The sequence below is a fragment of the Corvus kubaryi genome, unplaced genomic scaffold (genome assembly GCF_017639235.1).
Source record: "Corvus kubaryi isolate FWS band 111438036 unplaced genomic scaffold, C.kubaryi_AGA036_p1.0 137, whole genome shotgun sequence".
In the NCBI taxonomy this organism is placed as follows: domain Eukaryota; kingdom Metazoa; phylum Chordata; class Aves; order Passeriformes; family Corvidae; genus Corvus; species Corvus kubaryi.
Window position 1 is genome coordinate 28,377,415 of NW_024580671.1, and position 71,493 is coordinate 28,448,907.

General features: G+C 40.8%; 3 protein-coding genes and 1 long non-coding RNA gene across 5 annotated transcripts in view; 2 read left to right on the forward strand and 2 right to left on the reverse strand.

Moving 5' to 3' along the window:
• The window catches only part of GTSE1 (G2 and S-phase expressed 1), an 11,866-nt gene extending 3,410 nt beyond the window's left edge, over positions 1-8,456 (reverse strand). Inside the window, exons 1-9 of one of the 2 annotated variants that reach the window (XM_042018285.1) lie at positions 8,330-8,456; positions 7,741-7,824; positions 6,979-7,042; positions 6,299-6,902; positions 5,033-5,203; positions 3,521-3,674; positions 1,953-2,330; positions 1,689-1,761; positions 1,050-1,280 (exon numbers count right to left, since the gene is read on the reverse strand). In XM_042018285.1, coding sequence (XP_041874219.1) covers positions 1,050-1,280; positions 1,689-1,761; positions 1,953-2,330; positions 3,521-3,674; positions 5,033-5,203; positions 6,299-6,902; positions 6,979-7,042; positions 7,741-7,819 — 1,754 coding nt within the window. In that variant the 5' untranslated portion in view covers positions 7,820-7,824; positions 8,330-8,456. Of the gene's footprint in view, positions 1-1,049; positions 1,281-1,688; positions 1,762-1,952; positions 2,331-3,520; positions 3,675-5,032; positions 5,204-6,298; positions 6,903-6,978; positions 7,043-7,740; positions 7,825-8,297 lie in introns of both variants that reach the window. The other variant, XM_042018286.1, reaches the window with a different exon arrangement.
• A 1,456-nt stretch (positions 8,457-9,912) lies between these two features.
• On the forward strand, positions 9,913-12,867 carry LOC121659784. The gene is made up of 2 exons (XR_006014462.1): positions 9,913-10,854; positions 12,083-12,867. It is a non-coding gene; the product is annotated as an uncharacterized LOC121659784 (long non-coding RNA).
• A 3,445-nt stretch (positions 12,868-16,312) lies between these two features.
• TPRKB (TP53RK binding protein) lies at positions 16,313-18,637 on the reverse strand. Its single transcript, XM_042018292.1, has 4 exons — positions 18,318-18,637; positions 17,725-17,847; positions 17,256-17,432; positions 16,313-16,429 (listed from the first exon to the last, which is right to left on the reverse strand). The coding sequence occupies exons 1-4, from the start codon at positions 18,456-18,458 to the stop codon at positions 16,343-16,345; spliced, it is 528 nt and encodes a 175-aa protein (XP_041874226.1). The 5' UTR covers positions 18,459-18,637; the 3' UTR covers positions 16,313-16,342.
• An 18-nt stretch (positions 18,638-18,655) lies between these two features.
• Positions 18,656-25,985, forward strand: LOC121659781 (putative Dol-P-Glc:Glc(2)Man(9)GlcNAc(2)-PP-Dol alpha-1,2-glucosyltransferase). Its single transcript, XM_042018287.1, has 3 exons — positions 18,656-18,858; positions 19,108-19,305; positions 21,115-25,985. The coding sequence occupies exons 1-3, from the start codon at positions 18,694-18,696 to the stop codon at positions 22,168-22,170; spliced, it is 1,419 nt and encodes a 472-aa protein (XP_041874221.1). The 5' UTR covers positions 18,656-18,693; the 3' UTR covers positions 22,171-25,985.
• Positions 25,986-71,493: the final 45,508 nt, after the last annotated feature.

Consider the following 71,493-nt stretch of genomic DNA (forward strand, 5'->3'; position numbering starts at 1 on the left):
CTAACCTCATTTTCTCCTTTTTTACCCCAAGTTTTAATGACCAAAAGGCTTCCAATATTTTTATTCAAATAAATGGTAGTTACCTGCAAAATCCAAAATATTTCATTTTGCAATAGAAGTATAGCCTACCCATGCAAAAAGAAAGGGAAATTATTAAGAAGAATTTAATCTTATTTGACATTTCTGTCCAGCCTAAATTTCACACAAGGTATTTTGGTTGGGATTTTTTTAAACTTGGAAGAACTAGCAAAGAGGCATTGATCTTGTATATCACTGAGCAACCCACTTCAGTCCCTACTGAAAGGAAGTACTGACACCGGCTGGAGGACCAGAGGCTGTAATCTGATTAGTATGATAAAGTCACTGTAGACAGAATAATTGTTTCCTTGAAAGAAAAGACCATTTGAGACATTTGACCTCAGTAGCATGACAGTTTTCTAGCCATGAATCATTCCTACTTTAATACTGCTCCTCTCCACCAGCCACAAAACAAGCCTGCATACATATGGCCCTTGTCAGAAGATGCTGGGCTGATAATATGGAGAACACTACTTTCACAGAAAACAAACAGAATTAATAAAAGCATAAGTAAAGCTGCTCAGAAAATAAAGTTTAAGTCAACTAAATCCTTGGCTTTTTGACTGATGCTTTAAAAAGTGTAATTTTACAGACCATTGGCAACAATATAAAACAAAAGTTAGAAGTAATATGCATTTTAATCAGCTATTTCCCTTCATCAGAAGGCAATAGCAAAATGATACCAGAGCATCAGATACAACTCTTAAATTGTTCCCTAGCTCAAGAAATACAAATAATTTCCTATTAAAGCTGTAATTCTTTCATGTTAGATACTGACTCACCTCAGTACAGCTTATAGCATTTTACCAGTCACAAGTTATAAATTCTTATTAGGCTATACAGCTTTTTTATGCTCAAATGCTTTATTCTAACATTTAGCAGAGGTCCCTGAAACCCAAGAGTCATCACTAGAATTCATTGAGGCAGTTTGCCTACAATACTCATTTCATATATGCAGATTTCTGTCTTACCCAGCTGTAAAAGTCTTTTTGGTAGAAAAGCTGAAGCTTTGCTGGAGAGATGCAGCATGTGGAGAAATTGCTGTTCTTGGTACAGTTTTAGGAGTCACTGCTGGGAACCCTGAGATCCGACGGATGGGTGTAGGTAGGCCAGACCGTTTCACACTGGCAGGAGTCATGGTGGCAGACCTCTCAGGAAAACAAAAACTCTGGCCTTTCATAGGAGTGCTGACTGCCATGGCACTAGAAGAGGAACATGCCTTAGCCAACACCTTCTAGAAATTGTTTGAATAACACCATTCTACCAAACAATAGAAATCCATTCCCCATTGGTCAGCAAGGGAACAGTATTCAACTTAAAGTTGATAATCACAGCATAGCAGGGGCTTTACTTGGTAAGAATTATTTTATGAATTATTTTAGTCTATTTAGCACTGCAAAGAAACCTCTTCTGAATAGAGTGGGAGGGGTTATTTGGTTTAGTTTTGGGTTTTGATTTAAGTCAGTTCCAGCAGGCATTAACACATCTAACTTGGCATGTCTCAAGGGACTAGATAATTAAGTTAGAACTTTTAAGACTGTTGCAACACCCAACCATGTCACATGCTGAGAAGGATGCCTCAGTGTATTCAATTTTCAGTGAAGCCCTACCTTCCAGGTGTGCCACAAAATGTTAATCCAAAAGATGGTGTTGCTTTTGGTGCCAATTTGTTTGGTGTTGCATCTAAAGAGAAAAGTTTTGTTAATTGCTATCACATTAATATTTTTTTCTTTTATAGCAGTTGTCTTTCAGTTAAATACTAATTTCTTCCCAAAGGTGGACAGAAGTGTAATGAAACAAATCACAAACCTTCAAGGTAACATTTGCTTTTAATAACCAAAGTAGCAGACAGGTCATACAAAGTATGTGCTTACCTTGAGTTTTCACAGGAGCCTTAGCTTGACCTGTGGAAACAGACAAAACTCTAGCCTTGGGCTTTGCACACAGGCTTCCTTTTAGTGAACTCCCATCTTTATACTGCTGACATAGCTGCTGCAGACTGGGAACAGAGCTTGGTCTCTGAATTCCACTGCCTGCAGTCTCAGATGATGTTGCAGAAGCTGAAGATTTAGTCAGGCTTACGGCACTAGATATTTTGGGAGTACTAGCTGATCTCACTTGCTTCCTGGATTTCTCAGTATTGGCAGCCTGCAGAGATGACACTGTGGTAGGTCTGACAAGGGCCAGCCTGTTTGTACTAGATGAAACCTTAGAGCCACTCACACTAGCTTTTGATGATATGCTTGATTTCCCTGAAATAGAAAATTGTACTTCTGAAGTTTTTGACTAGGCAGAATAATTATACTAACACAGGAAAGAAAAATAGAAATTTACAGCATTTAAATTTAGGTTCAAATAATTCAAGTTTAAGGAGAATATATACAACTACTGAAAACCTATTCCTCAAATTCTTCAGCAATACTATTTTACGGTCTTCTCACCAAATTCCCAAATTACTGCAATCAGGTGAAAGAATATTCTTCAAGGAATGCCAAAACAGCTTGCAGATTCAAATTACTTCCAGCATTTTCTCCCAGCATAGCTGGCCCTGTTCCCTTAAGCAGCCTTTCAAGGAGGTAACAGTTTGAGTTACACTGATTAACACCACAGACTAAACAACCCCACAAGCATTTTTCCCAGATTTCTGTAAAGTTCTTACTTTTAGTCTGTAGGTTACTTTCAATAAGAAGAGAAATCTTGATTAGACAGTTCTATTGCATAAAATAGTTCTTACTAAGCTTTTAATAGTATTTTATTAATCTCCCAGAAACAAGGTGCAAATAAAAATTTGCTGTAACTTGGTATTTTTATAGATGTACAAGAACTGTAGTTCTTACATCTGTCAGTGCTTTTAGAAGACTATTTTCCTGATCCTTTGAGGCTTACTGAAATGGTCAAATTGATGGCCTCAATACAGTACAAGCCTCTTGGCTGTGTTATCTCCCTAGAGGTGTTTTTCCCATCTGCTTGGGTAAAGCTCATCCTTTATTTAGGCTTACAGAAATGTGGAATAAAGCCTTCCACCTTCCTTCCAAATTTCAGTTGTTTTGGCAGGTTTTTTTTTTTTTCTTTTTTTCTTTTAATTCCAGTCAGACAAGCTTAGAGCATTCAGAAGCTCACGTTCTTGAATATAATAGAGAAGATCATGCATAAAAGGAACAGAATTCCTGGGGCATTGCTTCCTTTCTAGCTGTGTCAGCTGCTCACATGTAGGCATCGGGCTTGGATCAATCTAGTTTCTACAAATGATGTATGTCTAACATTTATCTTTAGTCCACAGGGATTTACTGGGCTAGCCTACAAAATTTTATTCTCCATACAAAACATTTCTTAGTGCTTGAATGTACTGGACACCATTAAAACATTTCCAAATCCGAAGTCCAGAACATGCTTAGCTATTTCAAAACTGATTTGTGGCACAAACATGTAGTAAGAGCGTTACCTGTTTTGCCTATAGGAGAAATGGGTAAACTTGAATTAAGACTTGATGAGTTCATGCTGGAAGCTGATGATGAAGATGATGATGATGTAGTCTTTCTTGTGAGACCACTGGCAACACCAGGACGTTTCAGATATGTCATCTTCCTTAAGCCAGGCTGAATCAAAAGCAAAAAAAAATGCCCTATTTAACACATGATTTTGCCATTATTTGTCTTGGTATTGTAACTTTTTACTCGTGAATTTTAGAGGAGCTCCTTAACTCAGATGATATTTTTAAAAGTGAATTTTCTTAGAGAGAGATCATTGTATCTGGATTATTATACAGAACTGGAACATCAGACCTAGGAGGCAAACAATTATTTTTATTCCTGCCACAAACCTGAGTATGGACTTAAAGGAATTAAAGAATAAAAAGAGTCAGCCCAGGCACCAGTATATGCTGGGCACCAAGGAGCTGGAAAGCAGCTTGGCAAGCAAGGCCCTTGGGAGTGCTGAACATGAGCCAGCAATGCACCCCTGCAGCAAAGAATGCTGATAGTATCCTGGGCTGCACGAAGAAGAGCGTCACCAGCAAGTGAAGGGAGCTGATCCTGCTCTCTGCTCAGCACTGAGAGCCCACACCTGAAGATCTCCCTACAGTTCCAGGCTCCCCAGTACAAGAGTGATTTGGAGCTACTGCAAAGAGTCCAACAAAGGGCCCCTAGAGTGATTAAGGGACTGGAGCATCTCCCACCTGAGGAAAGGCTGAAAGCTGGGACTTATCAGCCTGGAAAATACAAGGCTCAAGGTGGATCTCATCAATATATAGAAATATCTGAAAGGACAGTAGCCAGTGGCACCCAGTGACAGGACTAGAGGCAATGGGCAGAGCAGAACACAGGAGGTTCTGCTTCTGAACATCAGGTAACACTTCTTTTACTTCAAGGGTCACCAATCACTGGCACAGGCTGCCCTATGAGGTTGCCAAGACTTCATCCTTGGAGATATTCAAAAGCTGTCGGGCCATGAGCCTGGGCAAATGACTCCATGTGGTCCTGTTCGAGCAGGGCATTGAACCAGATGACCTCAAGAGGTCCCTTCCAACCTCAACAATTCTGTGATTCTGTGACGTGGCACACAGCATTAAAACAGGCATTTAAAGCTTCAAAGCAACTGACAGCTGTAGGTATACTACCCTCATGCAAGTTATGGCAACCTTTTCATATGGTATAGTTAGCTACACACATCAAAAACTTTCTTACAGGAAACTGCTCATCACTTACCTGCAGCTAGTGCTTTAAAAACAAAGGCATGCTTGTTAATCCAGCACATTTACCGTTGCTCTTAAGTACATTCATTGCATTACAGACTTAGAACACACATTCAAAAATGGCAAATATAAAACATAAATTACTTTTCCTTAAAATCATTTTACACAACAGCTTTAAATTAAATTAGAAAGTAAACTATATTAATTTCTTTTCATCAGAAATACTACAGAACTTACTTTCATATTAAGGAGGCTTGCCATTACCTTACTTGGTGCAGGAAGGACTTTTGTGTCTTGCACTGAGGAACTGCCGCTGAATGAAGACTCAAAGGCATCTAAAGCAATACTAGATTTGTCGGAAATTACATCTTCAGATGATCCCATGCTGTTCAAGTCTCTTTTTGTAGAAATACTAGTATTTTTTCCTCGTTTGAGCTGCAAATTTCAATGCAACATTTTAATAGGTACTAGTGCTTCTAGAAACCACTATAAAGCTTTTTACACACATTGATTCTGTTCAGAAACAGAGACAAAAGTCAATGAAGCCTCCAAACCCAGTGAAGTCTTTAGACAAATACAGTCTGAAGTAAGTCTAGTGATTGTATTTGCCAAGTACTAGAACATGCCTGAACGCAGAGACTGGACAGCAACTTAAGGGCAGTTCTGCAACAATTCATCAGTACAAATCCTATAATCACATTCACCCACATACTGTTCCATACTGTAACTGTACCTTACAACTATATTGGACTCTCCACTTATTATTCTTCCACTTTACTCTGCCTTCCAAAAAGTGAGACATTACAGTAGTAGAATGGATCATGCAAACTGTCTGTTCAGACAATGGGGTATAATTTGTCTAGTTAAAGTGTTTAAGATCATGTCTTTCTTGACAGCACACAAAATCAAGAAGAAATTTATACCACAAAGGAAAATCAGAGTCCTGTAATTTCTATAGGTGATGGTTCTTAAGAAGCCTCTACCACACCTTCAGTAAAATCCACGATACATACTGGAGCCTAAGCCATAAAGTGTAGAGCAATAAAATCCAGAAGATATTCTATCTAAAGACTGGGATTTGTGCTCACAAGGTCACTAACACCACTGTTTCCTTGCTATCCCAGAACATTTCCATTGACAAAGATTAACAGTAAAAAAGGCCACTTTTACACATTAAGTGTAAAATTACACATGAAGTGTAACAGTGTAGTAATTTTGCCAGCAACAGAAGTGTTAGAAACCAGTTAGAAGAGAAGCCAAGAATTATAGTATTCACAAAACCAGAATACAACAGAAATGTACTTGCAAATGCTCTACATTGTCATAACAGATAAAGTAATTGGTTACTACACCATAGGACCTGCCCTTTTTTTTTTTCTATATATGTTTTCTGACTAAGGATCTTATGAGGTAGAGGAGCATCAGAAGATTAAAGTTCACTTTTAAAAATAAAAGATTGTAGACAGGTTAAACATTCCTAAAACACAGAGACCTTACTTGAAGAAAATGTTGCCCAGAACCTGACTTTACCTTGTCAATTGTCAACAAATTGCTTTTCCCAGAAGTAGATGAAGGTTTTGCCATTGGCAGTTTGCCAACTGCCTTTGTGTTTGTTTCCTGAGTTTTCTGTTCCTCTGTCAGGGGCAAACTAGCATTTTTTGTAGGAGACACACAACTTTTAACAGGGCTGTTGTTAGGAGGAGCAGGAGGAGCACGTACTTTGCCATCTGACACAAGTTTATGTGATACCTTCTGAAAACAAGGTGGCAGCTGACATGCCAGGCTATCCTGCACACAGTATGTCTCCCGTTTAACAGCCCTGGGACTTATTGCTATATTTTTGTTTCTCAGTATCTTCAGCTTTGACTTTGAGTCCTCCACAAATGTTTCTACAATCTTGTTTTCCTGTTCTTCTGATTGGCTTATTTTACTCTCCTTGTTCTTGCTTCCAGTCTCTATCTGCAGTGCCAACAAATGAGCTTCTTTGAAAATTTCCACAAATTTCTCTCCTTGAAGTGGGCTCCACATGAGTTTATCATCAGAAGCAGACACACACTTTTTTGCTTCAATACTGGCAGCAATACATCTTTCTTTGTGTCCCACAGGTCCAACAAAAACTTCATCTTCATTTCCACTACAAAGAAAAATAGTTTAGCCCAGCACCTTACGTGTGTCAGTTCTGAAGGGTGTACAGTACTTACATTACTTACCTTGTTGAAGAGAGTGAAAGGTCAAAATCAAACTTTTCATCAGTCAGAAGAGGAAAGTCTGAAACTATAACAAAGATTTTATCACAGCATGGATTTGCAATGAAAATGATTGCATTATGCTTTGACAATTTGGTGAGTGATGTCAACTGGCAAAAAAAGCTTTAGCTACCAAGTTTAAAAAATTAAACTTAGAAAAACATGCTTTAGGTCCAAGAAATTTAAGTTACAACTGCGAATATGATCATAATTGTGAGATGCCCAAATATTCTGAAACAGCTCAATGGTGATTTCTAAGCAGCTGTAACAGGAACATGGAACACAACTCATCAGCAGCCTCCAATTAAAATGAGCGAGAACATGTAATCTAGAGCTATGTGACAATGCATTTGTCCCATTCGTCAGTTCTTTTCTTGTTCAGGCTACCACAGAACAGTAGCAGGAACCAGTGAGAAAGGCTCCTTTTCTTATTAGTTAACAGATACACTAAATAAATCAGCAGCTGATGGACAAGGAAAAGGGAGGAGCTCAGATAAGATATATAGAAAGGAGGTTGATGACATCAGTCACTATTACACAAGCTTTAGCACCATGCTCCACAAGCTCTCAGGAGGCTTCTGAGACTGGCAACAGCAGCCCATCCAAGGAAATGAGTACACAGAACATGAGATAAAGCAGACAGAGGTTGTCTACTGATATGAGCTGTCCTAACCTATAACAGGGAATATACCACATGGAGAATAACTCACCATATTCTACACCTACCATTGCTCATGCAAATATCCAGTTTTGCTTCAGTCACATGACTCAGGCTATGTGCTGACATTTCTTTTTTTTCCTCCATAGTACCTGGAAAATATAGAAGTAGACATGCAGGAGGTTTAAAAAAAAACCCCAAAACCGAACAACAACAGGGTCACGGACTTTGATGATACTGCTGAATTAGTGAGGGGGTAAACATTCCCTCTGAAGACTCTCATACTTAGGGAGTGCCACACAGAATCACAGAATAGTTAGGGTTGGAAGGGACCTCTGGAGGTCATCCAGTCCAATCCCCATCAAGGCAGGGTCACCTGGACCAGGTTACACAGGAACGCATCCAGGGTTAGGAATATCTCCAGAGTGGGAGACCTCACGACCTCCCTAGGCAGCCTATTCCAGTGCTCTGCCACCCTCCATGTAAATAAGTTCCTACTCACGCTGAAATGAAACTTCCTGTGTTTTAGTTTAATTTAGTATTACTACTCATCCTGTGGCTGGACACCACCGAAAAAGTGGTTTATGGGATGCCACACAGTTCACCATCCCGCCGACCGCCCCACCTCAGGCGAGTTCGCACAGGTGCCTCCCTTACCCGACCGCAAGGGCCCCTCTACGGCCGGGAAACGGGGAAAGGCCTCCGGGCACGCCGCCGCCGTCACCGCCGTCCCCCGCGCTCACCGCTCGCCCCTCACCGCCACCGCGCACGAGCCGCGCTGCGCACCCGCCCGCACTTGGAAAGCGCGCCCCGCTCACGTGACGCGCCCAGCGCGTCCTCATTGGCAGGTTCGAAGGATACACGGGCCCTCCCGGTGCATTCTGGGGCTTGTAGTTAGCAGGGGCTCCCAACGGCCTCTCTGCTGGCTGCGCAGGCCCCATCACCCCGCTCGGCCCCGTCCTCGCCCCTACAGCGGGCTCTGGCCTTGGACAGCCCGGCTTGCCTGGGCGGCCTCGGCAGCCGCGGTGCTGGCAGCAGCGCAAGGGAAAGCCTCAGCAGCGCAAGGGAAAGCCTCAGCAGCGTGTGGGCATTGCTGAACGTCTCACCTTGAGGCCGTGCCGGCGTGCGCGGTGATTCCAGGCAGCACCGCCGTGCTGGCTGCGGTGGGGCCAGCGCACCGATTCCTGTGGTGTCCGTGACACCTTTGCTGGATATGGTTTTCCTAGTAATTTAACTTTAGAAGTGAAGCTAAACGGAGGTTCAGCTTGGGCATAAGGGGAATTTAATCACAGAAAGCGCGATTAGACATTGGAATGGGGTGCCCAGGGAGGTGGTGGAGTCATCATCCTGGAGGTGTTCAAGGAAAGACTGGATGTGGCACTCAGTGTCATGGTCTGGTTGTCACGGTGGTGTTCAGTCAAAGGCTGGACTCAGAGGTCTTTTCCAGCCTAATGGATTCTGGGATTTTGTGAAGGGGATGTATATCTAATCCTAAAGTGGCATAAGGAATAGCAAGATGCCTGGATGTCAGTCCCAACTGTGGATTGTTATTATCAGTCCCATTAATACAGCCTGACTGATAGGGTAGTTTTAAAAGTAGAACCGTGTTAGTAAAAAACACTAGGAAAACACCACTCTTCACATTTCTTCTAACATTTAATGCTGCACAGTGCTTAGGGTTTTCTCTTAATGCATGCATGGCATCAGAAATTGTGTTCCAGTGATGTACTCTGTTCCAAGTATTTTGGGATGACTAAATCACTCGGCTGGAATTTATCAGCTGAATAAGAATAGTTAATCATAACCTACAGGTTTTCATATAGATAAAATACTCTATAATCTTTTTTCCACTTAACCATTTGTAATTTTCTACCTTTCATGGAGCCGCACAAGCAGTATGTATGTAACTTGAGTATATAGCTAGTATCCTATGTATTGACAAATAGGCTGGGACAAATAGGCTTCTGTGCTGAATATTAACATGCTCACCTCACACTTTTCCTCCCTTCAAATGACATGAGGAGTCCCTCCTGGCTGGCAGTGGTCAGTTGCATGGGGAACTGTCAGGCTTAGTTGCTTGTAAAACAGGCCAATCTTCATTGTTACAGTTTCTCTCTTCCAGCTTTTTACATCAGGATTTTCTACTTTGGTGTTTTCCTCATTGGTTCCAGTGACACAGTTTTGCTCACATGGCTGAACAAACTCAGTCTTAATTTTCTGGAGTGTAAGTGATTTTTCCAGGACATATTTGGAAAGATGATGCAAGAAAGTGTTTTGGGAAAGAAGGGTTTTGGTCTGCCTTTTTAAATTGCAAATTTAAATGTGTTTGTTTACAAGCCCTACAAATCATTACAGGGGCATTGAACTGATTATGCTAAACTCACCATTAACCCAGCTGATCATACAACACCCAGCTTGGGAGAAATTCTGCATTGGCACAGCCTCTTGTTAATTAATGGCTCCAGGTGGTCAGGGAATAATAGGATGTACGTGACTTTGTTACTAACCCTAGATATCTAAATGTGGGGTTTTGTGCTGATAGATTACTTATTGACTGCTTATTGAATGTGATCATGTTATAGAAGTCAAAGGTTTAATAAAAAAGGCACCTACTTTTTTCATAAAAAATATTTGTTAGAGCACATGTAAGTGATGGTGGCTTGAAATGTCACTCCAGGCAATTTAAACCAAATTGCAGAAAGGAACTAAGTTTTACCCCAAAATAGCCTGTGATCTAATAGAAAGTAATTCTAAGCTACAGCTCATCCTGCATGTTTCATCACCAGCACCCTCCATCTGTGCATTACTTGTGTTGTTATGAATTTGGCAACACTTCAGCAGCAAGCTACTGTTTATGACATCCCAGCAGCTAAAAGAAGCTAGTCATTGGGATTACTCATTACTTGCCTTGTGAACTGCTCAAGGGAATTTCTTCAAGAACTATGTCAAAATCAGCTTTAGAAACCATTAATTTGAGAGCTTTCATTGACACATAACAAATGCTCCAAGATTATTGCTGGTCAAGTTGGTGGGCTTGGAAGGAAGATTCTTTTTGTTGGTACTGAGAGAAAATTTTCTCATTTTGTACAAGGAAACGAGGATAAAAAAGGCTCTTCCTCTGCAAGAAGAAATCTGACGCAGTGGGAACTCAATCCCCCAGACAACATGAATGCTTGCAGAAGGTAAGCTGCATATACTGCATTCCCCTCAGGTAGGAATAGAAAAGCAAACTATTGGCAGAATATTCCTCTTGTGGTCCTCACATGATGCTCCCAAATGATCATGAACTGTTATTTGATTTGCAGCTACGCATGACAGACTGTCCTCATACAAATGTTAAATGTTTAATTCTGCAACTACCTTCTGTACAAGCTCAATGGCAGAACTTTTGTTTTATTGATGAATACCCTTTTGGAGATTGCATTTCCTAGTCTTTCAGTTTTAACAAATTAGTTTTGACAGCTCTCTTCCAAGTATGTGCATAAGTATGTAATTTGTGGTTTAAAGTTCTTTTTTACTCATAAGCTGTATCTGTGCTAACATTTGTGGTAATCTCTACTCTTCTGTCATAGTAACAGCAGGAACATGTATGAACCAGACCTGCAATACATCTAATACATCTCAGACCCCTTCCTAACAAATGTGAAAATCACAAGCTAATTCATCTCCTTTTGGCATTCCAATGCAGATGTAATCGTGGACATTAAACATTACTTTTCTCTTAAGAAAAAAAAAAAAAACAAAAAACAAAGGCAGCAGGAACAAGGACTCAGCACTGGGGCTTAGCAGGCAATTTTCAGTGGAGATAACAGTAACTGGAGGTCTGTTGCCATAGGTGAATAATTCTAGTTTCAAACCCTTTAGAAAAGATGACAAAGCAATGTTAAATGTTACTGCAGAGAATCCTGCAATATGCTTTGCATACTTACTCCTGGGTATCTTTGCCTAATGAATACCTTGACACAAGTCCCCTCTGAAAAGCAGAGATAGAAAAACATGCTGGAGCAGGATGGGAAGCTCACATGCTGTACTTATTCCCATGGATTAAAGCTTTGGAAACTGGTAATTTTTTATTTGAACCCTGCCACTTTCATACTATTGCAAAATGAAAGGGTATGTTTTTTCTCATACAATGATCTGTATCAACAGTGAGGAGTAAGAACACTGTTTCCTCTAATAAGCCCATACCCAGTCTCTCTGCCTGTCAGTGGGAGAGAAATACCAAATGGCTGGTAAATGTTTTGCATTTCCAATTATAGAAATTATTTTATTAGCTGCAGACAGTTTGAAGAGCTCTTTCCCAAATCTAGTCAATGATACAATGCACACTCTGGATTTCATTACAAACAGTATTGAACTGTTAAAAAAAAGAATAATTTTTAACCTTAATCTTGCTTTTTGTTATGTCAGGATACATTCTCTTCGTGCTCACAGACAGAAAACTAATGGAAACAAAATTGAGAACTGGCACAGCACCTCTGGGTTCAAGTACCAGCATGGAGATGATCTTGTTACGGTCCACACCCTTTACACAGTGATCATCATGATCCTTCTAGTGGCACTTTGGGGAGCCTGGTCAAGAAAGGATTCATCCTTATAGCAGCAATATAGCAACTTTCTTTGTCAAATATTTAAAGAAGTATTTGTGTCAATTATCCATACTCAAGAGGAAGAAAAAAAAGTCAGCCTATTTCAGTTTATTTGAAACTGCTTAAATGGTTGCTACTTGTGGAAGTGAATCTATGAAGCAATTCAATGGGCCATGCACAGAACATAATTTTGTGAAGAACATAGACCTGTTTGACCTGTACACATTTCTATTACACTCAGCATGTATATGAAAGTTTAAGCACCATATTCTAGAAAGAAGAATTCAACTTCTGTTTTAGTGTTTTGTATGTCCACCCCAGCCTTCCATTTGTGCACTTGTCGAGTCTCTACCTCTGCTAAGTTTGCCTGTCCCAATCCATGATAAAAACATACAATATAAGGAGGGAAATAATCTGCCATGTCACAACAACATAGGAAAAAATAATCAATAAACCCAGCTATTCTGCCAGCAAAGGAAGATCACTGAAAAAGTTGAATTCTCATCTCCATTGCTGAAGAGAGTTTGTATGGGACTTGCATCCATTATTTTTAACTTATGGTAATGACTTTATAAGCTCAGGAATAAAACTATGAAATGAGCTGTATTTCTGAATCCTTTGTCACAGCTGGCTCAGTTTTCAGTCTTGTATAATTTATCTGCAACCACCACTTGCTTTTCCATAATTCATTAGCATCTCATGGCAGCAGCAGCTTCTACATACACTAGCCCATCACTGATGGGGAGCATTCCATACTCCCACATTTTCAGGGAACAGGGAAGTAACCCCACTCAGACAACCTGCAAGCTTTCTGAATATAGAGCCGGTTGACAGTTTCTGTTCAACTCTTTGTTAGTTGTCTACTCCTGATGAGCACAAGTTAGTGGACTGGCAGTTTGGAGGGGCAGTGACTGTTGGAGACAATAGTCCAAGCCTTGAGAGCTTAAACTCAGCTTAAACCCCAAATTTTAGCATTGGCTAAACTAATAAATAGTATCCCAATTAAAAAAAAAAGAAACCTGCAAGATATTTAGACATTTTACACACTCACATAGGTAGACACTTGTAATTAGGTAGTACCTGCAGACAACACAATTCTTCTAAGTATTGTGTACCCCATTTTGGTATCCATCCGTAATCAGGAGGGGTACATAAACTGAAATGTCTCTGAGAAGAGCTCCATGGCATAGCTCCAGGAGTGTTAACAAAGCTCAGTGTAGCACCAGAGACACCCATGTCAGCTCTCAGCAGGCAGTGAGGTGGCTGGAATTGGTGTTCCTCCATTGATGCTGCACTCAGCCAGCGTTACCCTACCAGGGCAAACACCCTTGTTAAGGCACCTGCATGCTTTAACAGGGGAGCGGTGCTTTGGTGATGCTCCCTAAAGAACAGCACACAAAGGAATACTTAAAAAACCAGATGATTAGCACATTAAATACATTGTCACAGAACATAGGGACCCAGCTATAAAACACGTAGCACGAACATTACAAGTGAACACAAAAGGATGGCAATGTACCTTTGAAGTACATGAGATGGTAGAGGGACCTATGCATTCTGACAGCAGCAAAAAACCTCTGGTGATCAGGGCTGTGGGACAGACAGTGGCCTCAGTGTGCTGGAAGTCAAACACAAAATCCCAAATGCACCCCACCTAGGGAAAAAAAAAACACCTAGAACAATTGACCACACATCATAATTAAGCATTTAGTTGTTAAATTAATAAATTCTGCAGGTATAATCCTGCCTCTGAAGCACTGGAGGTCCAAATAAGGTCTTGAAAATACTTCAGCTTCCTCTTTCACCTTGTGATAGAGGAGATGAGGCATGAAAGTTCAGAAGAGACTGCAGCAGAACATTAAATGTTTTGAAAAACATTTTTTTTCTCTTATATTTTTGCGTTTCAGAAAACAGCCTTGGTTGATTTAGTGATAACATTAGAGATCTAAATTAACTAATTTTTAATGTGTTCAGAAAGACAAGTGTATCTTTGCAGGGTGAACAAAATCTACTTTTATTACCAGTTTTTGTAAAGAACTCATTTAACTTGGATAATGCAACCACACCTAGGGAAAACCTGTGGTCTTGCAGGGCATAGTTTTCAATGCAAACAGTCCCAAATCATTTGCCTGACTGAATGATACTTTGGCGACTTCAGGTCCCAAAATAATTTCCTGTAAATCCACCCATGAAAACACCTCATTTGGGTCTCACAGTAAATCACAATTTAACTTATGTCAACAGTAACAAGCTATTTAATGTCTCTACACCAATGAAATAGATGGACAAGAAGCAGAAACTGGGAACCCAAGTTTGGAAATTGTGTCAAAACTTTTATGCAGCGATCATTTTATTACTATTTCTCCTGTATTAAACAGACTGGACAAACATTTTACACATGTTCAAAAAAGGCAATGGTTTAAGTAAACCTGTCTGCTGTTATTTTAAACTACCAAAACATTGTAGTTCAGCCAGTAATTCTTATGATATATTCCATGTACCAAATGGACTGTCAGAAAATGAAAACAAGTCTCTTATTTTTTTTCCATGGTCATTCTCACATGCTGATGTTACACACTTTTGAAGACTCAAGTCCTTCCAAGCTCCATTTTTTGCTACTGCCTCACATTTCCCTTTAGAGACGATGATGCATTCTGTAAAGCCATCTTTAAAGCAAGAAGTCAGCACAGGCATTTGTCCCAAATCCCTTGATAAACCTTGCAATTCCCTTGGTACTTTGTAACTAAATTTGCCATTGGTCTGCTTGGTAAGAAAAGGATGGTATTTGTACTACTGTGTTTTAACTAAGGGAAGACTTAACTGAAATCAAAATGCGAAACAGAAGCTGTATATTACTGTATTAAATACAGAAACAGACAAAACCAGGTCTACATGTCAGTTCACTTGTCTGTTTACTGTACTGGACAACATTTGAACTCTAACTCAGACTACCTCTCCCTCAAAATATATTTTGTTTTCCCAAACATTATGCATAAGAATAACTCTCCCAAAGATCTTTTAAGTACACAAATCATAATACCTCAGAGAACTTCAGAAAAAAAAATGCAGACAGCTACACAGTTTTACGTACATCCCAGAAAAATACTACAGCATAAAAATAACAAACAGGATGGATTTCTACCTAATTAGGACATTAGTTTTACTTGAACAGGATGCCTGCCTGCGATTAAATGATACACACGCAGGGCTGTTGCACCTGGTCACTACTGGAAATCAATAGTCCTCTTAGTTCCCTTTGATGGCCTTTCCTAGCACTGGTTCAAAAAACCAAGACAAGATTTATGATCCTTTCAGAATGCTATGTAAGCTCTATTAACAATTTAAGTGGAGACAATCTATGGTGCAGATTTGTCTGTGAATTCTGCACTTGGAACGAGTTCAGCATCACATGTATCAGTGTTATGAAGTAAAAGCACCACTTCTTATCCTTTAATGCCAGCAATGGATGACATCAGACTGTCAGGTGCTAACACCACCACAGCATTATCCACACTGACCTTATTCTTCATTGCACACATCTCTGGTGCACCTGCTCCACATTGCCATTGGCTGCCACACTGCTTCTCTGCCCCTTCCTGTCCTCAAAGGGCAGCAATTCTATCCCAGTAGCAAAAAGAGGGAGATGCTGCTGATTATTTATGGAAAATTTCCTTTTCCTAGTCCATCAGAAATACTTGGGCTGTAAAGACACCTTTTCTGGCAGTAGTATTGTTAAAGGGATATCATCCATCAGGTTGCCAAACCAAAACAAATCAGAGCACGGCTAATAAAAAGTATTTACAATGTTTGAACCCTGTCTGGGACTACCAAAACATTTGACGAAAGAGTAAGTACACATTTCCAAGCCTTTTGTTTAAGTTCAGCTTACAGTACTGGCAATTTTCCCTTGTCAAGAAAAGGGACAGAAATGCCAATGGCAAATTCTGCTTGGCCTGGCAGAGTTGCTCTCTGTGCTTAGAACACAGCTCAGGTTACCCTTGTGTCCAAGCTTGGGTAAAGCTCAGATGTTATCAAACTACTCAGTACTACATCACTTCCTCTGAAATTTATTTCCACATTTTCACAAAACATCTTTTGTTGACATTCTGCAAACAACACTATCCAATAAGGTGCCGATTTTTTCTTCCTGTGGAGTAACTTTGTACACCTGCAGAAAAAAAAAGAACAAGAAAAACAGGAAATATGTATAAGGAAGAAAAAAACTGATGACATACCTTCTAAAAATACGTACACAAGAAAAGATTATTCCCCTCTTCCCCACTTTTACATTGGAAATTCCTACCTTCTTGTGACTACAAGACAAAATTTGGACTGAAGCAAATTCTGAAACTGCAAGAACAAGGAAAGCTATGAAACTGAATGAGAGCAGCACTTCTAACTCCACATGTTAAATGCTACGATTTGTTCAATTTTATTCATATGTCTCCTATCAATACTTTGACAGACATCATAACGATTATTTAAGTTACTTGAATTTTATCATGTAGGACACATATGCTTCAAAATACCTATTTAGCATGTGGTAATCTGTTAAGAGCATACATGCCCTAAGACAGCTCCTAACAGCTAATTGACATGTTTTTACTTTAACCACCCCTACAGGGACTATCTATGTACTTAAGATTATGAAACTGCTCAGGACTGAAATTTTTAATTAAATGCATATTTGCCTGAGAAAACAGGAAGAAAAAGTGCTTGGATGGTAGGCAGCAATTTGGAATTTATTTTTATGGTCAAATTCCCTGACAACATTCATAATTTGAAGACTTAAACTTTGTGATGTTAGGGTGTGACAACTAAAACTTGTTTCAACTAAAAAATTCTAAGAAATAATCAAGGTCCACTTAAAATGAGTTGTCCACTTGTGCTAAAGAAATACAGATCCTAAGTTAATTATGTCTGTTGATATTCAATCAGATAACTAAATAAACTATCCCTCTTCTCCATGTCAGTCTTCTCTTTTGGCTACACACCTTTTTAACTTTGGCAGTGTCTCTTAGTTGGGGGAGCTCATCTAGGGAAACCTGCTCGCCTTCCACCTGAGATGCTATATCCGCCAGATTTACAGTCTTGTCTCCATCCACAACCAGCACAATGAGTACTGCTGTGTCGCTGTCTGAAATGCCAAACTTTTTAAATGCATCTGAAATCTGAGAAAAGATAAAAAAAAAATTAAAATATTATGAGTCACTTTCTGACTACATATAAGGAACCTTTTCAGTTACTGTGTCAGATACACCAACAGTATAAATTGACAGACATTTTACATTAATGGAATTCTGACAAGCTACAAACTGTAACAGCATATTAGCATTATTAAAAATAACAGTAGCTTCTACTAGTAGCCAGGTAGGCTGTTAAATGAATACATGTACTTAGTTTGGATGTGTGGATCTTAGCAAGCTTTTCTGGCAAAAAAGAAATTTGTTCAATAAATCTTACATTGTTGCTTGGTGAAAGGCTGAAAATAATTTCTGCATAGAGTGTTCTGGTCTTCATTTTACCTATCTTCTGTAGATGCACTGCTTTGTTGGCTGCCACAAGAATCTGAAAAGGATCTACAATCTGTAAAACACAACAGAAACAGTTATACAGAATTTTAACATACTGTTTTGAAATATGAAAAAAATCCTGACCACTTCATTTTTATAGCCTAATTCTAACAAAAAAGGACTAGATTCTAAAACTATTTATGGGTTTAAATGAGAACAAAGGCACCAGATAGTCGATTCTTGACAGCATGAATCAATTAGCATTAGAGTTTGCACATGAAGCAGATTTAAACCGCTCCACCAAGCAGGATGTGAAACGAATCAAGACAACAATTGCTTTGGCCAATCCTGCCAATGCTGTGTTTTACACAGACCAACCCTTCTGCTGTAGGACATAGTAATGAAATCAAAGGAGGGCATTTGCGCAGAGCCTGGAGGACGCGCAAAGCAACTCGTGGGACAGCGACTGAGAGCACGGGTCGTCCTTCACTGAGCTCCCCCGAGGATTTCCACACCGACAGGGCGGCACACGCGTTCACTCACCATCGCGGGGTTTATCAGTGCTCCGTCAATGGATCCTTCCATGGCTTTTTTCCGCAGAGCAGCGGCATTTTTCACGTGCTGGAAGAGGAGCAGCGTGACACTGCGGCCAGGGAACAGCTCCAGCCGGTGCGTTCGCTCCATCCCGGCCGCCCCAGGGTATCGGTGGCACGGAGGCGCCGCTCGTCCCGTGGACAACGCAGCGCTACCGACACGCGGCCACTCAGACCGGGGACTCAGCGCTTCCGACAGGGATCCCCAATGTCCGCGCCCCGCCACAGCCGCTGCCCCGCGGCCCTTCCCGCCCGGCCGGGTGCCGCCCCTCGCCGCTCGCCCCTCCCCGGAAGGGCGGCGCCATCGCGGCCGGCGCGGAGCCGGCATGGAGGGGGCCGAGGCCTACGGCTTCTCGGGCGCTCTGAGCGGCGCCTTCCTGCTGTCGTGCCTGCTCTTCGCGGCCGTCAGCCGCCGACAGCGCGGGCCCTACATGGACGAGCTGTTCCACGTCCCACAGGCGCAGGCCTACTGCCACGGCCGCTTCCTGCAGGTCAGGGAGGAACTCATCCTTGCAGCAGCAGTGTAACAGCCGCTCGGGGTCGAGGGTGGCCGAAGGCGGGTTTTGTACCGGGGTGGAGGAGCAGCGCGCCTGGCAGCGCACACGGAGTTCAGAACCCTCCGGGCAACAATGCCAGGAGCTGTCTGGGCCTCCGGGCCGAGCGAAGGGGCCGTGGCGGGGTGGGGTAGCCGGGCCGCTGTGTCGGGAGCGCTCCGTAACGCTGTGTGTGTCGCGTCGCAGTGGGACCCCATGATCACCACGCTGCCCGGCCTGTACCTGCTCTCGGTGGGAGTGGTGAAGCCCGCGGCGTGGCTCCTCGGGTGGACGGGAAGCGTGGTGTGCTCCGTGGGAATGCTCAGGTTCATCAACCTCCTCTTCAGTGCTGGGAACTTCTATTTACTGTATTTGCTTCTGTTCAAGATCCATCAGAAGAATAAGGTACGGTCAGAGTAAAATAATTTTATGCACTTGTACAAGCAGCTTTGATGGCTTAGTGTATGTTCCCTTCACTACATATGTGAGCTGTTCTCAGTTTTCTGTAACTGCAAGTACCACCACCAGTTTGGCCAAGAAGACACATTCCTATTCTCTAATTTTTTTAAATATCTTTTTTCTCGTACAAGGTGCAGTCCTCTAAAATTTCATTCTTGCGCATAACTACAGGGAGTCCCATTGAAATAAAAGTTAGTATATATGCAGACTTATTATCCGAAGGTCTGAATGCTCATCTACTTGGGATTACTAGGAGTCCTCACAGAGCTTGAACAGCAGCTCCTCAGCTGCTCTGTGAGCAGCCTGTGTTGTTTATGTGGACTTCTTCAGCTGCAGGCATTTGATTTTGTCCGTGTTGAATTACATCATATTTTTGTTATCCCATTCCTCCAGCCTGTGTGGGTGACTCTGGATGACACCTGTACTCTTTAGTAAATTGCCTGGTCCCACCCATGTAGTGTCAACTACAGACTTGATGACAGTGTACTCTCACTACTTTCTTGTCTTTGATAAAGACATTAAACAGGACAGGTCCCAGTACAGATCCCCGTGGTACTTGGGTTGTTACTGTTCTTTGGGTAGAGTGTGACCAGTTCACCATCCAGCCAGTTTTTACCTGTCTAGCTGTCCGTACATCATACCGTAACAGTTCAGCTTGGATACAAGAATGCTGTATATTTAAAATTCTGGAGCATCCACCACTGCAGTAAATAGATGGTTTTAGTGGTTAATGGCTTCTTTAAAATCCTTCATGTTAGCAAAGTTACTTAGTTTAACTTTTAACCTTAAAACATTTTTTCCTGTTCCCTGATAACTGAAGGATTCCTTTACTATAAAGAAAATTTCTTTTGGTGTATTTTCTTAGAGAAACCTCTTCATTTTTAAGCACATGATAACACTACAGAATTAGATCAGATAAATTGTTTCCACTTTTAATTTTATACTTGGAAGTGGAAACATAAATGTAAGAAAAAGTTTCATGACAGTAGTCTAAGCATTAAGTAATACTTGGACACTTCGTTGACCTCAGCATTTTCTCTATTCCTCTTTCCTGTAAGGTGGTGAGTGGCTATTTCACCCCACACTACATCATTCAGAAACATCATGCAACATTTTATCATGTTGTGGTTTGTGGTGTATCATGTAGTGAGTGGGATGATTGGGAAGAGTTTTTAACTGCATGTCTCCTACCTTTTTTAAAGTTTCTTTTCTGACTCATGAATTATAATGAGGATAAATAATAAAAGCTGCATTAAAGATCAGAAACTTGGAGATGACCTCTCTGTGGACTGGGTTCAAGAGAGGTGATAGTAGAGGCACAGAATGGTGCTGTCTCACAGATAAACAGAATCTCATTATGAGATTGCAGGGGCATAAACCATTGATTTTACTTTCTTCTGCCTATTAGTGCAGCCTTTTTATCCAAGGTATGGGGGCAATTATGCTCCCACCATGATTTTAATGCCACAAATACGTGCACACCTGACATGTGAAAGAAGTTGGTGTATTTTTGTTGCCATATTTTTAACTCACCTGCAGTAATGTTTTGTACTTTCCACTTGGATTTTAACATTGTGTAACTGTATTAACATCACAGGAGCTTAAGAAATATATAGCATTTGTGCAATAATGGAAACAAAGAGCATAGGAGATGTTATATTGTGTTAATGGAATTCTTAAGAATGATACTAGTTTTCTTTTAATTTATTATTTTATTAGACATTGTCTAACCACATTTTTCTGCTTCTTTTTTAGGCTGTGTCTGGTTTCCAGAGAATCTTGTCTACATTAACTCTTGCAATGTTTCCCACCCTTTATTTTTTTACATTCCTTTATTATACAGATCCAGGATCAGTATTTTTTACTCTCTTTTCCTATTTAATGTGCCTTTATGGTAACCATAAAACTTCTGCTCTCCTTGGATTTTGTGGCTTCATGTTTCGTCAGACGAATATTGTGTGGACAGTTTTTTGTGCTGGAAATGTTGTTGCAGAGAAGCTAAATGAAGCCTGGAAGATTGAGTTGCAGAAAAAGAAAGATGAAAAGATTTCTTCCAGGAAAGGATCATTTTCCGATTTGACCAGAATACTGCAGTTTCTTGTTGAATATCTCACATCACCTAAAAACTTAGTTACACTTAGTGCTTTAACTTGGCCATACATCATATTAGTATCTCTGTTCTTTGTTTTTGTCTTTATCAATGGTGGAATAGTTGTTGGTGATAAAAGTAGTCATGAAGCCTGTTTGCACTTTCCTCAGCTGTTCTATTTTCTGTCCTTTACAGTTTTTTTTTCATTCCCTCATTTATTGACCCCTACTAAAATCAGGAAATTCCTTTTGTCATTGCGAAAGCACCCTGTGCAGTATAGCTTAATCGCTGTCATCTCTTTATTCCTGATCTGGAAATTTACCTACGTCCATAAGTATTTACTAGCAGATAACAGACACTATACATTTTATGTCTGGAGAAAAGTGTTCCAAAGACATGAGCTTGTAAAATACCTGTTAGTTCCATTCTATATATTTGCTGGCTGGAGTTTTGCTGATACACTAAAATCAAAATCGATATTCTGGATCTTAATGTATTTTGTATGTTTATTAGCAGTCACAGTTCCTCAAAAATTGCTAGAATTTCGTTACTTTATTTTGCCATTCTTAATATATAGGCTCAATATTCCATTTCTGTCACTACATAGACAACTTCTGGAGCTGGCTTTTTACGTTTTAGTAAATGCTGTTACCTTTTATCTTTTTCTAAACAGAACATTCAAATGGGAAAATAGTGATGAAGTACAGAGGTTTATGTGGTGACTTTTTTTTTGGTACTTTTATACCTGTAGGAAAACACTATTCTGTTTCAGGACTGGACTCTGGAATGAAGCAATGTCTTTTGCATCATGTAAGGACTGTTTTCCCTAGTTGGAATTGGGAAGTAAGCTCTTTGCTTATATTGTTGCAGCCAAATGCAAGATCTGTTATAATGTGAAGATACTCCAGATGTTGAATTCATGAGAATTTTAAAATTCGAGGGGAAATGTGAGAACACCTTTCTGTAATTACTGTAAAATAAGGGAGATGTTTACTGTCATTTTTCATGATAATAAAGTATTATATGACATGCCCTTGAAGGAATAACAGTTTATAAGTATGTTTCAGAGGTTTCTCTTTTAAAAAAGAAGGATTTCAGTATTCAACCTTTTTGTTTATTTATCTGTGCACATATTTATTCCTCAGATCAGGGCACTTCCTTCTAGGTTTACTAGTTGTCAGGTATAAACCATGGCTAAAGTACAATGTTTTCAAAACCTCCTATGTCTCACTGAGTTTTCATCACTTTTTTGTCAGTAAATGCTTACATTAGTTTTATAAACAGAATGTAGGCTCTTAAATCATTAGAGCATTTTGAACATTTTATTTCAAACTGGTATTTAGAAAACACAGTGGAGGCTATGTGCGTGTGCGTTCTTTGAGGCAATAAATGTTACTGTACAAGAAAAGATAAATTGCAGTTGATTATGTGACCTATAAGAAGGGGAGTAATTTACAGATGTCAGACTGTAACATGCAGTGGATTGCAGCCTCTTAAATAATTGAGCTTTTATGTCCTGTGGTTCTGGGCTTACAGGTTTGTGCTGAAATCAGCTCTTGAGTGCACTCCTGAGTTGCACAGAGTATTTCAAAGATCTTTGATGTGTAATCTTCAGTAAGTACTAATGGCATTACTGAACTAGTCTTTTAAGTATTTTTCATGTTTATACAAACTTAATGGAACTTGAGTGTATATATTTTGTTTTACAAAGGCAAAATGCAATGTATATATACATATATGTATGTATATGTATTTAAAAGCATCTAGTGTGCATTATCAGAAAAAATGAAGCCTGTAATGGTTCCTGTCAGTAATGACTTTATTAAGTCTGAAAAATATTTGATTGCTAAAGTGTGTGGCAGAGGAGGGTGGTGTCCAAAACTTCAGGTACTGTGTAGCCTCTTTAAATTCGTTACTGTTCTGTAATGAAAATACTGCAGCCAGATCTGTGCAAACATCATATTATCGGCGCTCAAGTCACTCTGAAATGGAATTGTTTTTCAAGAGGTCAGTACTGGTGAGTTACAGACTCAGGTCAATACTGTTACTGTTTTCTTTTGCAACATTAAGACATTAAGATCAGTGTCCTGGCTCCAGTTCCTTCCCTGTACTAACACTGTGGGTGTGGTGAGCTCAGATTCTGATCAGTGCCTTCGCAGCCCTGTTTCTCCTAAGGAAATCCTCAAGCCACTCTTCAATGAGTAGGTGTGTTTGTATTGAATTTAAGATATCTGCCAGGTCACTCTTTGCTTCTTGGCCTTTTGCCAGCCTGGTAATTTGTTGTCAATGTGTACCGTAGGGAACACCATTTTCAATCATTCCCTATTTGCTTCTTCAAATTGAAGGGACAAGAGAAACCTGAAATGGGTTGCTTTTGAAGAATCCAGCATGGTTCTGGCAGAGTCCAGATATTGTGTTGCGATTTCAGTGTCACAGATTTGGGAGGGGAAGTCTTGCGTGCCTTCTGCCTTCCAATTTTGTTTTTGTGTGCCATGCCAATAAAATCATAAGATAAAGAGCATTTGCTGCCTTGAGTACAACTTCATTTGTGCCCTGAAATACTGAGTTGGAATGGTAACATGGGAAGGCATGGGGCTCTGTCTAGTATTCTAAATTGTATCTTAGATCTGGGGGTTTTCTCTGGTTTTACATTGGGGAGCAGGTGTCCATTCCCTTGAGAAAAAGAAAATTCCCTTGCAGAGATCCCTGTGTAGTCCACAGGTGTTTTGTCCAGCATGTCTGTAGTTACTGGTTTCAAATACCTTTGATGATCAACACTGTTGAGAGACTGTTAGGCTTCCTACTTTTAACAGAAGTAGAAGCTGTGTTTCAAGTGAAAAGAGCTGGCTTAAACATGTACAACTTAAAAAGTTCTTTTTTGTAGTGAAAAGTGAATGCAAAAAGTCCACCAAAATTTAGAGCACAATACCTTTCTAATGAGCTCCACCCCAGGAGACACTAGAAAAATTACACAGAGAGATACCTGTGACCTGTTGGGGCTGTTTAACCAGTATTATGAAATGGCGTAATATTTTGTAATGGAATTTATCACTATACTTACAGATTTTAATTTAAAAGTACAATTATGCTTAATATGTTTTGCTCATTTGAAAGCAGGCTGAGCTGATAAAAGTTTATTTAAAGAGGGAAGTTGATGAATTACTAAAGTATGAAAGGAGAACGTATTTGTAGAATAAAGCTATGGTTTTACTTTTGCCTATGAGCCTGGTAATATTGCAGGTAATATTCAATGTTGGCCAAGTCAGTCCAGAAATCAGGGTGGTTATATTTGTATCAGAATTGGTCATAAAGAAAGGTCTCCAAATTCCGTCAGTATTTCCTAGAACTTTGACAAATAGCACTAGCACTATTGAAATTCATTGAAAAATGGATTTTAGTATTTTGCTCCTGAAATATTATCTAGTTTATTAGCTGTTTTCCTTAAAGACATGCAGAAAGGGTTGTATTTATCCTGCTTTATGTTGCCAAGGTCTTCTAGATTCAATAGAACCATAATTGCTTACTTTAGGTTAATTCTCAGCAGGTGTCATTTGGCAATGAAATGTCTTAAAACAGCTTTAAAACGTTCATGTCTTGTAAATTTTATTAGTTACTAATTTAGAATGAAGTCACACTAATTTCTTAAAGTATCCAAGGTAAAACCAAAAATGGCATAGCTAACATTTCTATAATGGCTGCTTAAAAAAAAGGGCTCAGTTTTTTTCTTAGAGAGAAAGATGATTTTTCAGTAACTGTTGGAATAATAAAAATAGCTGAATAGTCACAGCATGGCTGAATTGTTTTGAAGTGGGGGGGAAAAATACAAATAGTTAAACAATTTTTTTTCTTTCAGTTAAAAAAATGTTGTTATTCATGAAGATAGGAAGTTTGATAATCCTTTATGCTGTGAACTGCATTTCCTGCTATTTGTGAGCATTCTATATTTCATTCCTTTTAACTTCTTTGACAACAAATGTTCATGTTCAAAATTAACAAGAATTTTATATCATAAGCGATGCTGAAATATTTTTTAATCTGTTAATTTTTTAGAGGGTTGATAAATAAGATGGATTACTTCTGTTAGAAAGTAAGGAAAAAGTATTCTGTAGTGTCTGGGGGCGGTTGGTTTTTGTCCTGTTAATGCAGCTCTGATGTTTTCTGTTGTTCACAAGGTGGCAGTCCTGTGCTGTCTTGTTGAGGTGACCAAGTGCTTAGTGCAATGCTGCTTGAAATCATAATGTTGTTCCAGCAACACTTTGATAATTAGAATATTTCAAGTTCTCTCATGGCTGATTGCTTGTTTTAGTAACTGATTTAGCTATAATATCATTGTTAATTTTAAATGCGTATAGTATGTTAAGTTCTATTAATCTTAAAAGTGTCTTTCTGGCATTTTTTTCTGTTTGGGAAATTTTCATATCTGCTCTAAGAGAACAAAATGAAACTCGAAATCCTACTGTTGTAGAGATGTCATTGTTTTTAGCAGATTAGCAGATTTCCTTTTGGTGTTTTATTATTAAATTTCACAGTATTTTTACTTTCTTTGCATATTCATTCTATTTGTTTCTGTCTAAGAAGAAAAAAAACTGAAGGACAAATTGAGGAAAGCAGAGTAATTATGCTTTTGAGACTGACACATGGTGATTTTCTAAAATATTCACTCTTATTTGGGTGATGCACATTCGAACTATAAATGTTCAAGTGTCTGTTGGCCCTATAGTAGTCAATATACCTTCTTTTAAATGTGTCATCTAGTTTTTGCATAATGAAAAATTGTAAAGCCCAATCCATGAAAATGCTTCTAATTATCTTAAACTTTGTCTATATTCAGCATCCTAATTTTTTCCCCTGAAAAACTTTGCTCTCTTTGCTTATCCCTTGTTAGATTAGACATGCTTTTTATTTTCAATTCAGTGACATTCGTATGTTACCTGAGGCACGTTTTATAAAAAAACATCCTTCTTAAAAGTATGCTTTAGACGAATGCAGATAATTGGTGTTGCTAACAAACATCCTTTTGCCAACAAAAAGGATCTCTCCGTGAGACAGAAATGCTAATCTACCTAGCCATGTGTAGCTAAAATGCCCTTAATTTGCCAGTTTTTCTGCTTGATCTCAGAATATGCTTGGGACCTCACGCTGTTCCTTCAGCTTCAGGGATAGCTGGGATACAAGGAGCAGGAAGCAAGAGGAAAAACATTTCTGCAGATCACTGTCATTGCAGTGCTGCCGTAGCTGGGAGCATGCAAGGCTGCCAGGAGCAGGAATGAGTGGGTGCTTTTGGGGGTTAGAGGGCACCACTGTACTTAGCAGAGCACTGTGGCTGGCTAAAGCATGAGGTGATAGGGGAGAGCTGCTTGCCATACTTGAGTGGGAAAGTCTTCAGCTGCAAGAAGAATCTGCTTGTTGCTAGGGCACAGGGAGAATGATCCTCTGAAATCTGACAGTGAACTGGTTTGTTGGAAGATGTTTTAGTGCTTCACTGTGCATCTGTAAATAAAAACACTGTTCTTGCAGTGTTCAGGAAATATGAGCTTGAAACACAGCTATGTGTCACAAATGGGGAAGGGGTTGCTTTCATTTTCATGGAATCATAGAATCATTAAGGTTGGACAAGACTCCTAAGACCATTGAGTCCTCCTATCAACCCAGTACTACCTTTTTCACCACTAAACCATCTCCCCAGCTGCCACATTTGTGCACCTTTTTAACCCTTGGAGGGATGGTGATTCCACCACTTCCCTGGACAGCCTGTTTCAATGCCTGACTACCCTTTCCATGAAGAATTTTTTTGTAATATCCAATCTGAATTTAAGGCCGTTTCATCTGGTCCTCTCACTTGTTATGTGGGAGAACAGACCAACTCCAGCCTGGCTACAACCTTGTTTCAGAGACAACTTTCAGACACCTCCTTCAGACCTGTAAGTTTATTATATGTAAATCACATTTTCCTGCATTTTTCTGTGATTCCCATTTGATTCCCATCAAATCTCAAACAAAGTATTGTCTGGCTAATTTTCACATTGTCAGTTGCCCAGATACTTTAGTGGGTTTATAATACAAAATTGATGTATCTTAAAAAATAAACATCATTAAAGCAGTCTTTCCCATGTGGTTTATCTCCTGGTTTTAAGTAGATGTAAATTAATATCCCATGCATTTAATTCCAATTGGTTTGAACTCCTATTAGTAACAGCAGTGTATGCCTTTTCAAAGATGTAATTGTGAGAGCTCGTGTCCTTAGCTACATTCCCATCTTCTGTAATGAGATTATTTCTATGACAATACTTTTAGAAGAGTTGATATCAAAATGTCAAAATGTAATCTTGTGAAAGTATAATGAAAAAGGAATGGTGATTATCACTGGCAAGAGTAATTTTAGGGCACTACTTCAGACCTGCAAGTTTAGTACACATAAAGCATGCTTCATTTTTCTGTGTTCCCATCAAATCTCAAAGCATTGCCTGGCTGAACTGAAATTTAAATGACAAGCTTCAAAAGCACAAAGGAGACGCAGCTAGGAACATCACCGATTTCAGGGATAGCACTTGGCCCTCGGAGTCAGCGCTGATCAAATGCCACCACGTTGTTGGTGTGTGGGAGTAAGCACAGCATAACCATAGTCCTGGCGAAGGGCAGCGAGGGTGTTCTGTGTGCTGCTTATGGGATTCCTTCCCTACTAGCTGCTCTGTGCATTCCTGAGCTGCTACAGCACTACGTCCTTCTCATTATCAATAGCCTTGTTTTACATTGGAGATAGTTGTGACAGTGGGAATTCATCTGCCAGATGTCTTGTTGAAACCACCTTCTAGCTCGAGCTGCTTGCTAGAACCCTGCCTGTTCAGGCAGGGCACTTGTGAGCCGGGGAAGCCTCATATCCAAGACTGAGGCCCAAATGACCGATGTTTGAGCTGATTTTCCTGGCAACCACTCTGCTAGCTGAATTTGAAAAGTTTCAGCCCAATCCAGTGTGTTGTTAACTTGCTTTAAAATCTCAAGAAGCCTTGTGGAATTCCTTCTCTCTTCAGGTCCAGCCCCTGGGGAAAGAAACAGTAACACGCCAAAGGAAAAGGAATTTATTTGCTGTTTATAGTGAAGAGTTGTATGTATCCTTGGTAAAACTGTATCAGTGCACGTTTGCTTCAATAGCAGCGAGTTTTGTTCCCTTAACTATTACTGGGATGGAATTTTCTGCCTTCTTTTCTGAAACAGAGAAGAAGAATAGTTTGCTTGAAACCAAAAAGAAATTAGGTGTCTGGCAGTTTTCTTAAGAATTAAGAAAACATATTTGGGATTCTGGAAACAGCGGTTGTCTGAGAGAAGCTTTAAGTTCGCCTTCAAGATAAATACTAGTAATTTCACTTCTCCCTCCTATACTGCTTATAAAATATATATTACTTAAATTTTGGAAGGGTGGAAGAGGGGGGTAGCATTACAATGGCCTGATCTGGCTGTTTGCCTGATCAGGCCAGGAGGCCACAAGACTTTGTCTGAGAACTTCCACCAAGGAGGGAGTTACTTTCCACATTATATAAGTGAATCCTGTAGAGTTTGATATTTTGAAGCTGAAATGGAGCACATCTTTTGAAAACACACTATTTAAAGCAGTCAAGTAGTGATGAATTTGCCATTTCACTAGACAAGCTTTTGCAGAGTTAATTACTTCTACTCTTAGAAACCTTTTCTCTCTAGTTATGATCTTTTTTTACATCTGTGCAAAGACAATTCTCCCCATTTTCCTCTTCCACTTGTGCAGATACATATAATTTATGCTGGTATGTACAGATCACAACACAACAGCCTCCAGAGACGTGAGGATTTGGCGCTCCAGATTTGATTTTCTCTAGCTTTATTTTCAGCATATAAAGAAGTTATGATTAATATAATTGAAGACTTCACAAAACTTCTGAGATCTTCTCAGAGGAAGTATCATCTACCTAGACCTGCTCTGTTTAGCTGAAACAAGGTCTGTGGCACCTTGTATGCGTGGATACCCTTACTGTGAGGAGCATGCTGGCTACCTTGTACATGAAGCATCAATTCTTGACTTTTAAAGTCAAGCTAATGGAAAAATCAGCCCAAAATAAATATACTAACAATTCCCGTAACAACTGCTTTCATCTTTTTTAGTGAAGTGGCTGGAGATACACACAACTATTTTCTTGCTTCTCCTTGATTATTACTATATTAATAGTAGTTAGGGCATGTGAAGTTTCAATTTGGCTGAGCAGTTTATGATTTGGCTCTTTCCTGTGGAGCTCCTTGAAGTTAAATGCTTATGGAGGCAAATTTAATTGATTGATTACTGTCTTGATCTGTAAAGCCAGGGCTAACTCAAGTAGCTTGCTGTTGTATCGAGAAGTTGGCTATGTTTGCCTTGAGACACAGTTTCTTTGTGGAGTTTGTGCACAGGAATATTCTTTTTCTGTCCAGTTAAAAATAAAGGTATTCAGATTATGAGAATTGGCTGGTTCTGTAAGAAAGCCTGCTTTTCTTATCCTTATACTGATTAAACCAAATTTCATTTGCCCTGATGGGTCTCTATGTACTCTCTAATACTTGGAATCACTCTGCTTGAGGGTCAGAGGGTGTTAGGCGTTGCTGTAGACAACTATCAGATCAGCTAACTTTGCAGGAAGCCTTTGATTTTGAATAACAAATCACCACCACCATCAACTGGGCTCATTCTTCTTGCACTTTCAAATCCTAGCTTTATAGTTAAAACTTCTTTGTGAATAAAGAAAACATTTTTTTTTCTTTCTGGAAAACAATTGTCAATCCTACTAGCAATTAAGGCTTCTATAAACCTTAGCATGCAGTTACAACAAAGATCAGTTAAAGTAAGTCGTTTGTGACTGAATCTGAGTCAAAGATGTTAACACCTGTGAAGATTCTGCCTTTTTATTTAAGTCACACACAATAGAATACATGATGCTCTTGAACTTTCTTGCCCATCAGTTTGTCAGAGAATAAGCAAGCAAGAAAAGCCTTTAAAGTCAATCCTAAAGTCTAACTAACTGCTAGTCTGCAGTTACTTGGTGAAAAACTAGCCTGTCAAAATCAGCTTCTAGTCTCTTTTGTAAAGAGCTTTAAAAGATTTCTGAGGATTTTGCTGGGATGGATCTCATGATAAATGTTCTTCAACCCTTTTTGTTTTTTCTTTCAAAATGCAAGATCCTCTTCCCTCGATGTGGCTTTATTGCCTCTTGGATAAAAAATTGTTTTGGAGGTCTGTTTTATTACTTTAAAGAAATGTATGCATTAACACGAGTAATACTTGGACCAAATGGATCTATACCCTGCCGCCAAAATGCAAACAGCAGTATGTATTGACAGAATATATTTAATACTTTATTTTCTCATTAAATCTAGCATAAAGTAGACAGGATAATTTGGTATCAGACTTAATCTTTCACGTTACTCTGCAAGTAAGTGCATAGATATTGACAATTCGTTTGGTCCTTTGAACATACACTTCCAAGGCAAGAGTTGAAGAAGGTAATTACAATCCAAGTCTCTTTTCCATTACCCACACACTAATTTAATTGAAATTGTAGTAAGTACAACTTCACGGGATGAATCTATTTTCATTTCAATACTGCATTCTCCAAGGACACTAGAGGATATAAATCAACAGGAACTACACACTAAAGAAATAATAATGCCCTGTGGAGATGCTCCAGCTGCGTGCTCTCAATCGTACAACCCAAAAGAAAAGGCATAAAGACCTCACAGATTTTTGGATTTGTATATTCACTAGAATGTACAATGTTAAAAAATAAAATAAAACTCAGGGCAGTGACTACTTTTTTTTTTTGGTAAAACCACCATTTGATATTTACAACAATGGAACAATACAAGGAAATACAAAGGTGAAAAGATATCTTGTGACAGATTTTCTGTTGTCAGCTCATCTAAGGTAGAAAGCAGCTGTGCACCAAATCTGAAAAGGTGGATCTACTTGTTCATGTGTTCATCTGCATTTTTATCATTCTAAATACCTTTATAAATCTGATATTTTTCTTTGAACCTTCACTAGGACTTCTGTATTTTGATAACAAATAAAAGAATAAACTGAAGGGTGTTCCTGGTACATTGCATGGAGAAAAAAGATAAAAGTAGTGCTGTGTGCATTTGCAGGAAGCTTAGGCCAGGAATGAATTCCATAAAGGCCCCTCAGCCTCCACTTTCGTCCCTTTCTAGAGTGAATGATCCCATTCCTCCCACCAGAGGCTGTATTTCTTTCTGCTTGGCTGTTCTTCCTTTTGTGAAGGAACCTCTCTTCTCCATGTAAGCATGTGTCACAGACTGTCCACAGTTGTAGCTGGCTTTGTCCCAGCCACCCTGGCATGCTCATGACTGTTTCTTTATCTCATTCTTGCTGCCAAAAACCAAAACTCATTGTTCATTTAAGCAAGGATTTCAAGAGATGTAAGTGTAGGCTGTACTTAACCATTGGCTTGATGGGATGGCACCAAAAAGGAGGAGTGTGTGATAATCCTTCCCTGGCTGTCAGAAGCAAATTTGCAGTGTGGGAGTTCTGCTTGTCTTGATTTTCCTAGTAGAGCCTCTTCAGATGATTGATCCTTTTTAGCTGGGGTGAGCTGACAGCCCTTTTGCCTTGTCCTGAGATAATGTAACAAAGCTCTAAGCTCAGCAGACTGTGTTGTTCTACCTTCAAGAAGCAATAAAGATAGCCATAAAATTAGATGTCAGTTGTTGGCCCAGCCTGGCCTCCTCCTCTGAGAGGTTGAAGCATCAGCATCTGCTCAACCTGGGAATGGATGGGTCTTCAGCAACCCAAAAGCCAAGGGTTGTTTTTTGATGTTTCCTAAACTTATAAACTATTTGGTTCTTATTTAGGCTAATATAAATTGTGTCCCTAATTCACCCATGGAAGATGTTTTGAAAGGCACAAATGCAGACCTGCACTTAAGATGTATGATTCAGGCTTCAGAAGTCGTGAGATAAACAAACAAAGGAAAAGACAATTTCTGTGGTGTTTCTTAATTTCTTGTACTCAAGGATACACTAAATGAAGTTTTGTTAGAACTGAAATAGATATGGAAAACTGTTCACCTTATAAAACCCTTACTTTGTCCTGTATTTTTCATCATGTGGTTCCCATTGAATGTAGTGGAGAGTGGATGAGATGATGCATGAAAGAATATTTTTTACTAGACATGTGACTACAGAATAAAATACACTTTTCACTGTTTTCTATGTACATGAGTTTCCCTCTCAAACACTGAAAGAACTTACATTGGTTTCTGCTGTTGAGACGGGTTCTCTGGTGGCTCATTAGAGCTTGATGTCCTTCAAAATGCATGAGTGCAGCTGGTGATAGTGGTCAAGTGGCACTCATGAATAGCTTTTTTCTTTAATTTCAAGTCACTTTCTTCATTTTGAATTTTGTCTGTGATATGTGACAAACTAGTGTCATTGGCTTTCCTCTTACTGGATAAGGATGTTTTTCTGATTTTGTGTGTATTGCCTTTATTTTCTCCCTGCATCTCATGGCTTTTTACAAAGTTTTTTATAAGCAGATGGTGAGTTATTTACATAGAACCAGTCTTGTCCTCTTGATCTATACTTTATTTTGTAATACTTAAAAATTGCTTTGGATAAATATATTTCCAATACACATAACTGAACAAAAAATTACAACCAGTGTTTTTTGAAGGAAATGTATTGGATAGTCTCCTTTCTTTGTAGCTATTTAAGAAAACGCAAGTCCTCATGGAAGGAAAAATATTAAACTGAAGATTAATATTTTATCATTAATTATAAAGAGATTTTTCTTTAAGAGAAAAAAATTAACCTTTATATTTTGGCTTCAATCATAGAACACAGATTGGATTTATTCCCCTTGGGAATTTATTCTCCTTGGGACAAGGAGAGTCAATATACTCGAATTCCTACTGCTCCTATTAAACCGTCCCTTTATTGTTCAAATTAAATACATAATTTGCAAATAATACATAAATAAAAATATATCTTCTAGAAAAAGAAGAACCTAAAGTGGGTGGATGAAGAAGAAAAGCCTGAGTACTATGTATTTATCAACAGAAATCTTTCAGTTTCCAGATACCTGGTAAGATGGCTGCTTCCTTCCGTCTGAAGAGCTCCTTCACAGGAGTGAGTGGTGGTGCCATGAGGGGCTCAAGAATTCAAGGCAACTATTGCAATACTTCCTGTATTTCTTGAAGAGCTGAGCTCCCATCAGCTTTTGCTTTTCTGACTGTGCCAAATTTGCTCCTTTTCCTTCATGGAAACTTAAAATAATTGCTGACAGTTTTAAACCTGAGAGCAGCTAGGTGACCTACTGATGAAAGCCACAGTGCTGAGAGTTCCTGATTCAAACAATGACATTTTTTGTTCTTCACCTCACATATTACTGTACAACATGGATAATAAGGAAAAAGCTGAGACCTTAGCACTGACTCTGTCATTTTAATTTTTCAGTTCATTGCAAATAGGGCTGTGTTGCTCTTAAATACCCAGGATTTCTTGAGTGTCTTACTGTTAGAAACTTACTGCATTTGATTTATAGCATTTCTATAACACAAAGCATTCCTGCCTCAAAAAGTAACAATTTTCTGTCCAAATGAAAATAAAATGCTGGTATGCTTGGAATTAGGTATCGTCTAGGCAGAACATCTTGAAAGATGTTCCTTTATAAAGCTGTTGCTTGTTTCTTTTTTTCCCTTCTCTTGGCGAGTATGAGATTTTTCATTACAAAATTACGAGTGGCACATGTTGTAGTAAGTCATATCTGCACTGCAAGTATCTGTGCTAACCATGAACATGACCCAAGGCATATTAGTCAGCTGTGAAGAATCACTTGTCAGATAAAGCCTGTCTGCAGGAGGACAGAAAATGTTTATTGAAATTCAGTGACTGTCAGGGGTGGTACCTGCTGCCACTGCCGTTGCTCCTCCAAAGGCATGTTAATTAAACAAGATGCAAAGAAAATAAGTCTGTCACATTCTTGTGGTCAGAATCCAGGGAGAGGTAACAGATGATGACTTAAATGGTTTCCGAAAGCTTTGGTTTGTTTTTTTTAAATAAATTGTTCAATAGATACCAGGTTCCTTGAAATTACAGTAAAATGGTATTTTACCTTTCTCCTTGTGTTTAGTTCCTCCTTTGATACTGCAGAAGCCCAGAAGATGATGGGCTGGTGTGTATGTCTCAAACACTGATAGCTGGATGTGTGCTTATACTATAAGAAAAAGGACTAATTTATACCAATTTCCATGGCAAGTGTGTAATATACTAATAAAACTCTGTAAGTTTTGCAGATCCTCTGACTTTTGTCTTTTTTTTTTTTTCAAGTGAGCATCTGCTAATGTCAGGAGCTTCCTTCTCCTTAAGGGTGGGATGTCACAGGATATTAGACATATGATTGTATGAGGAGCTGTTCCAAGTACATCCATCTCTCACAAATAAGTGGCTATGCAGCTTGGAGATAAAGAGCTTTCTGATCCCATTGGATTTCAAACAAAAGAGTATACTCTTACTCAGACTTTGGTTACTAAAATCACTTAGATTTTGATCCACCTGGCTGGAGACAAATTATTGTAATTGAAGCTGATAGTGACACAGTGGTCAACAAAGTCCTACAGTTTCACTGTTAATGATGTGAGCATCCATTAGAATCACTTTGCTGAAGGCTCACCTGTAAGGGCTCAAAGGAAATTGCTGTGTCAGGCTCAAACCATATCTAATTCTAATTTATGTGTTTTATTGCAAGTTCTTGTGTTGACCCTTAAATCTAGTACCAATCATAGTACAATATAGTACATGTGCTGTAATTGAAAACTAATTGTATTTTCATTTTTATTTCTCTTTCGAAACTATAACTTCTCTTTACTATAATGTATCCCAAAACTTTGCCGAAGCATCCTTTTTTTATAGAGCACAGCTTCCCCAAAATAATAAAGAATTTGTCGATATCATCAGGATCCCAGAGGATGACTTTGATAACTCCAAATATTGTATTCCTAATATAAAATAACAAATACTTGCAAGAAGCATGGATTCACATATAAATGCTGCCTAGTAATTGGGAGTCTATATATATGCATTATAACCTATCAGGGTTAGAAGATTGCAAAGTGGTCAATGACTTTGGTGTCTGCAAATTGATTCACTATTTTAGTAACCACGCCTGTAATTCACTTTTGGGAGAAGAGAGACAGATAGTCTTTGTGTGGAAGATTAGTCTTACAGTAAGTAGTACTTTGGATCTTCTATTTTAATCATCCATAAAACAGTAGAAAAAGTGCCCTGTGTTGTATTGTGTCATCGTCTCTACAACACTTAAAAACCACATTCCCAGAGCTATTTTTAAAAGCATGAAGTGGAGGGAAATATATTTGATGAGAATGTGTGATTAAGGTTGGGAGTTTTTCAGGGTGACCTGATTTTTTATCTCTGTTTTCTCATCTTTGCAATAAGGATGAAGAGAGGAGTTTGTGTTTCATTTTAGTATTCCTGCTCATGAGCATTTACCTGCCGAGCACCCTGATTCCCCCTCAGGCACAGGAGGTGCAGCCCGTACCCTGTAGTGGGGCTCCTGCCACGGGGGTACCTCCTGCGAGGCCCTGACTGCCATGGGGGAGGGCACTGTCCTCTCCTCGGGCCACATGAACTGAAAGTCCTTCCTGGCCTTCATCCCAGTGCCCCGAGGACCACGTTGGCTTTGCTGCATGAGGACAAGGGAGTGATGCAGGAGCTTTTCTGGAGCAGGATTTTTGGGTGAAAGAAGCAGAGCAGAGAAGGTGTGTTTTTAAATTATTTCCCCATGCCAGCATGCCTGTTGTCCATAGGTCTTGCCAAACTGAGCTTTAAATAGAGTCAGACAGTTTATACAGACTAATAAAATAAGTCTGTGTTGATGTTGGCACTCAAGCCACTTTGCTTTTAAAGGCTGTTCACTGAGCTTGGAGCATAGCCACGACCCCAGGCGCCGGCCTGAAACTATGATGGTACAGTAAAGTGACAGGAGAAATAGGTCAGGAAGAACATCTACCTGGGAAAATGAGTCAAGACCTTGTCTTAGTTCACAGCACAGTTAGAGGGGTTTCATGCTCTCTGTCTTTGACGTCCCAAGCCAGGGAAGGAGATGGAAAGCTCGTGTTGGTGTGGTCTGATGTGGCCACTGGTGACAGGTGAGCCCTCTTCAGGGGCATTCGGGGCACTCAGGTCAGTGAGTGCATTTCTGGATTATTATAAAATTTGAAAGTGCCATTTTACTGTAAGAGTTTGATGAAAAAGAGAAGAGGGATATAGCAGAGATCAGCCTGAATTTGGGAATGACACTGTCCCTCCTGCAAGCCTAAGAAGTCAGATCAGCTTTGGCCAGGGATTTAGTTACATGTGTTTAAATGAACCCCAACAAATTCCAAATTCTGAATTTCTGAAGTGTGCTCAAATATACATAGATCTTTTTCTAAGACCATCTGTCTGGGTCACGAGAATATTTGGCTGCCTTTATTGTAGTGGTACTACACGTCGCCTCATTTTGATGCTCAGCCAACTGCTCTGGAGAAGATCCCTACTACACGGCTGGCTAGAAGTCACCCCTCCTGCTCTTGTTTGCTCTAGTTGAGCCTGTGGTTGCAAATCTAAAATAAGCATTCTGAAACCAGCTTTTCTTTGATCTGTAGTGAAGCACATCTCTTCCAGTTAGAGTCAAAGGCTGCATGTCAACTCGTAAAACATGAACAAATTGAAGGATGGCTTCTGATTTCTAAGCAATATGGGTAAGAAAGACTGAATATACCAATAGGCCATTTGCTGTTATTCTAGTGAAGGTCTTCCATTAAGAAGACCAGAAGAACTTATTTCTGCTGATGTTGGTACTTGGTGGTGTTTATTTGCAAGCAGCAGCAGCAGGGTTGTAAAGCCATCTGTTTACAAATCACAGTTTTTAACATGGGCTTAATCACTCAGCTCAAGACTGCTGTAACAAGCTATTTACATCTCTGTGTCAGACAGAAACATGTGGTCCTTCCATTCCCTCACATTCCCTCCCTACTTGCTCAGCATCTCCTCATAAGAGTCTGTTCTACTAAAAATGCTCTAAAGCAGATCACTTAGCATTTTACTTGGGGACTCAGAGCAGGGTATTTGCTCCCAAAAGGATGCCATTTGTCACTGGAAGCTGTCGGGTTTACCAGATCCTTCTGAAATGTGGTTTCTGAGCTGACTCCAACATTCTGGCACTGCAGACCTTGCAGAGCACACAACTACAGTGTCCATGTTTCACCCTGCTCATGTAGCACTTTCAACACCTCTGTGTGCTACATTTTGCACATTTCCCTGCATAGCTGCACTTGGTGCATATTCTTACAAATATCTGGCTGCCCCTGGGTGTACAAGAGAAGAGGAGAGTCATGAAAATTTCCATGTCCTGATCCCTATGGTGAATTTTCTCCCAAAGAGCCACAGGTGCTTGTGCTGCTTGGGGCTCTCAGTGACAATGGGAGTAGCTTCACATCCCAGACTCTACTAGTTCCAAGATTTTCTGGAGTTTTTTTACAAGTACTTTTTAGATTAGCCAGTGGGCATGTAACACTACAAGCGTGTTTCTATAGAAGGAAAGGGTTCCTTTCAGCATGTTTGTAGACAATGCAAAGATTTCATGGACTTTACACTCTGTGCCTTGTTTTGAAACATGTTCAAAAAACTGTCTATGCAATCTGTCCAAGAAATCTTAAAATTATACTTGGATTTACTTTTGGAACATGCGACAAGGTGGACTAATTTAACTCGATTTGCCCCATTGAAAGTGCCATTTGAATGGACTGACAATCAGCATTTTGATAGTAGGTCCTTTCCTTGTATTAGTTTCCCTCTTCTCTTTTTATTGGCCTTAATTTCCTTCTCTTCTACCTAAACTCTGGACGAGTCTTTTTGTTGGAATAGGTGACCAGGAAGATGAGTCTTAGCACTCAGATGGAGACATCTAGTCCAAGGGCAGTCTAGTCCAGCTGCCTCTAAAACTGGATTTAGATCTCTTGATATTAGTAATAATAGAGTTTAATCACACTGGTATCTAGTAGCACCTCCATTTAATTATTTTATGTTAACAGTGATAGTATTACACAGCTCCTTTACTAGAACCATCACACCTTTAAATATGTGGAACTTCTCTGCAATTTAATGAAAAACAAATTTGAAACCTCAACAATCATCATTCTCTGAGAAAATGAAATATTTTGTCAGAAATTTTGTCCATCAGCCCAGACCATGACAAGAGACTTCAAAGCTCCCATCCGTGTTTCTCTTGACATTAACTATTTCTGAGTAGAGTAATTTGTGCAACATTTGTAGTATGATGGCACTGAATCACCAATCTGGCTGAATGGGTGAGCAGTGACATTGTCTCGGAGGGAAAATGCACTGGTGCTTTCACAGACACAAGCCAAAATGGAGTACAGCCAACTAACTCACTAAAAAAAAAAAAAAAAAAAAGGAAAAAAAAAAAAAAAAAAAAAAAAAAAAAAAAAAAAGAAAAAAATAAGAAAAAAAGAGTGAGAGAAAGCAAAGAAAAACTGCAGGTGGAATGAAGCATAATGCAAAAAGGAAGACCACCGTATTTCTGGGGTCAACCAGTCTAGCAAGTATTATTCATTTGTGACACAATCCATATAGAAGCTGAGGAGGTGAAAAGACCAGGAAATATATACTGTACATGTCAATGTTTGCACCATTCAGTCTCATTCCACTACAACAGACACTGTAATGGGCTGTATTATTTATGTCTTCCATAGCCGTGCTGATGCCTAGGTTTTAACTTATATTTTCCTGATTCTGTACTGCTTAGTGTGTAACTCTGAGGTTTCTTGTAGCTTGCTAATTTCTGCTCTCTCATGCTTAGGTAGACATAACAAAGCCTCTCTGGGCCTGCTCTCCAAGGTCACCCAGACTGTCCTAGGCCCAAGAAGTATAATCCAAAGAGCTTCTAAGGGGGCCGGGGGGCCGGGGGGGGGGAAATTACATCATTGAACTGAAGTTTTAATTGGAGAATTAACTGATATGCAAATGAACCAAACCTATAAAGGTGTGAAGAACTCATGACCTGTTGTCCATCTTGGGGTCCATTTTTGGCAACAGCCTGTGGCTTCCAGGGTGTACCTTTGAAGACCTTTCAAATAAATACCTATTTTATTCTTTTACTCCTGTCCAGTCTCTGTTTCTGGGAGGCCTCTTAAGGCATCACTGCTCCCAGAAAAACAAATGCTATCCTTGAGTAATCAGAGTATTTTTACTGTAGGTCCTCAGTGAGAATGGATAAAGAAGTTTAGTGCTTTAAAGAATATTTGAACTTTTGAGTTCTCAATTTCTTTAAACAATTTAAAATAAAAGTAATTGTTTTCTTATGCCTCAGACCATTAGTTAGGGTTTTTTTTAAAAAAAAATCTTTTAGATTAATTTATTTCCCATTGGACAAAATGTGGGAAGTGTCACCGAGAAAAATATCTTAATTATATCAGTGATTTCATTGTATCAAGAATCCCCTGCTTTCTCTGATGTTTATTAATGTGTTTCATTTCTAAGCTCTGGTTTCTCCCAGAGTCATTGTCAATGACTTGAGAAACTATTTTGTAGCAGAAGGACCAGCCTGCCTAGGCTCCCTGGTCTCCTCTCAAAGGGCACAGAAGCAATGTGTAGCTATCAAGTCTTATTGTTTTTCCATGTAGGAAACAGATGAGGATTAGTAACCATTATGCACCTCTGGAAAAGTAACAGACAAAGAAATCCTTCTTAACTAGACTAACAAGTAAAGAGAAAAACCAAACAGCTTACAGGGATGGATACATCCTGGGAACGACTTTCTGTGAGCAGACACACTTCCAGCTCAGATGTTACAAAGGACTCTGTAGTTTGAACTATCAGAGAAATTGATCAAACAGCACAGTCAGAAGGAAGAAAAGGAACAGCTGGGCACACACAAGATCAGATTTAGGCAAGAACAGAATTGTGATGATGCATCAATGAAATGTAGTAACTTAAAAAGGGATTGCCTGGTGAAGGAAAAGGGAGATAACCAGGTAGCATCACTTCAAAATCCTCCATAATCCTCTATACTTCTTCATGTCCTGCAGGTAAGGATGCACACTGCTTCCTATATGGTTCCTATATAAAAGCAGAAGATTAAGTTTTCTATCCCATTTTTATATCTTGTGGTGACAGGCAGAGTCTTTGAGAATGTGTCACAGTCCCGAGGACACTCATGTCCCTGCCCACCCTGCCCATGGCCTGGGATCCCATTGCAGCACAGTCCAGAGCCACCAGTCCGTGTCCCAGCAATGCTGTTGGGGCCTGGTCCCCAGCCCTGCCACAGCCTTGCCTGAACAAGAGAATTAGGGTTTTTCTCTGGTTCACTGAATGAGTTGCAGAACTCCCCTGGGCTTTGAGGGGGCCAGGGTGTGGCCCATGGCATAGTTCAGTCATCTACTCTGTGGTGTAGCAGGTGATCATTGGAGCTCAAAACGAATGAGTTTTTTGAACATCTTTTTTCCGTAATGCATCCTTATTTTTTAAAAGATATTCTCTTGAAATAGACACAGCCTGTAGCATGTATCAAATATGTTGTTCCAGCTAATCTCCAGTATCTCATTGCTGATACTGTCAAAGATGATCCAATATAAATTAGTTGTCTTTTTGATATGCTACGATAGGGGAGTTTTGTAATCTTTCCTATATATACCCAAAAGGGGTATGTTTTTCACTGCTGATTGAAATGCTCCCTGAATACCAGAAATGCCCTCATCAACATTTCAAGTGGTATATTTATCTGAAGTAGTTTCCTTCTGATAATTTCATTTGATGAATCAAAAATGCAGCTTTCAAATTGCTGCAAATCAAGATGAGAAGTTTTGGAGAACATTTATAAAAGCAATATTGGGGTCAGATATACTAGCCTTGATTCCCAGTGGATGCTTTCTTTTCTTTTGATGTTGCCACCTTACCACAGCCCATTCAAATCCAACATCGACTTATTACAGTTCTCTATTCAGCAAAAGATACAGCTGTGATGCTCTTGTGAAGAATATGGCCATTTAATTCAGCTGGTTTCAGCACACAGGCACCTCCATCAAGATTACACAAAAGTACAAATCTCTCAAAGCTTTTACCACTGAATTGTCAGCAAGAGAGTTGTGCTTTTATTTTTTTTGCCATTGGGAGCCAGTTATTTGAACAAAGCTCAGTCTGTCCTTCCCCATGCTCTCAATCTTTTGCTTCCTCTCCCCTGTCATTGCTTCTACTCTGCTACATCTCAAAAACCAGCTTCCAGCATCTGCCACAGACTTTATTCTACTAAAAGCAGGGAAAATAAAGATTTCATCTAAAATATTTGATAGGTGCAGATAAATCTATGAATTTATTTGAAGTTTCCAGCAAAAATAAAATGCTTCAGATGGATAATGAGCAATTGAAGACAGAATATTAAGCTAGAAATCTGAATTTACAGCCTAGCTTTCTGTAAACACAATTACTGATATATGCAGGTTGATTTTATTAACTTCCAAAAAACTCCAAGGCAGATGAAAACAAAAAGCAAGTGCCATAAATTACTCTACAAATTTTTTCATTTAAAATTACTTAAATACCTAAGGAGGCCCCAGAAACTACTGATAAACTACACTTAGAAAGTGTTACAGTACTGTTTAATAGATTTCGAGTTGCCAGGAAAGACAGCCATTGCCCTTCCCACATACTCTGCCATGCCTTCATGTGCTGAAAACCAAAGGAAAAGGTTTTCTAAGTTTTCCTTGAAAAGAAGAAACTTCAATAGCAATGCTGTAGAGGAATCAGAGGAGCCCTCTGAATTGATGCTTTTTGTTATGAATTCTTCTCTCCCTAGCCTAGTGCTGTGCTAAAATTTGGCATTTGTTTTCATCACCCACCCAAGCACAGGCAAGATGCCATATACACAGTCTGTCTGTCTGGCAGTGGTGAGGAGTGCCTGTGCTGCTGTCATGTGTAGCATTTCGATGCTGCCTTGCTACAGGTTGCTAGATGTGGCTGTGATGCCAGCCCAAGGGTTTGCATTTCTCTCTCTGCCTTTGCCAGGTCTCCTGGGCTCTCCCACAGCAGATTGGAGAATGAGGCAGTTGCCTGCACCCCTTCATGGTCAGGTGTGACCTCAGGGCAGGTTGGACTTGTTGGTGCCTGTTGTCCCATCAGCTTTTCCAGCCCAGCTTCATGTGCACCCAGTGTCACTCATCTGAAGAGGCCTTTTGCACTTCAGGATACGACCCCTTCCAAAAAATGCAACCATTTCCTGCTGGGGAGCAGGGCAAGGGCTGAGCAGCCCTGTTGGTGCCATTAATGCATCTGTTTAGCAAAGGATGCCATGCCGTGGGTCTGCCTCCAGGAGCTGCCCAGGCACATCGCCAGCTCCTATCCCACCTCCCCTCGGGGACCAGAGCAGCACTGCTGACTGAGTCAAATTAGGGATGCTAGAAAGGCACCTTTAGTTAGAAAAACGTCTGGCAATTCACTATAAACATTTGTGTGCAAGAAAAAGCATTATTCACTGCTGCAAATCCTTCGGGGGGTCTATGTTTCAGCTATGCAGTGGCAGTTCAGTCCAGAGCCTGGAAATAATTTGTGGGATTATTTTTGGAAATGTCCAATTGTCTTATTATGCCAAGATTAAGTGGGGTAACAGATGTAGTAATTAAAAATGGAAAAGTGACAGTTATTTTTGGCTCAAATTGATACTATTAACTGACACGGTAGATGGGCTTTTAAGGCAAAAAATATATGCAATAGCAGTCAGAATAGCTGTTATTTCCCTGCTGTTTGTGAAAGGCTTATGAATCATGTTCTACACCCAGCCAATGCCATACCTTTATTTCAGATGCTATTTAAATTGCACTTAATTTAAATGAAGAGGTGGAACTAAGGAAATATCAGAAGGTTTTTTTCAGGCTTTGTCTGACATCAAAAGCCAGATGACTGCATATCTTGATTTCCAGAACATATGAAACTAGTTAATAAAATAAACAGGAAATGTACTCCGTGTTGACCTGTAAAAAGACCATATTGAATTTATAGCTGCAATGTCAGAGTTTGTATTCCCATAAGATCAGTATTGAGAATGTACTTGTTTTGCTTATTAATATTATGTGGGAGAAACCGGTCCCTTCTTACTGACCCATAATTTCCAGAGCATTGTATTAACATGTATCAGTAGTAACTGCACCTAATTTTTTCACACTTAAAATTAGTAAAGTAGGATTTCGCTCTACTTCTTACATACTCCTAAATATAGCCCTAGAAAGAAAAATAATTTTAAACCCCCACAACTGTTAAGGCATATCCTACAACTAGGGACATTCCCTTGCTATAAGGATTTGACTGAGGACTATCTCTGAGCTCATTTGCACTAGGCTTCCTGCAAGCCCTAGATAAATGCATTAACTTTTAAAAAAGGTAATCATTACATTAATTTATCTCCTTCATCTATAAGGCCAGCTAATGCATTTTGGCAAGCATCACTTATAACTAGAATTATTCTCCTGTGGGAAGCTGCAAATGACTCCTCTTCATCCAAATATGTTTTGCTTCTATGAACAGAGACGCATCGGCTATCTTCCAATTTAAATCAATATTATGATCAACACTGAATCCAATTAAAGCATATTTGTTTGGCATTTCAGATGGTGAAGTAATGATCTTCCCCAATTCCAGCAAGACACCGGGGAGGTGCAGAGGATGGCTGGGGAGCCTGGACTGCACAGCCCCTCCCGGAGCTGTCGGGGTCACTTCATCAGCACTGGAGCATGGTGGGCAACGCCTGTTTTGGCTGGCAGAGAACCAAGTGCTGCAGGTGAAAGCTTTTCTGGCACCAACATCAGAGAGTTGCAGCACTACAGATTTTCCTTGGGCAGAGACACAAGCAGGCAACGGGAATTTATAGTGGCGTCTTTGCAGCCTCCATTGGGGGAGATCTGCTGTAGATCAAGCCCTTGGCTTTCCTGGCCACCCTGTGCTCTTGCAGCTCCACTGGGGTAGAGATGATCTGCTCCTGCAGTGGCTGCTTCCCCTGCCCACACTTTGGCAGGGCTGCTTGACTTAATTTTAAATATTTATTGGACATTTAGTCTAATTCCCACTACTTGGGAAATGTCTCATATGATGTGCATAAAAGCAAAGACTGACTTTTTTATTGCAAGAGGCTGGCCTAAAAAAGGAACCTCCAGCTGTTCATTGCTGGGAACATTTATGGCTTTCCCCTCAGGGTGACATTTTTGCAGCACTGTACTTTAAGTGAGGTGTATCATTTGGAACTTGCAAGGCAGCTCAACTAATTTGCTTTGAAAAGTAAACAGTAAATGAGAATTTATTTTTGATAAACATTTGAAAATTTTCTATCTAGATGGAACACTTGTGATAGAAGAACAAATACTTCTTGTCTACTTCAGGACACATTGGAGAAGCCCAGTTAGAAAGTTTGCATAGAAATCAATCATTTCCAATTCTACATAAACATTCTCAGGAATTCTGCGTTCTGCAAAATCAGGGGAGTAAGCACATTTGTTACCATTAGTCACACACACAGCACTCTGCAATATTATCTATGATTCTTTGTGCCAGAGCAATAGCTTCCAGCTCAAAATGCAGATCACACACCACAGACTTTATTTATGGCCTTTATCCCTGCTTCCTTGCAAACAGCAGGGCTGGATGGGGAAAATGTTTAAAAGAAGTATCAGAAATCTCTGGAAGGCTTAGGAGACCAGCTAGAGCCTGTTTTCTGGAAATCCTCTTACACCTATGTTTCCACATTTTAATGTTTGGGGTTTTTTTTAAAGTGTCAGAAGTCCAATTTTCAGGGGTAAATGGCTGGAGTAGGTTATTATACAGCTGTACGAGCAGCATGAACTAAGCCAGTCCCAAAGTGTATGCAGCCAAAGGGAGTAGGGAGGCATTTCAGTGTCACATGCTGAAGGAGTGTCTGGCACCTGACATTTTACCTCAACTATCTGACCCATGCTCTGCAGCTCACCTTCAATAACCACCTGACAGAGGAAAAAAGTGTGCCCCTGAGGATTTAAACAAAACAGTCAAAGCTTGATTTTCTACTGTTTTGTATGTCTTGTGATGATCTACGGCTCTCTAGAAGAAGGGCAAAGTTGCTCTGATATGTGGCCTTCCTTGAGAAGAAGAACTTTGCATCAATTTTGTTTCCCTGGTGTAGAATGTAAATCACTGCATGACCTACGAGGTGAGTTCTCCAAGCAGACTTGTCCTCTTTTTCTGCCATTCTGTTTAAAGCCTCTTTCACAGCTTAAAGCTGTGAATTAAATCAAGGGCAGGACTGCTGGAGAAGGTGGGTGTCTCGGGGAGCTGAACCACAGCTGTGTGCTGTGGGCTGCCCCCTGCTCCTGATGTGCACACAGCACTTTGCCAGGCACTCAAAGGTACATGTTTCAGCTGCTTGTGCCCCGTGAGAGCACAAATTATAATGGTGTCTTTTAAAGATGTCTGTGTCTCTAGACATTGCCTACATAGCCTTTCTTATAATTATAGATCTGTAATTATGTACTTAATGATGACAACCCCTCTGTCTGATGATAAATATATTTTTCTATAATAGCACTTAAGCATTGCATATTTACTAATCAAAAGGAGAATTGCACTGCAAGTGAAGAATTACAAATTAATTATACCATACCTTTAATTATACCATAAATAATCTGGATCATTTCCCAAAAATTATACTAGAGCTCTTGTAAAGGCACTTACCCTGGGTGTCTGCAATGGTCCACATCTCATGCTTACCCTGACAGTGTAAGAAATCCAAAGTGCTAAGTTTTCATTACTACTGCCTCTCAAGTAACTGCAGTGCACTTAAAATAGATGTACAATTCATGAAAATGAATCATTAAAAGGGATTGAGTTGAATTGTGCCTGGCAGATGTTGTCACAAACATTGTTGAAATACTTAAACACTTCTTAGCAAGTGACGATGGGATGCTTGGCAGCAAAATTATGCCGTAGCCAGAGAAGCTTTTCATGCTAATGCAAGAAAGGCTTCATAACAACCTCATGGAGTTCTACTGCACAGTTATGAGGGTGCTCCTTCCTCATTTGTTGGATAGCCCTTGGTAAGGGCTACATCATCCTACCCGTAGTGAACCCACACGTCAGCCCTGGAAAAATGAGAAGTTGCAAGCAGAAGAAGGCAGAGGCCAGTCTGGCCTGAGCTGCTCTCCATTGCCTCAGCTCTGTGCAACCCTCCCTGCTCACCCATGGAGCTGCTCATGTGCTTCTCTCATCGAGAAGTGGCTTGATAGGGTTAATTTTTAACCACATAAACCTGAGTGGGGCAGAGGAGGAAATCCTGGACAGCAGTAAAGAATGAGTTGGTTTAAGATGGCCAATGCCCTGCAACCAAGGTTTTGAAAAACACAGTAATTTTCTGTGTCCTTCCTGCTGAAGAGCTGGGTCAACCCCCAAAAATGCTTTGGCAAGTATTGTAATTGCATGATCTGCAATGGCTTGTTTGCATCATCTCCTTGGGTGCAGACATTTTTTTAAGAGGACTTGATCATGGGCAAGACTGCAGGCTCTCCAAGGGCAAGACTGCAGGCTCTCCAAGACACAGCTGTAAGCTTGATTTAACCCCATCTTCGGTGAGTTCATATGGCAGGTCCACACCAGACTCCTCCTCATGTCACACATGGTAAATGCCCCAGCCATCTTCCTGTGATCCAGGGAAAGCAGACTGATGGGCAATTCCACTCACATGATACAAAAAGTAATTTTAAATTTTTTCCCCTCAATAATGTTTCCCCAAATAAGACTAGTGTATGTAGGGGCGAGTTTTTACTGGCAGGAATATGTCTTGGTTGAGGGCTTATTTTAACTTCTGGAGGAAAACGGCCTTATCAGATTTCTCTGCAATTGAATAAAGCATGTGGTCTCCCAGTTTATCTAGGATTTGAATAAGATCCATGCTAATGCTGATGGCTTCAAAGCACACAGCACCTAAACATACTTTGACAGGTGATATTTCTTCTGTGTGTAACTGAAAAGAGTACATCCTGGTAGAGGAGTTTATCAGTTCCAGCCCAGCTAATGAGCTCAGTCTTCCTTCTGTGCTGCTGAAATGATACAGAAGTGCCTGCCTGAAGGAGGCATATTGATGAAATCTTGCTTCAGCTCTGAGCATTGAGAAGCTAAATCACTTGGATCTCTCTCCAAAAGAGTTTCCTCACCCACTGCAGGGTCTGCCTGAAGGCCAGGCTCTTTGCTGCTCTCAGCTCAGCTGTCAGCACCCGCTGATCTACGGCAGGCTGGTGGGTTAGCCAGGGAAGCAGTGAGTGGTTGGGCTACCTGAAACATTTTTCCTTGCATCATCCAGGCATGATGGGGAGCTGGCCTCTGAACAGAACATCTCTCTTATGACAGATATACTCTGTGGCCAAATCTCACTGTGTTTGTGTCACTTCAAAGATGCAATTGCTCTTGCTATGGTATTAGTCATTCCTTCCGCCTCTGGGTTAGTAAGTTTTCTGAGGACTTGGAAACACTCCTCATCTGACATTTTCTATTTTAGCAATTCAGAACATGGACAACCTACTTTGCAGTATTTTGCACTATTAATTTTGTCCATTTCTGGTGCACAAATGAAAAGACACTTTCTATAGTACATCATCTCAAAGCAGTGTTATTAGTGCTTCACAAATCCTTTGCACTTTGTTTTTCTTTGTGATGAAAGGTCTGCTCTGTTTCCTGGGTTATGAATCTCTGCAGAGCCTGTCTCAATAACTCCCTAAGTTTTCTTCCTTCTCAGAGTTATTGCTGCCGTGCTCTTTTACAGACCTTTCAAAAAGCAGGGTTTTTCTGCACGAGCACACAGTCATGTTTATAGTTCCTCTCAAGCTGTGTCCCATCACCCTCTGTTGGGGAAGATGAAACAGGAAAGCCTTATAAATATGATTGCCTGACAAAAGATTTTGGGAATATGAAAACTACAGGCAACATCGAAATGAAGGCCACCTTTGAGATACCAAGTCTTAGTTACTGAACAACTGGAAAACAATGGTATGGCCGACTGAAGGTAATCCCCTCTTGATTGAACAATACCCTCTGCTTGCAGGAAGGTCCAAGGGTCAGAGCAGACCCTACTAGCTCAGCAGAAGGGGTCCAAAGAGTAGTTTTTAGAAGTTAAGATGTAACACTCTATGGTAATATAAGAACTCTTATAGGCTGTATGTAAATGCTATAGGATTTGTATCTTGTATTAGATTGGTTAGTGACAATTAGAATATTCAGTACAGAAGATGATTTATTGTATTGTAACCAGGACTTCAGACATTCCTTACTACTTCTTCCACTCTTGCTCTTACTTCCACTCTCGCTCTTACACACTCTCTCTCTCTCTCTCACCCACCTACTCTCTTGCTCTCTTGGGCCTGCTCAGAGCTGAGTCTGGCAGCTCTGAGCAGTGCCCCTATACCCACGCCCTCTTACAATAAACCCCATGTGTCCCAAGACCTGCCTATAGAGATCTCCATCCGTCTACGTCCGGCCGCCCGTAACCTACAACCCTCCTCCATGTTTCCACTACTATCCACCAGCATGACATTGCTTTTTGAAAGCTCTGTGGCACCTGGCAGCTTGAGGCCACGTGAGATGCGTCTCAGGGCTCATTGCATGCACACATGGCCAATTGCCACAGATGGTGGTGGGACACAGTTCTGGGTAAACCCCAGTCCCCATGGTAAATCCACATCTAATGGGGCAGCCAAGCCTTGATACCAGTAAAGCAGCATTTGCTTTCTCTCTTCTTACCTATGGCACATCTTGCCTGAAGCCTCTTCTGAAGGTGAGAAGGTGAAATTGTGCAGTCTGAAAACAATGTTTGAAGAATAGGAAAATAGGATACCACAAAATGGCTCTTTCATTCTATTGCTGAGCACACATTAACCTCATTTAAAAATGCCAGTACTGCATGTGTCATGTATGCTAACATGGTTTTGTGTTTTAACTGAGAGCCTTATTTCTTTGTAAAGCTGGCAGTAAGGATGTCTGTTGAAGGATTGGTGTCTTGAGCCTAAGCAAACCATCTACTTATGTTAAAAGATTGAAAAGTTCCACTCATTATCAAAACTCTGTAACTGAGTTCTCCAGAGAACAAATGAATCAGAGAGCACTTGTGTTTTCCTGAACATAACAAATAGTAAAGATTTCAAGAGACAACTTTTTTTTTTTTTTTTCAGGAAAGAACATATATTCTTAGCAGTTTCAGTCAAGAAAAAACGTGAAGGTGTTAGAGACTTCAAAATTACTGCTGAAGGAATAAGTAGCTCTTCAGAGGGCTGGAACACAAGACAGCACGTTGGGAAATATCCTGGTTTCAGGAAAACAGTTGCTGGTTGCTGTCACCAGCACAACGAAGGGCCCTAAAACATTGTCCCTGTGCTGTATGTAAAAGCACATCGAGATTTGCTTTGCAATTCAGAGTCCTCACTAATTGGTATAAATTAATAATACAACAATTTCATTTTCACATGTGAGTGAATTTAAGATTCTTTAAGCTTTTATAAGAAAACTGACATCCATGTTCTACAGTTGCCCCATTACTTGTTTTTGGTGGTATTCACCAGTATGTGAAAGCCCCAGCTCCGAATTCCTGCTCCCTCTTAGCAAACACTTGCAGAAGCAGCGTGTTCTCCCTGTCGAGAGCCAGAGCACACGTGTGGCTTGCTCAGCATTTGGCTGTTGGTGCCAGGGGAACAAACCCCTCCACAGAGAGGCGAAAGGATGCATCAGGGCTGGAGACCCAGTGGCCAGCCTGGTAGAGACCACATATTAGACAAATCTGCAAACAGTTCAGAGCAGGAGCTGTTATTTCATGACTTGCATGAAGTCTAGAATGTAATTACCGCTGAACAAATAGCACTAACAGTAACAGTTGTACTGCTGTACTGATAGCTTTATGCTTCTCTTTGCATTGTGTTGCACCATAGACCTTACCCTGGCTTTAAACCACGAACTCTGATTATTTCAGCACACAGAGAGGAATTATACCCTCCTACACAATCTATGCTGCAAACAGGGTGACTGCCACAGGTGCCTCAGTAACGGCATTGTGCAACACACAAATGCCTTTAATCATCCCAGCGCTGCTCCCACAGTATCTTGTTTAGACTACTTAAAATAACCTACCCAAATTACGAATCTTTGCATAAGAAATGATGTGTGTTTCAAAACACAATGAGACACATTCTGCACAAAGGTTGGTTGGGAAGTGGGAGTGAGCCTCTGTGCAAGAGGCAATTCAGCAGAGAACTTGCATTGTCTTTAACACTGCAATTAACCTAAAACATTGTCATTGTAAATAAAAAGATTTGCAGTGTGGCCACTGCTGTGGAAAGCTCTTGATGAAATATTTAGGACAGTGCTTTCTGAATGCGACTGATTTTCAGAAGACATATCAAAATTTCATAGGGGCACTAATTTAATCATAGATGATGAATGATTTTATTTTTATGTTGGGCTTTAACAAGGCTGGATGAATGTGGGGTGGCTTAGTGAGTCTGTGTGTGCCGAGGGCCACCTGAGTCACAGCTTTTGGAGAGCTGCTTCCCTCCAGCTGAGCACATCACAGCTGAGCCCTCACACTGCCTTCACAGCTGAACCCAAATGCAGGGAAACCTGCCAATTATGAGAAAACTTCACAACCAGCAGCGCAGCCTTTGGTTAAATCCTCATTAACCACTTCTACCTTGCTCCTGGCCCAGTCTCTCCAGGCACAGACAAATCACTTTGAGGGGAAAAAAAGGAAGCAGAAGCGTGTTTCTATGAGGCACTGGTTGTATATACTTTTGTATTGCCAGGTTGTTCTCACACCCTGCCAAACTGGCTCAGCTGTGGAGGGAACTGTAGTGATGGGAGTTTGCAGGGACAGTCCAAGGTGCAGAAACAGCACAGATGCTGCTGATGCCCCACACTGCTCCTACACTTTCAGCATTGTGCTGCAAAAGATCTGCTCCTCCAGCCTGATCTAAAAGTTCAGGAAAGTAGAAAAAAGTTTTCATGTAAAATTGCAAGAGAAACAGAGTGATGTGGGATGATGTACATAACAAGACATTTAGAAGACAGAACTATGGATTCCTTTTCTTGGGATCAGATAAAGACTACATAGAAAATTCAAGCATGTCATATTTCTCCATCCAATAAACAATGACTATTTAATTGCAATCTGTAGTGAGTGGCTGGATCTCAACACAAGCCTGTCCCCCAAACCTGAGCCCCAGGACCTCCTGTGCTGCACAGCTGCGTGGCAGTGTGAGCACAGAGATAGCAGAACCCCATCCTTCTCTTTCCTCTGATCCTCTTCAGCAGGTGGAGCACTTTTGTGGCAGCAGAAGTGTTACCCAGGAGATGCAAGCAGGTATCAACATTGCTCAGGGCAGGATGAAGCTGTCCCCCCTGCCACTCTGCCTTGCTCAGGGTCAGCCACAGTGGCATGGAATGCAAAGGGGGGTTGCTCCCCAAGGGCTGTGCAGGAGAGCATGGGACACATCCCGCTCGGACCACTGCGCCTGCTTGCACTGGGAAAGGGCGCTGGGAAGGGAAGGCGCGTATGCACTGTGCCAGCTTTGGAGTCACAGGTTTGCCGAGCAGATGAGTGGTGGCCCTTTTGCATGCTGTGAGTTTCCAGCACTGCCTCAGTTGTGCTGGGAACACAAATATTTTTCTGTTGTGCCTGTGCCAAATCAGTTACAGCATCCAGCAGCTGTGCTGGTGTGTTTTGACTGAAGAGACACCACTTGATGTCAGCATAAAGTAACTCATTATCGATACATTCACCCAAATTCACATTTAGGATTTTCAGAATTTATTACCATTATATTAAGCTATATGTTTAAAGCTTTGCAGATAATTAATATGCACAGATTAATATACAGCCCAGACTCAGCCTCAGGTACTGGGAAAGTTTCTGATATAATAAAGCTAAAAGCAGAATGACAGGGACATATTATCTCACCAGATGGCACAGTTTGTTAAAACAAACCAGCACATTTCTAAAAGAGTGTTCTAATCCCCGCTTGAAACACATTTTAATTTAAAATGGAGGGACATTTACATAAAAAGAGAACAAATATTTCACAAGTTAGATAAGGGCAGCTCTGGTTTAAGGCAAAAGAAGGTGGGAAACTATAAGCTAATTAAAAAACATTCTCAATGATGGAATTTCAAGCATAACTCTTGTTTGTGAGGAGTTTAGATTGTTATGGAAAGCTTTTCTCTGGAAGGTGACAGCCAGTACAGTCTATGCTCAAGAGTCATCAGCACAACTGAGGTACAAAATTGTGCAAATGACAATTAATCTGACAGGAAAACAAACATTTTATTTTGGAGGACTGAATCCTTTAAGGGTTTTATTAAACCTTAGGTCACTCTTGAAACGGAAATGCTGTTCTGTAATGAGATTCTGAATGTGCTGGAGAATAAGTTAAAGGAGACAAAACATATTTTTAAAGATTATAGTATGATTAGGCCAGTTGCTGTCTGAAAAAAAGAATTAGTATGTCTTGAATTCACTATTTGAAGTAAAAAAAAGTTGCTGGATCTTTGGATGTCATGGAAGTAGATAACAAACTCAAAGGTGGGCGTAGGCGGTTTGTCTGATTCATGCCTGCGTTGTTCAATCCAATCCTTGGTTTCTGCCTTTTTTTTTTTACTAATCTGAGGCCAGCTTAAAGCGATATGGGTGCCTAAATCTTTGTTGCTCCAAGACCCAGGAAGCATGACCAGACATCAGCATCACACTTCGAGGCTCTCCACACCTCTGCCAGGAGGCTCGGGTGGCCTGCACTGCCTGCATAGGCTCCCCGAGAGGAACATCGCCTGTTCTGCTGGGCTGAAACCCCAGTCCTGCAGGATGTCCTACAGCTTTACCCACAGCTTGGTGTCTCTCCAACAGAGAAACGGGGAAGACAGCAGAGAACAGTGTCTTTTCCTCCAAAAAGGGAGCAGAAGGTGGTGGTGATGGTGTTGGGCGACAATGTTAAGGATGTGGGAGAAGGTCAGTTTTCCAGCCTGCCCAGAGTTTGCTGGGCTGTTGCCTCCATCCAGCTCTGATCTTTTGGCTTGCTATGTGTACGAAGTTTGCCTTTGATGTCCTCCCACTGTTCTCACACAAAAGGTAAGGAACTCCTTCTTGCCCCATCTTTTTTCATTTCTTTCTGCCGTTTCCCCTCATCTCCCTTGCTCCATCCTTCTGCTGCCCATATATTAGAGCAAGAGCTATCTTGACTGTTTCTGACAGGTCTTTGATTATCATGGGAGACCTTTAGCACCTTCATACTACAGAAAAGAAGGAAGTGTTTTCTACTGTTTTGCTGAGGCAAACCACATGAGACACAGTTAAGAAACATTTTGATGCAGAAACCTTTCTTGCTGCAGATAAATTGCAATATTTTATGTTCTCCACAAGGAAACAATGCACAAAAGGGTAGTTCAGAAAGCTGACATTGCCATCCTGATGCCTTTCTTAGGGAAAGACACAGTTTCAGAAGAAAAATTGTAGCGACCAGGAGGAGTCCAAAGAGCTTGACCAATCTCTACTTCCATCAATAGAACGTGCAATGGGAAAAGATTAATGGTAGAATTTTAACCTCATTGACAGGGGTCTCACTGAATGAGAGCAGATCTGAGCTTCGCTCTTGATTCCTCAGTTGTTTCCTGATGTTTTTAAAAACATGAGATATAAAATATGTTATAAAATCCAGTCTTTGATTGGGGCCAGAAACAGTCAGAAATTCAGAGATAAATGGTATTTTGCAGAAAAGCAGGGTGTTGCCACTTACTGAATAACACAGGTAACTTTTTACTGCAGCTCACCTCTATGACCTCCTCATCCTCCAGCAACTCAGCATCTTGGCTGTACTACACCCACTTTTCATTTTTTTTTTGTATCTTTTACATATTTTTATTTTTTTTCTGAAATACTTAGATTCAGAATCAGCACATTCATATGCTGACCACACTTGGCTTCTTCGAGAAGTTATGCTCAGGGAGCATTATTTTCTGACCTGGACAACAAGCAGATATCCCGAACATCTGCAGTTCATGGGCCTCATAAAACTCATCCAATTTGAAAGATAGTGAAAGAAAAAGAAAAGCCTAAACCAAAGCAAGTATTAAATGGTGAGTCCAGAGGTAGCTCACTCATTACCGTCTCAGCTCTCCTCTTAGTCTGCTCACATCAGCCATACAAGCTGTACCTGTTTAAATAAAACATGGACAAGTATTCACAGTCTGGTCTATCCAACAAATTCACTGTCCCATATTTTCAGTAGTTCTTAGGAGCATCACAAGTAAAAAAACCCCACCTATTTAGTGTGCTTTAAAAGCAGCTAGAGATTTAGAAACACTTCCTCCCCGTTCTCTTTTTCTGTATTCTTTACATCCAAGAAAACAAGTCAAAAAAACCCTGAGAAAATAAATGAGCAAAAAGTGAGATAAGGTATTAAGTTTATTCAGGAGCTCAGAATTATTTCAGAGGGCTGCTTTTCACTGCTGTCAAACACGTGTATAAGTTTTAAGTCAATATGTTTTGCTAGCACTGTTAAGCTAGAAAGCTGCCTGCTATCCCTTGTAGGTAGATGCCAGGTAAATAAACAACCAACTGGCTTAAGCAAATTAGGTAAACAGTGTTTGTGGGCAGGCAGTTTTGTTCAGCATGTGGCATATAAATGTTCATTAATGCTGTTAACTTGGAGAAATGCTGATGTAAAGGAAGAGATTATAGCAAATGTACAGATTAAAACAGAAACATTTGTCAAAAACAATGTGCAGAGAAGCAAATTGTAAACAACCGCATGAGTTTGCTGAAGCCAAATGCTCCCATTTAATAAATTAAATGCTTCATTAATCCTCCCTGACAGAAGTAATGCTTGGAATGGAGAACAGATCCAAAAGAAAATATTTTTTGAAGTCATGTCCCATGAGTGATGCAGCCCAGGCAGGAATCACAGCCTCTCCCAGGCAAGGAGGAGTATAACAAAGGCAGCCCCTCTCAGCTCTCGCTCTTGCAACTCCTGCCTACTGATAAAAGGTTTGGGGCTGATAAGAGAGCAGCTGGAGGAGCTATTGGTTGTGTGGGTTTCAGTGATCAATAGCTCCCTTATGCTCTTGGTCCCTGCGTGCTGTGCACCAGCTGTGATCCAGAAGCCAAAAATGTGTCGTGACAGAGTTGTCCCCTTACTGTGTCCTACACTAAAGACACCCACTTTTCACTATGGCACTTGCTTTGAGGGTTACCCAGAAGCAAAGCACATGGCAGTGGCAAATCCCTGTACTTCAAGTGAGCCCTCCAGCACTGGGTGCCTTTCTGCAGGAGCTCTGTGATCAGCTGCATGTCTCATCTTTACCCTAAAACAGTATGTTTCCATTTTTCAGGGCTAGGTCTTGATTAATCTTCTCTAACATCCAAGCATGATGAAGGTGTCAGTCATAGGACAATATTTGGATAGAAATCCATCCACACATGTCACCATTGTCTGAAGGTCCATCTCGTGGCCTGAGCCTCAGCTGCAGCACTACTCTAATGTTTGCTGACCATGTCCGGCTCTGCAGCAGTGCCTAGGAGCAACTCCTCCTTTTTCTTTAGCAAACAGCTTTACACAGCATTGACTTGGTCTCAGTGACTTGAACCTCTTGGCTTGCCTAGAGCATTGCAACATCCCTGGTATGAAGCCTAAGGCAATCCCTGCACACCAGCTGGCAGACAAGGCTAAGGCATGGCTTGCCACCATCATCACTGTAATGTCTTCCCATGGAATTGCTCATCAGCTTCCCAGTCACTGTGCCTCAAATTGCTTCATGTACCCACCAGATGAGTTAGAGGACCAAGACAAAGAGCACAGACAGTGACTCTGCTCAACTGAGGCCACCCATGGCACCTATGAAAGAACTCATGGTGTGGCAAACTGTAGACAGGGCTGGCCTAGGAAAAAGGGTTGCCACAGACATCAATAAGGTGTTCTATGAAGTTTTCTTTACCAACAACAGTGGTGTTCTGGAGCCAAGGTCCCACCATCTGAACAGGGATTAATTCCTGCTGCAGATTCTTCCTGAGATCAGAGACACGAGATACTCATCTCTCTCTCTTCTGCATGGCCCTTGTCAGGGCATCTTGTCTTGAGGGCCGTTGTCCCTTTGTGAAGTTAGATTGAAAGTGAGCAGATGGTCTGGTAGTGTCTGGGGTGGGGAAATGACATACATAAGCCCTGCATTAGGAAAATCAAGCTTAAAATAGATGGGCTCAAGGCCAAGATACTCCTTTGCACACACTTATTCCCCAGGGCAGAGGAGGAAAGTGCAGAAATGTGATAGGTGCCAGTCACTTTGCTTCACATATCTGGAAAGAGATTAGATACTGCAATGAGAACAACAAAGTAAGAACTTGAACTACATACTTAAGTCCTCTACCTTCCTGGGAGATGAGCTGAGGGAGCACCACAAGGAGAGATCTGGGATGAGAAAAGGCCACACACCTTCCCTTTTGTCAGCATGGAAAGCATGACGTGTTTCCGTACTGAAGGTGCAAGATCAGCAATGAGCTGTTCTCCAAACGTGGGAAGCTTTAGGAGAAAAAATGGCTAAAAATGTGCAGACAAAGGAGTGCCGGCCTATTGGCTGAAAAGCGGATCAGAGTAAGTTGTTTCAAGGAGACAGCTCAACTGAGGATCCCAGGAAAAAAATTTTTAAGAAACTAAAATGGGGAAAGAAATAGTGTTTGAAAGACAGTTGTAATCCAGATAGTATATCCCTGCGAGAAGCTGGGCAGAGGAGCTGTGGACCCCATCCCTACCCAGGAGCCAGTCGAGCTCCCGCCCACACTATGGTATATGTGATGGTGTCCCAAAGCAAACATGGAAATGTCAGGGAAATGCTTTTCTTTTTGGTTGAATGGAGTTTTGGTAGATTCTCTGACTTCTTACACATTTTTGCATAGGGGAGTGAAAAGCAAAACAGATCCCACCAGAAACCTTTGTACCAGAGTCGAATTTGTAGCATATGAAAGTTAATGCTATATGGCAGCTGAGGTTCATTTTTGTGGTGAAGTGAACACTGGGATGGCCAGTGCTGCAGGAGCTGAGTTGCACTGAGTCCCTGAGTCTGGCAGCTACATTTTTTACTTTGTGTTGCAACATGCAAAGAGATTTCGTTTTGCCTTCTGATGTTTACCTTAATTTTACATGTGTTCACAACTCACAGGAGAAAATGACAAATTGAGAAAATATTTGTTTTCACAAAAGCCGAGAGGCTATTGCAGGAGACAGCCAGACAAACACGGTGTAAGTGCCAAAGGCTGAGCTTTTCTACACAGTGTGCCATGTACATGTTCAGTTTTACCTGCCTAAAGGGCAATAGGAAATTGCATGCTGCCCTAATCACTGCAGTCTCTCTGCACAAGGATTACTTGTTGCATCCCACTGCAGGTTTTTGGAACACCACCCAAAATGGAGGGTGAGATCATCAGCCACATTTCATTTAGCCACACCAACTGAATCTAAACAGTTGAAAAATGACCTGCCTGTAACACTTTGAGGCATACAGCAGAAAATAACTCTGAAATAGCTGTTTATGTTCACTGGAGAAACATTTATTTTTGATCTCAGAGCTTGAGTAGCAGAGGTAAATAGAACCACCTGTAAACCATTACCTGTCATGCCCCACGGCCCCCATGTGAAAAAACAAGAACAGGCATTGCTTGGAGTGGAGTTGGTCTAGTAAATGATGAGGAAAATGGAATGTTTTCTCTCAAAAAACAGCAAATGAAGAGGAGCTGCTGCATCTGAAATGAAGTTTACCTGGAAGGTCCCAGATTTGACAGAAGGCCCATGAATCTAGCATTTGTCTTCTGTCCTGTGGTGCAACACGAGACACTTTGCCCTTTACTTCACACTTCAAGAGGGATTTTGCTGGTGAAACAAACTGACCTATTATACAAATGGATTAAAAGGCCTTGCACTGATGTATAGCCAAAATGGAGAAGAGGTCTGTATAGTAGTGTGACTAATTGTCTTTTTACTTAATTATTATCTATTTATTTAAGTTTATGGGGGTTTTTATTTGTTTTGTATTTAATAATTGATTTTGGTGCCATGACATTACACATTCCACGTAAATCCCTGAAAAAGCGGATTTTAAAAATGTTTTCTTGTAATACCAAGTTATTTAGGTCCATGGTTTGCTACCAGCAAGTGACAGCATGATTTCCAATCATGGACAATGCCAAGGTTCCCTGGTCCGTGGCATCCTAGCTCTCCCAGACAAACACAGCACAGTGCATCTTGCCTGAAGCATTTCTCTAGTTCCACTGTGACTTTAGCCCAGTTTCCTAAGGAAACAAAACCATCTGAGCATGACCTTTACCTTTCCCTCTCCTCTTTTCTCTCAACTCCTGAGCCCATTGACTGGTTTATCTCCCATGAGACAGAGGGCTGGAAGCCTCAAAGATCAATTTTCCCTATGGATTCTGTGCAAACTGGTGGGAAGGTCTTTACAGAGCCTTTTTAAAAAACAGCTTTTAGTGCTTCCACCAAGGAAAGAGCTCGGAAAACTTTGGTATTTCCCATTGCTTGTCAGCCCCTAGATAACCAAGCAGTAAGTACAAGGCTCTAGCTTTAATTTGGACTAACCACAGCTCATGTTGTGTCCTGCCAAGTGGGAATGCCATAGAGGACAAGAGAGGAATGGAGGTTACTTAAGGAAGGAGGATGTTCAGGGAATGAAGGATTTGTATTAGTAGGACAATATGTCCTACTGGCTTGGCTGCCCACAAATCTACTTTTCAGGATATTTTTTAGTTTTCTCTCTCTTCCTTTTCTGAGTCCCTGCAGGCAGCTGTTGGTCCTTGGAAGACGTGATGACAAGGAGAAAGCTCTTTGGTGCCTATAGAGTATGTACAAGTGAAAATACACCTCCCACGGTCTCACCCTGAGCTGAAAGGAATTGTAAAAGTACTGTTTCCACATCCACACTGGCTACTGGAAATAGAGTACAAGTACAGGATCCTGCCCTGGAACTCTATAAGTAGAAGGAAAGGAATAAACCCTGAGGGGGAAAGCCGGGAGTGCCCAGTGCCTGGGAGGTCTGTGCTTATCCATGAGGGAACGGTCTGCATGTCAGCACATGGTTACACAGAAAGCTCCTCATGAGGGGTTGCCAGGGTGCAGGCTAGGAAAGACAAGGTGATGTTGTTGGCATATCTCTGTACCTTGGTGCTGTCACCAGTAGCTCTCATCACTCAATAGCCCTTCTGCTCCCCACCAGGCCACTCGAATCCATCAGCAGAGTGTCTGGCATTTGCTGCCACACACCTTTCCTTTTCTTCTGGCTTATATATAAGCCCTCTTGACCTCAACACTGGTGTGACGCATAAATAAGTTGTATAAAAACTCCCCAAGTGCATTTTTGCAGATCACAGGTCCCCTATATTTAATAGTCCAATATTTGGAGAGAGTGGCTGGGTTCAACATGGGGTCGGTTCTCCTTTGAGGGGATTATATTTCATGCCCTTCTGCTGCCTCCCTAAACAAGAATTCACATATTTCTTGTTTGAATGCTTTGTTTTTGTTATGAGATGTAGAAAAAAGCAGGACTCAAGGTGGTCTCAGCACATAGGAAGCGGGCAGGTGACATTTCCATTGTGTTGTGCCACCAGATCACAGAGGGAAGATTCAGGCACTGCACTTGTGTGACTCTGTTAACTGCTAATTCTACTGCCAACTTTAAAATCTGGTTCATTAAAGTGGTATACAGTGAAATAGCCTTTGTACTATGTGCATTATTTGAAATATCTTTAGATGTTTTAAGATGTTTTCCACAGTAACTTGTATTTAGGTGGTAAAGCAACACCCAGTCTGAGTATGCTGAAGACTAGGCTGATCTTGTCCCTTTTCAGTGCTGTTCAGATTATGTGACTGCACACAGAAAAAATAAAAATCAAGAAGGATTCCAGAGTGAGCTTGGGAAATGTTGATGCTTTTAGTGTCTCAGATGGACCCTCAGACTCCCTAAAACTGCCTCTGAGCTCCCAAGGCTGCTGGACCACAGCCCAAAAGAACCATTGAAACAAGGTTCCTTATCAAGATGTGTTTATTTACCCAGGTATCTCTATGAAACATTGGAACAAAAAACATGTACATAATTCATTCCCAGGTGCATTTGGGATGTCTGGTCCTGTCAAAGCAATATCAGGAACACATGGACTAAACCACCTCCCTGTCTGCTCCTGCAGGAGCAGATTTGATCCCTGGCACTGGCAAGCTGTTACGTGAATTTTACAGATCCATGAGAATAAATTGATTTTAGTCATTTCTCACCAGTTTTCCGCCAAACCAAAAGTATTTTAATTATTTGAGTGTCAAGCAATCAAATGCTCTACCTCAGACACGGCTGTTCCAGGAGAAAATTAGAAGCACAGAGGAGCAAACAGTATGCCAGAGAATCTACGATCGCAGTGTGATCTGAAGGATAACTTCAGTAATGCAAGTGTTTCTTTGCTGGATGACTCATGGAAGGGAGCAGGGGCTGGAGCTGCTGAAAAAAAAGCCTGCTGCTTGGGAACATGAGCGAAGGTCAAGGATCAACTGTGTAAAACCAACTTTTTGTTTGACGTTAATAATCTTTAGGAAATGGATGGAGTGAGAGCAAATGTCAGCTCCGGTAATGACTATGTAACTTTGGGACTGTATAGAAAAGTGATAGCCCAGCTCACATGTTGCTGGTGGAAATAATGGGGAGAGGTGAGCTGAGGATTCAAGCCTTGCTTTAATGTTTTCTTTTCTTTTTCTGTGAGTTCTGATTTATCAAAGGGACAGGCAGCAATCTTCAATATTTAACTCTCTGTATATATAGCATATAGGCATATATATATATATATATATATATATATATACACACTATTTATATAGTGGATATATATACTATATATAGTGTATAGGTATTTTTCACCAGTGTGTTTTGTCTGTGCAACAGCTTCCCAAAGCTGCATAACGAACATCACCTCACTGACTGTCACTCATTGAATTTTAAAAAGTACAAATATCTAATTGTTTTTATGTTAAGATCCAACTGGCATGTTATAATATTTAATTCAAAACATAAACATGTTATAATAATATACATATTATATAAGAATATGTGTTCTATTGTTAAATTTTACACACACCACTTAGACCCACCTTACACATATTTTTTCAGTGGCTATTTTCAGAGTACCTTCTTTAGATAACAGATTGCCCAAGGCTCATTCCTTCTGTCTCTTGCCAAAATAGCAACAAGTTTAATTTTGTTTCTCTCCCAAACTGTGGCACAGCTGGCAGTGTGTAAACCCAACAGACTGCTCTACATTTGTGACTGTGCTCCTTCCTTCCAGAAGAGGGGTGCCAGCTCTGTAAATTCAGAGGCCAGATCACATTCTGGCAGAAGGTCAGAGTATGAGGGGAGAAGAAGGTAACATGCCATTCTGCTGTCTGCTATTTTGAATTTGTTGGCATTCATTTTTAAATGGAGGCTCGTTGATTTTTCAAGCTATGATCCAGCTCTGCTTTGCATTGATGAAGGGAATATTGGTTCCTCAGCCAGCCTGCTCATGGTTTGCTGTCCTGTGTCGGAAAAATTTCCTGATACCAACCTCAAATGCCACTTCCTCTGGCAGGTCAGTGGCCATTTGTCCCACTCATAGCGAACGTGAACGTCTCGACTGGGAAGTCTCCAAGCTGAAGACAGCTGGGGGCTGGAATGTTTGGGGAAATTATTTTTCATATACTTGCCCTGTTTTCTTACTTCCCCAGACATTCACTTTGGTGCTGTCAGAAATATGATCCTGGCAGGCAAAAGTTTAGTCTGATTCAGTCAGATATTTTTAGGACACAAAATCCAGTTTATTGCGTTCTTCTTCACAACAGCCTTTTCTGTCCCTGAGGAGTGTTACTAATTCTCTCCCCCTCCTGGCTATACAATTCCAATTTTTTCAATTTTCCTTCAAAGGACAGAACTTCTCATCTTCATCCACTTAATTCCCCCTTGCCTGCACCATGTCTTCCTGGGAACGCATTACTCCCAGCTGAACACAGGGCTGCAGCAGGGCCACCAGCAGCACTGGGAACCATGGAAGGGTTAGTCCTTATGTCCTGCAGGACGAGTTATCTGTTCACCCCCAGAGTGCGTGCCCCTCTCCACAGTGGGTCAGCACCACTGACTCATGCTGCTCTCTGATTCACCCTGGACCATCCTCTGCAGAGCTGTTACCCAGACACTTGTTCTCATGCCAGAGATGTGCAGCCGGCTGTTCCCACCTCAGTGAAGGGAAATGTGTCTGTATCAGGATGTACATGGGTGCAACTGGTGCGAGTTTGCCTGAACTCTCAATCACCTGTACAGCCCAGGGGTACTTGGCCAGAGGAAAGGAGGGTAGGGAGGTAATGCAGAAAGATAAAGTGAGTGTGTCCCTCAAATTCAAAATTTGTTTGCAGGTCTCCAAGCATGTAATAAAGGCTTCGTTTATAGTTTTGGAATTTGTTCATTCTTTTGTTTTTATACTTTGTTATTCTGCATTTTTAATTTGACCCCACCTTGCAAATCCAGTTTCTCTCACACCAGTTGTGAACGCTGCAAATCAAGGTCTGAATTAATATATCTCCTGGATTCAAATAGAAAAGCCATAATACAGACTTCTGAAACAAGTAAAAAAAATAGGGAAAATCAACTTTCATTTCAGCTGAAATATTTTTAAATGAAAGGGCAGAAAAATGCATGTCCTTTCTATCAAAAAGTGTAAAACAGAGGTCCTACTTTTTGTCAGTGCTCAAAGATATAGAAGCAAAGTGTGTTTGTGGCTCTAGGGAGGAGACATTTTTGTACTAGTAGCAAGGCATGTAACAAAAATGACAAGTTTGGATGTTGGGAGGAAAGGAATCTCAAAATGCTCAAATATTTTTGGTTGAGGCAGTCTTGGAAAGACTGAAGCAGTGATCCTGCATACAGGTTGCACTGTGTGCATTATTTGAGTTGCCTGGTTCTGTTTAGGCCAACCAATGTGAGTATTTTTTGTGCTCTTTACCACACAACATTGTCTCTCTGTATCTTTACAACATGATCTGCTTGACTCTTGCCAAACAGATTAATGGAGGGACAGAACTGGATACAACAAAATAGATTAAATAGAATGTGAGCTGCTGGGGTGGAAGTGATTTTTCCAAAGGACATTTTACAGCTGTACTGCTTTCTTTGAATTTAATTGATTTTTTTTTATTTAATTATGTGGTGTCAGTTTTCCTTTAAAATCCGCCTGTTTGTCTTCTTGAAAGTTTTATAAATTTTGCAACAACTGTTGGACTAATATGAAGTGCAGAACTGCTTCCTTTGGCTCCCTTATTCTAAGGTAAGTGGAACACTATAAATTTCAGGGATAAACACAGTTCTGCCTAAGACATTAATGTCCCAGACTAAAGAAGTTAATCTCCTAGAGGATGAGACTGTGGAGATGACAGTCTTGTGTTCCAAACATGTGGGACAATGCCAGACTTGGTTCCAATCATTTGAATTTTGGATCTGTGAGATGAAAGACTTTGCCTTAGTAGGAGGCAAAAGCCCAAAAACTAGTGCAGGGCAGAGGGGGATACATGCCAATTTTACAAGTGAATGCAGAGAAATTTGATCATCCAATTGTTTATATCCAACTGGCGATGGGGCCAGAGGAATCACAGTTTAATTTGTTGATTTAACAGAAAGGCTGTATATGATGTAATAGATGATATAATTCCCATAATTCTTTTCAATAGTTTTAGAGAGTTTCAAAGATGTTTACAAAGGTGCTGTTTGGTTTCTACTATGTATTATGTAAGCTTTGAAGCAAACTTCTTTACAACTCTTTTCTCTTGCTATATAATCTCTGAATTGTATTACTTCCATCATGATTCTTGAAACAAACATGACATGAAAATAAATTTATATTTTAACCCTCATTCTTGTTCCTATACTTCTGAGAGATTCTAAGAAGATTTGAAGATAATTTTAAATTTTCTTCAAAAAAGCAGAGCTTATATTATCTCTAGTTACTGCTAGATGCCATGGGAAATCCTTAAAAATATAATGAAATATTACACATAAAACTCACTGAGCCATCATCTAATCAAATGAGTAGATTCATAAAGACAGAATACCATTAAAATGCAGACAGAAAACTTTCCAGTACTCTTATACTGCATTTCTTTTTGTTACTTTAGGTCTTCACTTAGGGAGTAATGGAAGTGAGCTGAATAATGAATACAGTTAACACAGTTTCAAGGAGATTTCTTTCCAAGATTTCTTTCTTCTTGAGCTGAGCTGAAGGTCAAATAACTTCAGTATAGTAGAAAGCACCAAGAAGATCCTTTTTAGACCCTTTTGTTGACTACAATTTAATGGTGACAGGGAATAATAATGGATAAGGAGATGAGATATTTTAAAGCTTTAGTTTGCTTACAGCAAAGTAAGAGAATAATGCATTTCAGTTCCTTGGGCAAATGACAATAAAATAATCACTTTGCTAGTTTTAGGTGGTGCAGTGAATAGATCAAATCAGAAGTATAGACAGCTGCTTTTTCCTTAATGAGTTTATCCCACTGATGAATGAAGACAAGTCAAATGACGCAGTTATTTCTTCATTAACTAGGTAATCATGGCTTATTACTGAATATAATCAATGCAGATTTCCATATATCTAGACCCTGCTGTGGAACCCTGCCCTGGGCTGAGCACTAGTTTCCTGTACTGTACCTAGGAAATGATTTTGTGGAGTATGAGTGCAAATCAGCAAGAACACTGCCCAAGGAGACCTGCAGTGGCAGTGCACACCCAGGAAATAGAGGCACTTACCTATTTTTAATATATGTCCTCACAAATGTTATGTATGCATATAACATGTATGCATATAACAGTTATAACTAATTACTATTACTAGCAGCTAGATTTACAGGGCAAAGGCTAAAGAAGATCGCTTTGTTCACAGGATCACAGAACAGGTAAGATTGGAAGGGACCACAGGGGTCATCTGGTCCAACCTCCCAGCTGAAGCAGGGTCATCCTAGAGCACATGGCACAGGATTGCATCCAGACAGCTCTTGAATATCTCCAGTGAGGGAGACTCCACAGCCTCTCTGGGAAACCTGTTGCAGTGCATGGTCGCTGCACAATAAAGTTCTTCCTCATATTCAGCTGCAACTTCCTGTGCATCAGTTTGCGCCTGCTGCCTCTTGTTACTTGACACCACCAAGAAGAGCCTGGCTTCATCCTCTTGACACCTTCCCTTCAGATTCCCTTACATACATTGATTATTCCTCCTTCATATCTTCCTCTGTGCCTGCAGCTGGACAGAGAGATGCTCTGCTCTGGGTGTGAACAAGTGTGGCCAAGGAAAGATTCATAAACTGGGACACGTGGGCTTGGTCTTGCTAAGTTCATGAAAGAAATGAGCAGGAGGAGGCTGGTTGCTGGCACTGGAGCAGTTGAATCACCGAGGCAGGACTGTGAGGAATGGACAGGAGGCATGGAAAGCAGCTTAATTTGCAGCCAGGATGAACAGTTTTGCAAATCTGAAGGGAGATAATTCAACATGAATGGATGTGAAGCTGTTTCTGTATCTCCAAATCTTACTGCAATGCCAGGGAGCTTTCTATATGATCAAGAACCAAGGGAATACCATGTGGCATCACCCACCTGGACATCATTATATCAAAGAAAATGTCATCCTCACGGTTAATACAAAATTTATGAAGTTTTTCACTTCCGTTTTACATGTTGACTAAAGCAAGTAGGTCTCATATTTCTCTCTCAAATTGTCCAATACTTTGTACCTTATTTGCCCTCATATCAATATGTTCACATTCCACCCTTATCGTATGAGCACTGTGCAAGCCTTGGAAGGCTTTTTTCCATTACTCATTCCTTCAGCAGATGTTCATGTTTACCACCCTGTTGACCTTGTCAGCATATTTACCACTGTGTAAACAGTTTGTACTCTGCTCAGACTGTGAAGTCTATTTTGGCCAATATTTTAACAAAGGCTTAGTGTGAGCATGTGCCTACTAATCAGTATACCAGAGAAATCTGCATGTTTTATAAAAAAGGATGAGGAATATAAAACATTACAAAGAAAATGAGATTAAATAGTGAGCTTTTCAGTGATCTCATACAGATGGCATATTGAAAGTATACAGGGCTAGACACCAGGTCACATGTCTAGGGAGCTGCATACAAGAATAGTGCAAGCATATAAGGAGAAAATTAGAAAGTCCATGCATAAAATGTCACATATCTAGAAAGGGACACGAAAGGTAACAAGCAAATACTCTAAGTTTAGATTAATAGTGAGAGGATTATGAAAGGAAGAGTTGGTCTTCTACTCAGAGGGAGAAGAAGCTATTTATAAATGATATCGAGAAGACTGAAGTGTTTTGTTTCTTTTTTGCCTCAGCATTCCCTGGGACAACAGTGAAAAAGGGTATGAATTCAGGTAGAAATAGAAAATCTGCTGAGAGCACAAATCAGTAAATTGATTTTTTTCCCAAAAAATTTCTCTGGAACAAATGAAATTGCACAGGTAATTTTGAAAACCAGATGAAACACATCTGACAGCAATTAGAGGCTAATCACTGAAAACCAGAGGACTGGTATGGTTGGGAGCCTGCTTATCTTTATGATGGGGAAGAGGGTGAACTGGTGAATTGCAGTTTTGCCAGTTTATCTTCTCCTCCTAAAATGGGAAGAAATAATCCAACCATCAGTAAACACCCAGAAGATAATGAAGGATAAGTAACAGCTATCAGGGATTTGTCAGGAACGTAGGATCTTTAACAGAGGTCATTTCCATTTACACCAGCATGACAGGCCTCGTGGGCCACAAGAAGGAGGTCAGCACCACGTTTCAGAAAGGAGCTCCTGTTTCTGCACTTTGACGAGCTGGCTGCAGGACCATGATCCACGCTCCATGGCCAACATGGACACACCAGCCATGCTTTCCATGGGCACCTCTCCTGGGCCCCGTGTAACACAATATTTTTGCCAATGACTTGGATGATAAACTAAGAACTGCATTTATTCAAATTTTAAATAGCAGAAAGCTAGGAAGGGTCATGAGTGTACTGGGGGGTGGGGTGAGGTGTGAGAATACTCCTGACTGACCAAACCATCTTGCCAAAATTAGAGGTGTTTCCTGTAATGACTGGGGTGACCATTCCAAAAGCTCAAGCTCCAAGCTGCACTGAAGGTGTTACAGTGGGAAAACTGCAACACACGTATAAACCAACGAGGCCCATGGAAAAGAAATATATACGGACTGATTCTTGATAGATGTTTCAGAGTTGTTTATTTCTCCAGCCACATGGCCGGGATCTGCCGAGGAACTGAGGCAATCACGGGACCCGAGGGTCCTTGCCTGCGCAGGGGAACACAAAACAACCCATGGGGAACGAGGCTGAGCAGGGGCAGGGAAACCCCGTGTCTCCCCCCAGGGCCCCTCTCCCAGGGGTACATGGCAGGGGGGGAGGGACCTCGACAGAAGGCAAAGGTCTCCTTGCTGGGTCCTGCCAAACTCCTTGTGGCCTCAGCACAGGGCTCATGGACAAGGTAGTCTCAGCACCTTGTCTTCCCCTCTCCTGTGGGGGGGGTACCTACACTGCCAGCCTGGCTGACCTGGGGGCATGGAGATTTTCACCTCCTGCAACATGGTCAGCATGGAACAAGGAATGAGCACAGCCAAGACCAAACATGATCTACATGATCTACTGCTCAAAGCTCAGGCCCAGGAGGGGCTATTAGCCCCCCATGTTCCCAAGCCCCACTACCATGGGGAGAGCCTCAACATTGGGACTCAGAGCCTAAAAATCATCTTAACATCCAGATTTAAATATTTTTAATAATGATTTTTACTTGAGCTTGGAGTTGCATGTAATCTCCGTGTTTTCTGGGGACATTTACTGTTGTTTTCTCTGCTGAGAGGCAGCTTTGTGTGTGGACAAGCAAGTACCCAGGCCCATGGAGGGAGGGTGCACTTCCAGACCCTGTAAGCTGCTGCAAAGTTGCTGCTGTAGGGAGCTAGAGGAAGGAAAACTAGGCTCTGCTCCACCTGCCAGGCTGCTTCCTGCTCTCACAAAGTCCTTAGAAAAATGAAACCAATCAAGAATTTGCAACCTGTCCTAAAATAAACTTTCTAAATGTGATTCAAACTTTGAAAGATTTCAATCTTGAGTTGTCTTGAAGTGATTTTTTTTTTAATGTTAATTTTCTACTTTTGACCTTAAAAATCAGTAATTTAGACAACCCCGCTCTGTGCAGAAAGGATAAAGCTTATCACGGAACCAAACACAACTTTTCAGGACCTGTTGGAAAGAGAAAAAGACCATACTGATCACACTACTTGCCATTATAGATTCAGAGCACATTTCTTTGACCTGCCCTCCTCTCAAGATAAGCATAATGCATATGCAAATAACTGTAGTAAATGCCATCAACAGGCAAATGGCAAATAAGCAACTCAACCAACTAAACTAACAACTTAAACTGAAACATCCCTCTCTTCCTGAGAAGAGATTAAAAAACAAGTGTCTGACAACACGTTGGGCACCTCACCTTGCTCTTTGAAGGGTAAGTCATGGCTAAAGCCTGGGAACAGTAATGGTACTTTTGTTGTCCCCCATTAACAGTGGTGCTCCCTAAGATGACATCTCACAGTATGCCCTGGTCACAAAGCACAGCAGTGCCAGCACAGCCACATCCTCTTTGGGGACATGGATGAGGAGAAGACCAGCTCATCTCTGCTTTACTGTGAACCCAGAGAGCCCAGCACCATGGAGTGCCAGGAACAGGCTGCAGCATCACTGCATATGCAGTGCCCAGCTCTGGACATGGGCTAAGGGTGGACATGCCCCACGTCCAGAAGACATTCTCCAATCATTTGTCACTGTTTCTGTCCAAAATAAGATTTATTCTTCTATCAACAAACCACAATTTTGTTAAAGGTAATTTTGAGCACTTGGTTAAAAATCCATGCCTGTGCTTAGTCAGTGCTGGGGAGTGGCCACTAGTGATAGCCATCCTTACTGAAAACACTGCCCAGTGGCGTGCACTGCCAGGGTTGCAGGTGTCAAGGGCTTCTTGCACATCATCCTTTAAAAAGCCCAGATTCTCCTCTGTGCAAAAATGCTAGCAAGAGGCTAGAGTCTCAGAGTTATATAAATATTGGTAATCTCCCCATCTTTTTCATCCCAGACCCCCAAGGTTGGAATTTGATACCCAAGGACTGATGCCTATTCCTGCCGTTCCCAAAAATAAATCTGTGTGCTAAATATATCCCACAAGCTGAAGGAAACTTGTCAAGGTGCACTTAAAATGGAAGTCTGATATCGAACAACTAAAGGAATGGCCTGCAGACCCATGACTGAACACTGTACTAAACACTTAATCAAGATATGTTAAAAAGGAATGTACAGTTTGCTATCAGCTTTTACTGTGTCAAGAGAGACTACTGCTTATGGGTATTTCTGCATGGGGGATTCCAGTTTTGTCAGAAATTTGCCTCTCTCACCATCTGAGCTCTTAAATTTTTTTTTTCTTCCAGTCATTTTAAAATGTAATTACAAAAATGAAAATGCTAACAGATTTCAAATCACTTCAGGACATTTTACCAACTAGAAACATGTTGACTTTTTAAACAAATGGCTTGCTTTCCCTATAGTTAATTTTAAAACATTCATTTTCACACTGACAGACATCAAGCAGCTATTCTGCAGCTGTGTCAGTATTTCTGAGCTTAACCTTGATGAGTAATACAAAGTTTTCTTAATTTGAAGAGTAACATATGCTTTTCTTCTTCTCTGCTGAAGTTGATCCATTTATGTTTCCTGCAGCCAATGTGTTTGCTAGGGCAGCATATGCCTTTTGCACAATGTGATTACCTTTATGTGGGCAAGTAGGCCACACCATTAACAATTAAATATTTTCAGAACTTTACATTTAACAAGAAAAAAATTATTGTCTGTCCCCTTTCCCCTTATGTGATGGGGGATGTAAACTGTGAACTTAAGAGTCCACATTTCCCTTTGGCCATGGAGGTTCTACCATTACCAGCTGATGGCCTTCACCCAGCATGGGCACATCCTCATGGGCAGTGCTGGGAGATGCAGCTGGGAGACCAACCCAACCGTGTCCTCAGAAGCAGAGGGTCACTGAGATCCACTGCCTCTCAGCCACTTCTGGGCTGCTTTTGGCAGATCACCTCAGTGAGCCCATTTTCTCAGCAGGTGTATATGCTGTGGGGTATGTCCACATTAAGCATCTGCCAGCCTCCTCGGTGCAGACCAAGGAACACAGACCACTGGTGATACCAGCATGTGCTGGTGACTCTGTGGATGCTGAGTGTCCTGAATTCATTGGGTTTGTGGATTCATCAGGTTTTCCAGTCTCCAGAGCCCAACAGTCCTTGGAAACACTCCACAGACTTGACCTCCTTTGTCCAGTCTTCAGACTCTTGTTTTCTGGTTCCAATTTCTGTAAGAATGTTCACAGGTACTTACAGAGGCCTTTCATCCAAACTCACACAAGGGGGACCTTTATACAATCTAGTGTCTTTTGCATATCCTACTTGGAGGGCAAAGAAGGAGATAGGCCCAAGTCTGTGGCAGACACCCAGGAGTTAAAGTGACAGGATGCAGTGTGTTTTATTTACCTTTCCTGCCATCATTGCTTGGTGCTGCACCTCCTCCTTGGCATAACATCGGTAAGCCCTATGTTAGTTATGTGCAGACTTACTGGTCTGAAGATGCAGCATGGGATGCATCACAGTCTACAAGTGTCCTGTTATGAAAAGGTGTTTAGTAATATGGCAAAACAAAAAGGCTCCCCCTCAGGGTCAAGAAACAGCAGCTCAGAGTGCAAAATTCATGGGGTTTGCCTCAGACACTGGGGCTGAGTTGGAGGTTTCTCAGCAGGACATACTTTCTGCCATA

Bases quoted from the DNA above. Each gene is read 5' to 3' on its own strand.
- LOC121659781 (XM_042018287.1), top strand. From the start codon at position 18,694: ATGGAGGGGGCCGAGGCCTACGGCTTCTCGGGCGCTCTGAGCGGCGCC. The intron at 18,859-19,107 runs GTCAGGGAGGAA...GTCGCGTCGCAG, and splicing joins GCCACGGCCGCTTCCTGCAG to TGGGACCCCATGATCACCAC. The intron at 19,306-21,114 runs GTACGGTCAGAG...CTTCTTTTTTAG, and splicing joins AGATCCATCAGAAGAATAAG to GCTGTGTCTGGTTTCCAGAG.
- TPRKB (XM_042018292.1), bottom strand. From the start codon at position 18,458: ATGGAGCGAACGCACCGGCTGGAGCTGTTCCCTGGCCGCAGTGTCACG. The intron at 17,848-18,317 runs GTGAGTGAACGC...TGTGTTTTACAG, and splicing joins CACTGATAAACCCCGCGATG to ATTGTAGATCCTTTTCAGAT. The intron at 16,430-17,255 runs GTGTGTAGCCAA...TTTTTTCTGCAG, and splicing joins ACACTGCCAAAGTTAAAAAG to GTGTACAAAGTTACTCCACA.